The sequence below is a fragment of the Mytilus trossulus genome, chromosome 11 (assembly GCF_036588685.1).
Source record: "Mytilus trossulus isolate FHL-02 chromosome 11, PNRI_Mtr1.1.1.hap1, whole genome shotgun sequence".
NCBI lineage: Eukaryota > Metazoa > Mollusca > Bivalvia > Mytilida > Mytilidae > Mytilus > Mytilus trossulus.
The window spans coordinates 21,524,767-21,589,014 of NC_086383.1; the positions used below are offsets into that span (position 1 = coordinate 21,524,767).

Below are 64,248 nucleotides of genomic sequence, written 5' to 3' on the forward strand. Positions count from 1 at the left end.
CAAGCATTCAAAATTAAATACTTGAATTATACAGATTGTATTATGCAAAATATGTAATTCAAATAGAAAATTCAAAGTGAAATGGATTTTTGTGTCACAAACAATAGGAAGCATCAGGCTTAAAAAAGGGGGGAGCTGCCAAAGACAAAATGTTTTTTTGGTATTTTTTTTATTCCAAATTCCTTCAGTACACTTGTCCTTATTACTTTAAAGAGTAAAATCCTTTCATTTCTTCCTAGTAATCCTATTTTGGTTATTGCAGCTTGCTAATTACTTTTTTCTTAAAGTTTTATTCTGGTTACTCAAAAATGATATGAAATTTAATATCAAGTTCATCATATTGAAAAATCTTAAGTATTGACATTCAGAATATGTGTTCTACAGGTAAACAAAGATAAGACAGTTGCAACCTTTTACTTGCATGCTGGTAACAATATAAGTCATTTTGATCATGAGTACCTGAGACAGTGATGATAAAATCTGAATTTCTATTGTACAAAGGGAGATAATCCAATAAAAATGTTGTTTTTTTAAAACCTTAAAATTGCATGTACATATTTATTTAAACTAACATACGCTTCATCAATTTAATAAAATACAAATATATCTCTATTAGGTTATCTGGTGAGAAAGTTAATATTGCAGTTGAGCATATACTATTCGTTTGCTTTTGTTGTAGTACTTTCTTAAATTCTCCTCGAAAAATGTCTAAATTCCTTTTAGCATTGATATATTTATAAATATTTCAATCTGTGTTTAAATGATCAGAAATGTTATTTTATTTATACCATTAGTATTATATTTAACAATCAATGTAGATGATACAATAACACAAAATGATGCTTAAATGCAAGAATAAGATTACTATAAACATACATAAAAGTTAATTCAAATTGACTTAGCAGCACAAGACAATTGTTGCATTAGGTATGGAATTTAGGGACGTATTAAATTATTTCCATAATATCTGATAAAGATTTACATACATGTAACTACATGAACTACGAAAGCTAATTTACTAATAATTCAATCAATAAAACTAGTTAGTCAATCTAAGTAACAATTTCTGACAAATGAAAATATTATAATGTTTATCAAATGGCCAAGTACAACCGTAAACTTCTTGATTGTCTTCAATATTGATGACCTTTTAATGCAGAAGTAATTTTTAGACTTCTTCTTTGCTGATGAGAAAGCCATTCTAATGGTGAGACAGTGAGAACACTCTAAGTCCTTGCAAATGTCTCTCTCTTCTCATTTGTGTTGCAACTGTGTGTTGACTTGGTTGTTGGTAAGACTTCGGCGAGATTCACATTGCTGTTTATTTCTTTTTTTCAAAGCATATCCATGAGTTCCATTTCAATTTATTTTTATTTGAGCTTGCAATTTTTTAACACCAACAGGAAAAATCAAAGACAGATCAGAGCCTTATTCAAGTATCCGTAATATTATCTAAGTTTTTCTTCATCATAAACATGTTTATCAACAAAAATGTGTCCCAGCAATCAGTCTTGTTTCATGAACTCCAGTTATTTTTGGATCACCAAATATCTGTAAAAAATAATAAGAAAACAATTGTTATCCATTAAATGATTGAAATTTCCTAAAAAAGAAATTAATTATTAACTTGGTCTTAGTGTAAATGTGTTTCGATTATCACAACTCTGACATTCCAGTACATAGAATAAGAAATAAAGTAAACTAGCTAAAAATGGACCTAAATTTGATTTTTTTCTTATTCCAAGCTGCAGCAAACTTAATTTTAATGAAGTTAAATTTGCAGATTTCATCTTGTATTTAATTAATGACATTATGACAACACAAAAATAGGGAGATGAGTATTGATTACAAATGAGACAAATATCCACAAAAGGTCAAATGAAATGAATGTAAGTCCCCTGTACAACCTTCAACAATGAGTTTGTGGTGTTTGGGGGGGGGGGGGGGGGCTAGTATAGACACTACATTCACTACATTCAAACTTGATCTACATGATACAGTTCAAAATTTGATTGTGGTAAAAGAACTTATGATTTTGAAATTGGACTTGTGCCAATATCCAAATTCTAAAGTCGAAAAGACATGATTAGATTTTTCATATCAAAGAACCCCATATATTCCATTTTTAGTGAATTTAGACAAAGTTTAAGTTAGGACCCCAATTTGAATCAACTTTAAAAACTGAGCCCAAATTATAAATCCAAACATGCTAAATGCATGATAACATTTAGCATAGAAAAAAACCCACCTTACATGTAAATAATATTATAATTAACTAACAAAGGTTTTTTTGCCCCTTTGATCTTTTTTTTCAATTTGGAAACAAATATTAAAAATCTAAACATATTTATAAAAAGCTTTTAACCCAAAAAAAGTACTTTTAAACAATGGTGCACACGCTGAAATGTCTCGCCTTCTTTACTAATCATTGCTATTATGTTGATAGATCTAAATACAAAGCTTTATTACAACTGTAACTTAAACTCATCATTAACCAAAGAAAACGAAACATTGATCAATGAACCATGAAAATGAGGTCAAGGTCAGATGAACCATGCCAGGCAGACATGTACAGCTAACATTTCTTCAATATAACAAATACAGTTGACGTATTGCTTATAAATTAAAAAAAACAGACAAAAACACTTAACACTTAGCAATGGACCATGAAAATGAGGTCAAATAAAACCTGCGTAATCGACATATAGATCATAAAATATTTCCATATACCAAATACAGTTGACTAATGCATAAAGTATTAGCCAAAATAGACCATAACTCAAAAACTTAACTTTGACCACTGAATCATAAAAATGAGATCAAGGTCAGATGACACCTGTCAGCTAGACATGTACACCTTACAATCATTCCATACAACAAATATAGAAGACCTATTGCATATAGTATAAGAAAAACAGACCAAAACACAAAAACTTAACTATAACCACTGAACCATGAAAATGAGGTCAAGGTCAGATGACACCTGCCAGTTGGACATGTACACCTTACAGTCCTTCTATACACCGAATATACTAGCCCTATTGCTTATAGTATCTGAGATATGGACTTGACCACCAAAACTTAACCTTGTTCACTGACCATGAAATGAGGTTGAGGTCAAGTGAAAACTGTATGATGGGCATGAGTACCTTGCAAGGTACGCACATACCAAATAAAGCTTTTAAGACATGCCCGAAATTAGAAAAATACGACTACAATGCACTGTTTAATTTTGCATAATATCAAAGAACACCAATTATTTCATTGTTTTATCAAATCAAGTTTAACTTTATTTAGATTTAAACATATCTTATTTGCTCAAAGCAAAAAAGCATCAGACACAAGTAAAACATACTTAAAGTTTAACTTTGGACGCTTTTGACCCTATAGCTGATATGGAGCATTTAAAAACAAGCCAAAACATTTGAAATTTGTAAAACAATAAGCATTGAAAACAAATATATAATTAATTTTACAGCTAAATTCCAAAGGCATGTAAATCTAAGACTTTGGTTAGCTCGCATGGTTTGTTTGTATGAACAATTACAATTGGCATACCGTCTAATCAAATTTAAAAGTACTCTACAAGAAGATATCAACATTAATTACAAAGCTTGAATTAATATATATACAACGGAGCAAGCAAACCTTCCAAAGTTTTACTCTACATGCAGTAGGAAAATAGCTGTAATAATGCTTAAAGTGCTTTTTCAAAAATGAAAAATACAAATGTAGTCTTCAGGTTTACAATATACAAATGTATGCATGTATACTATAAATGGGGATCTGTCAAGCTGACAAGAACCTATATATATATATATATATATTTTTCTAGGTTTAATTCTAATAAAGAAAACAATTTCAATACATGTATGATGAGTAATGAAAATTTTATTGTGTAAATTGTACTGATATGGCCCTTAATTGATCATAAAATAAGAATTTGAGTGTTCTGTGTGTTTTTTTTACTTTTTGTTTACCAGATTCAACTTTTAAAATTGAAGGGTTAATCTAATTTCTGAACATTTATCATGTTTTTACAATAATAAATGTAACTGGTAAATTTCCAATTTCTATATATGATTATATTTCACAAATAATGCCACAACACAGGTCTTATTTGCTGTCTATTTAGAAGTCTCTTGTTATGACTTGTTTGATTCATTTTTTTATCAATTATATCATATATTTACCTATAAGATCTCCTATCATACATGTATCTGCTTTCATTTTTATATTTTTTTTGTGCTTTTCCATCTTCAACATTAACCTGTGGATAAGAAATAAAATATTGTATATTTGTGCATTTGCATGATCAGTTCAGTGAGTTACATCTACATGTACATTGTAAATTGAGTTGGCTTTATAAAATAATGCATTGGATCATTGAAAAAAAAAGTTTTGTAGATATGATAATTAATCTGTGTAAATGTCATAAATGCTACGATATCAATCACACCATCAAGTAATTCATTTCTTCAGTACTGTCATTTTGAATTTGTTTTATCTGAGTAATCTGTAATGTTATAATCTCATGTTGCCCGTTCTGTGCCCTTTAATTTGGATTAGTTTGTAAGCATATTCAATTCTGATTCTATTTTATTAACTGATAGAAGTAAATACATGTACATGTACAAGTTCTTTTCCCATGTTTATAACTGTGATACATGACCTTCACTTCGGAAATATAAAGAAAAAGATTCACAGTAACAAATATTTAGAGAGAAAAAAAACAAGCTCATAGTCTGTAAAACATGTTTTTGAGTTTGAGAACCATACATGTATATTGAATCAATCTAGTTGCATTGTACAATGTAGTATCGGTAAAGGAATGAATAAAGACAGGAAATTCACAACTCTTCCGGAGCTATTTTGTGACTTTAACAGTGTTTTATCAAAACCTTACAAAAATCTTTAGGTAAGGGATAAAAATAATGGTAGGTAAGGGTAGTGCGGTTAACACACATACTTTTTAGTTGGCCTAAATGTACAGTAGTTTTCGTCATGTTCGTTATGTTTATGTACATAAATTTGTACGTGTTTCTTGTTATTCCTTTTTAAACCATTGGTTTTCCTGTTCAAAGGGTTTTACACTAGTAATTGTGGGGTCCTTTATCCTTTTCATAGCTTGTTGTTCCGTGTGAGGCAAGGCTCTGTGTTGAAGGCCGTACATTGACCTATAATGGTTTACTTTTATAAATTGTTATCTGGATGAATACATGTAGGCACTCATACCACATCTTCCTATATCTATCTACTGAATGTTTAATGTTTCAATGGGTTATATTTAAAAATAGGGATTTGAAGCAACCATTAATTTTGAATTAGGAGAAAAAAACCTGAGTCAACGGACTCTTATTGACAATTTGGAAAACAAACTCAGGACGAACTTTGCAATCGAATATATCTTTTATCATGATTATTATAAATTTCAGAAGAATTCTAAATCATTATAAATGTATGTCAATGAAAAATAAATCAGTGTTTGCTTCCTGAAAATTATGTAAATACACCCCCCTTTTTCTCCCAAAGACAAATGGTCAATGCTCTTCTTCCTATATTTATGAGTTGATGTGATGTTTCTAAAGTAGGTCTTTTTATGGTGTCAAATTGCTTTTTCTAACCAAAAGAAATAAATAACAAACTTACCAGAACCAAATGAAACTGAACGTTTTGCCTACGAATTTCCGTTGCTAGATTTGCAAGGGTCATGAAAGGATGACAGCAACTCATTTTGTCTTCTTGTCCACTGCAATCCAACTCCTGTCCATGTTTGCAGCATATGCATTTAACATTATGTTATGTGAGTCTGAAACCTAGACATGATTATCAGATAGTGAGTCTAGCCTCATGTCATGTCTAGACTATCTGATCAGGATCAGACTTTTAATATCCCAATGGCAGTTGGAATGTCTTGGCCACATGGTTTACTATGTTTTTGTTACACTCTTTCAATGAAATAAGTTTTTGGCTACACCATATTCATCAAAAATACCATTATTTTCTATCCTTTTGCACATTTGTTGATTTCCCTCCTTCTGTTATTGACAATAAATCTGACTTATATTGTGAAGAGTTTTACAAAGGGAGATAATTTTAGGTATATTTTTCAGTTTTTCATCATTTATTTAAATAAGCTTATATCAATTTGCAACGAAAATCCCGTTAAGGAATAGTAGCTTGTAGTGAACCATAACGTTTAACAAAATATTGTTTCAATTTGAGCGACTTTTGAGGTTTTATGGACATTTTCAGTACAGGCTGGATTCAAATTCTAGAAAAACACATTTATGTCAATAAAAATAAAAACAAAAATAAAGGTTGAAATAAGATCAAAATTACAGTTTGTTTTAGTAGAAAGTCTGAATTTTAAGGTAAAACTGTTTTTTTTGTCATATAATACTTTGAACTATTCAATAAAAAAAAAAAAAAAAGGTCCATTTTCAACAACATTTTTTAGCAAATTTGGTACTTTAATAGAATTGCCCTGTATTCACATATTTTGAGATAAATTGTCAATTTTTATACATAGAACTATTAGATGTACTTAATACTTTACTAGGAACCCAAAATCAGCTGCAAACTCCACAACCCCTTTCATAATTTTTTTTTGATTTTGCATGGTTTTCTCGTAGACATCCATTTAAAGCTTGAAAGACTCCAACAACAGGTCTGTAGACAAATTCAGGGATTGCCAAACAGAACAGCAAACGCCGCCACATATGTTATGCTTGGGGTGGAGCCAATACAGTCAACTATCGATCGTCTTGTCCTTACTTTTTTCGGAGGCATTATTCAGGATAGTGCTAGCATCGAATTTATGATCATAGAAAGGCAACTATGCATGTCACCACCAAACAGTAACAACTTTATAAATAGATTAAAAGAAATTTTGGATAAATATGGCCTACCAAAGGCACAAGAAATAATGAACAATAAACCAACAAAAGAGATTTGGAAAAGGACTGTAAAAAAGGCAATAAACATGCATTGGGAAAAACAGTGGTTAGTAGAGAAAGAAAATAAAACCACTATGCAATATCTTGAAATAAATCAACAGCCTATTGGAAAGCCTCATCAAATCTGGCAGCTAGTACCAAATACAACTATCGAAGTGAAAAAAGCCGAAATTAAAGCAAGGTTAATCACAAGAACTTACACATTACAATCAGACAGAGAAAAATTCACAAGAGGTCGAGAAAGTGACAAGTGCCTGCTATGTGAAACTAGCCGTGAAGATACCCACCACTTTCTGATAACATGTTCTGCATTAAAGATAGAGAGAGATAAACATTTGTCGGTTCTTAAATCCTACATGAAGAACAACACACCAGTTGGAACATTCAACAGAGTAGAGGAACAAGGATTGCTTGTACTATTTATTCTTAATCCATCAGCAACAAAGTTTAAAGAACTATTCAAACTGAAGAAATCAATCTATAAAGATATTGAAGCTATTACAAGAACATTATGTTACAGTCTTCATATAAAACGAACTTTATTAAATCAGACCAAGGCTTGATTGGATTGCAAATTTATCAAATATACAAGAGCATTATGCTTAACATCAGAATGAAAATTTAAAGTGAAAGACATTGTATATATTGAGAATGTGTCGTTAGTAATCAGGGCATAAAACTTGTGTATAGAGTGATGACTTTTATATATGGGTAATGGTGCTACTAACAGGTCCCTATAAATATTCATATACATGTAAATATTCATATTCTTATCCTTCGGGAGTGCTCCTTAGATAGGAGGAACATACCAGTAACAGTAACAGTAAGCCTTACAAAATAACAAAATATTGGTACTTTTCACGTGCTATTGATCTGAAACTTTGAAATGGTAATTAGTCTCATTATACAATTCCGGAAGTATTCATCCATAACAAGGGAAATAACTCACCATCTCCTGTCGAAAAGAAAATAAGCTTAAAAAATATATTTTTACGGCTTAATTAATGGAATTATCAAAAGATTTTGATGGAAATGCATTTACAGTTGACGGTACTCTTCTTTTTTCTTTAAGATACATCAAAATATGGTCCAAAGACATTGAACATTGAGAGGCAAACACATTATTGAAAAAAATAGACGGATAAATCTAGATATATATCCCCTGAGACTACTATAACACAGAGATTGGTCACTCTCGATTTCCCTATTAAACCGGCTACACTCAAAAAAGCTAGCTGCGTTAATTTAACGTAGTTTCGTATTTTACCGTTAGCAGACGACATGTAATTGTTCAATTAAAAATTAATAATACAAAGCAAAATATTATTTTCAATGCTGTCATTATTATTCCTATTATTATATGAATATTATTATGATTATCCTACTTTAATAATTATTATATTATAATAGTTTATAATAATAAATGTATTTTAATAGTTTTTCATAATAAACCTGTTTTAAAAGTTTTTAAAATAAGCTATGCGACTATGATTGAGAATGGATTGTTAATTCTCATAAATCCGACAAACGAAGTTGTTGAAACAGGTCCCGTTTATTTTATCCAATCAAGGAATCATATAAACAATCCCCCGATCAAATATACAAATGTTTTACCTGTTTTACCTACCTGTAAAAACAGGTGCATGTGTGAATTGGCTGGGATATAGTTTTGATACACGTATACACGTGCTAACTAAAAATGGAATTCAGATATATAAATCTCATTATCGATACTATTTAATATTTTTTTTTTAATTTTCATGAATGATCGAAAAAAAATGGAAAAAGGCTTCTGTTTTTGTTTTTCCAAATAAAGGTTAATTACGGCTGAAGATTACGGCCATATTGTATGTCATGTATCGGAGTTAATTATTTGATTGTTTCATAATGGGTTTCTATTACATATACACCTGTCTCGGAGACATAATGTCACAGTGTGTATATTCGGCTTGAATTATCCGATGGTCAGGTAAATCACAACCTGTTAAAATGAGTTTTATTTGACACCTGGTACACACGAAGTAGTTACACCACAGGTTTTCACACTCCTTCCGAAAATATTATTTACAAATTGTAGAATTAAATAATAAATATTGTTTGACAAATATCGTTCGACTTTGTCTTATAATATTTATAATTTGTATAGATCATTAAAAAATGATTACTTTCTGGGTTCATTATTAATTTGGCTTGTATTGGGTTGATTTTTTATGATTGTCTGTAAATTGTTTTCTAATTGTGTTTTTCGAAATACTATGAGCTTGCATTCAGTTGTTTTTATGATTGTCGGTAAATTTATGGTTTCTCCTTTTCACGGATTGTGTATTTAGTTAGGACTTACACTCAATGATCATTTAATAGAAAATTGCAATACAAGTCTCACTTTTGACCTCGAATATAAAGGGATTAACCATATTGTAAGCGTAATGTACATGTTTCCCTTCTTTTTTTTTACTTTTAGACTAGAAAAATCTCCTTTTAATTTTGAAACAGACATGGACCTGTGTGAATAGTGAAACAACATTTTGACTTGATTGTTAGTTAAAACCCTTTTTTACTTTATACAAACTGCACGAAAAGGTGTCTTCCTTTGTTGTTGATCAGGCTGATTTAATTGATGCTTGCTTAACGTCCAGTGGCAAATATTTCATTTTTGTTGTTGATCAGGTTGATTTAATTGATGGTTGCTAAACGTCCAGTGGCAAATATTTCATTTTTTTATTACATATTGATTTGCGAGTGTATGACATTCATTTTTTTCTGTACAGTATATGCAATATAATGTCTAACTCTCCACAAGAAACCAAATGATACAGACATCAACATTTTAAGGTGACCAAAAGGCTCTAAGCAATGCGTAAAATTCATATTGCACTGTCAACTATACAAGGTCTATTTAAGAAAAAGGTTTAACACATCAACAAACAAGAAAACTCACCGTCTTATTTATGAACAAAATAATAAGAAAAAAATCCAAATATGATGTATACAGCAACACACCAGTGAATTACAGGCTCCTTACTTTTGGAAAGCACATACATAATAAAGGCATGATAATAGATTTAACCATAATCACAAGCCGTACAATTTTATGATCTTGTTTGTTGTCTTTTCCCAACAGTAATCATATTAATAAAACCTATAAACCAATAAATGTGGTGTGGCGTTAGAATAACCAAATTACATCTGTAAAAAGACACCTACATACATCCCAGTATTCTAAAATGAAAAGGACCAGTCAGACTGAGAATCAGAACTTGTACATGTATTAATGTATACAATATATATAAAATATCACTACACATTATTCCATCCTTCTTCAATAACTAAACCAAAATGAGAGAGAACAAAAACAATTCCAGGTATAAATAATATTTTTATTATCAAACATTTATTCATAATGTTACTGTCAATGATAACTGAGAGTTTTGTGATAATTTCCCTGCAACTGATCTGGGTTATGCAAATTTCGGTATCTGTACAGCTAAGGATATATACATGTATCAGCGATGATAACTTGTAATAAATTGCATACAGTGAAAGGGAGATGGCAAGATTCTTCATCTTTATTGTGCGTCTCATTCACTGCAAATATCTCAATTTCTTGTGCAATCAGTTGCTCTGTGCCTTTCACTGGTGCTAGAAAAAGAAACAGCATGACAATCAAATTTAAGCGTTCATATTTTTTCATTCTCTTTCCATCTTCAGTGTGATTTACTGGAACAGATGTCTCCTCCATACTGGTACCAACAGCTGTTCATTGTCGAGGATTACTCTCTTTTTAACTCCATTTGTTAATTTCTACATTTTTTCCTCTTTGGCATTCTAAATTTAAAAAAAAAGATAGATTTGAATAGACTATTTGTCTTACTTGTAAACTTTACCTCCTACATGTATGCCATCTGAGACTACTATAACACATTTGTCAGAGAAAACACCACAGACAGCAGGCATTAAATTTTGGAACCACAAGTGCTTCAGACATAACCACCTTAGAGATGGGGTTCACCTAAATGACAAAGGGAATGAAGCATTTTTCTTCAGCATTAGACATGCAATGAACTCAGTGACCTATGTATAAAGTAATGGATCTTACAGTAAACCTTATTCATTGGTATTCAAAGTCAAAAAATATTTAAATGTTATCATGTTGAAAAATAAACTTACCAATTTTATGCTTTGGTTCTTTTTTCTGATGGCTGTTCTTTTTCGGTCGTCCCAAACGGGATTTCTTTCGGAGAGGCATTTCTACAATAAATAAAATTATAATCAGTAACATTGAAAACTTACTTATGCTTCTAGACTATAAACATGATAAATGAATACTCAGAATAGGGTCTGCAACTTTACTTAAACAAACTAATAGCCATGGTAAATTGATGGATTTGTTTAAAATGTGGACAAACTTACCTTTTTCAAATTTTTCATTTGGGAGTCTTCATCATGATATGGGACCCCCCCCCCCCACACCACACACACACACACACACAAAAGGGGTAAATAGCAGTATGCTGGTATATCAAATTATGACAAAGTAAACATTAGTAGAAAGAAGAAATACAAGGGAATGTTTTAATGCCATTTGGGAAAACAAATTATTCAAATGAATTATACCCTAGCACAACAGAAATTGACATTTTTCATTTGGGAGTCTTCATCATGGGGACCCCCCCCCACACACAAAAAGGGGTAAATAGCAGTATGCTGGTATATCAAATTATGACAAAGTAAACATTAGTAGAAAGAAGAAATACAAGGGAATGTTTTAATGCCATTTGGGAAAACAAATTATTCAACTGAATTATACCCTAGCACAACAGAAATTGACTCAAAATTTACATCGGCCATTTTGAAAACCTTCATGTGGTAAATCTCCCCACAAAAAGGGATAAATAGCAGTTTGCTGGTATATCAAATTATGACAAAGTATACATCAGTGTAAAGAAAAAATATGAAAGAAAGTTTTAATACTATCTAGAAAGCCAACTGTTCTTCTGAATTTAACCTATTTACAAAATAACTCGAGTCGGTCTAACGAACTGAAAAGTCAAACGCGGTAAATTTTCAAGGTTTCATTTGTAAGTTTACGCTTATAAATTCACTAATCAAGGCTATTGTGAACATAATCAAACAATAATTAACATTTTTAATCTTATTATTATACTTACTGATACATAAAACGCCTTAATAAGCCACATAAGTTATTATTTTTCACCATGCTTGTAAACAATGGCTGATAGTCCTTCTTGTCTAATCAGTTCGAATGCGCGCGCATCCGTGGACATCGTGAAAATACGATTTGACTGGCCAGTACAGAGAGTGACCAATCTCTGTGTTATAGTAGTCTCAGATATCCCAGAGGAACCAGTAATGACGCACCTAAGGTTGTGTTTGTCTCTGCATTTAATCAACCATTTAAAAGAAGTAGAAAAACGGAATGGAATAAAAGATTGATTACTTGTTTATATATTTCAATCATTAAACAGTAGATATTTGAAATATTAAAAGCAATAAAAATCATGTTTGCTAAGATTACAAATGGACTGTCAAAAAATGTTGGGTACCAGTAATGACGCACTGTAAACAAACCAGTAAAAAACACTTGCTCGTACCTGATAATCAAAAAATTGCTTCAATCTGGATTCTTTTAAGTTAACACTGTTCAACAAATTCTATTTTATTTACAACTTTTGAAATTTTCATACACTATTATGATCATGGGGCAAATAGAACAAAAATTTTTAATTATTTTTTTTTCTTTCAATTTTAATATAAAATTGTATAAAATTTATGAAACTGATATATGTATTCCATATATTTGAAAATAAAAAGTAATTGCATTCATAAAACAACAATGACAATAATACATATATCAATGTTTACCTCATACATTGAATGAAAAAAAAATGATAAACCGTAGAAAATTATATAAGCGACAACCATTTGTTCTACTGTGATTCCCGCTGAAATGTAAAACCATGTCACATGACAGTCATGTGATTTCAAAAACACAAAATGGGGAAGCATGTGGTTACATATTTTTATTGGCCAATGTGGATGTAGGACTGATAATCATCCAGGGAAGGGTAGAATGTTTTTGGCCTTAATAAAATGGCGGAATTTGCATCATCTTTAATATTTCAAGTAATAAAAACATTTCTGGGCAGAGTTTTAGGCATCTTTGTTGTAGTCAGATGACCTTCACCAACATGTTATGTACGGTAAATGTTGATGACGTCAAAGCTTTTGTTTAGAAATATAAAACCGAAAACTAAATCGGTGCGTCATTTCTGGTCCGCGTCAAAACAGGTACCAAGACGATATGTCAGACACACACATTATTTGTGCACCTTGTTGTGGAAGCTCAATTAAAGATTGTAACAGCCGGCAAATTATCATTTCTGAAAGATTACCATGACAACTAAATTTAGATCTCGATCATTACATTTAAAGTCATTTAAGCAATTAAGGCTTCTTTTACACTACCCTAGGGTCCTCTAAGACTACACATTTTTCTTTCTTTATATACTGTGCAGGGATCCTCTGGAGCATTTTTGCAAAATCTGACTATTTATAGTGAAAATCCAAGTCGTGACAGATGGTCCGAGAACACAATTAATTCGTAGTGCATTTCTTTTAGAACATAAATGAAAATTAAAAAAATCCCACCTGCGCTTTCTCAAAGAAACTTTTACAGTGTGTTGTACTACTTTTGGGACAAATTATATCAAATTTATAGAAAATTTCATCGCCTCTAACTCAAAATATGGACAAATTTATGTTTAGGGCGTCTTGAAAATCTTTTGACAGCTTCCGAAGTGCTCATTTTCAACCTTTTTCAGCTGGACCAAATCACTACTTTCCTTTAAAATTCTGGACCCAAATTTGTTTACAGTGTAATTTCATCCCCCTACTTGCAATTTGAGGCATTGAACATGGAGAAATAGATTTGGAAGCGGTATGAAAATTAATGGCAAGTAACCCACTGTCAACACTAGGGACTATATTTGTGAACAACGAAAATCAAGGGACGACAATGGTGGTCTCGGACCTAATAGGGTAGAAAGAGTTGACAAATCTTAAAAAAACTTGGTATGAACAAAGCCTAATGTATTATAACACTGCTTACAAAGTTTCATGACAATAGGATGTATATTATAGACATTAAGTTAAGTTCTATACTCATCTTTGCGTGTAAAATTTTGACGTTAAAATTGAAAAATTTCAACTATCAACATTTGGGGCTTTTAAAATTTAAATATTGCAAAAAAATACTTTTTAAATGCCTTAATATATAACTTATCATGTACTTAAAGCAATAGATTATTAATTTGATTTATCAGACTTGGCATAATTATTCAAAAGTCAAATTTATATGAGCCTGCGCCTAAAAATTTAGGTTTTTCAATGAAGGGGGTCCTTACATGAAGAAGTAATATTTTCCAGCAATTTTAAATTTGTGAAGCTTTTGGTTATAAATAATCCTTACATATGTATTTGAAGTACTTTAAATGGAAAGAAGAGTTACAAATAACATATCATATTAGTTTAAAAGGGTCTTAGGCCAAGTAAGACTGGAAAAAATTTAGGGTCAATTTAGGCCATGCCACATATTTACATTAAAAAATGCATATTGAGGCTATAAGAAATAAAAATGTGTGTCTTTTTTATCATTTCTATACTCATGTGACATGATACAACAAATCTGAGCACAAAAAGACTCTTGCAATTAACTTTTCTTACAAGCAGTATGGGCTGAAACAAAGATTTTTGCCTTTTTAGGGAAAAACTTGCATGCAATTTATTCTCAACAGGCTTATATTTAAACCACTTGCTATCCTACAGAAGATAAGAAATATATTATGTGAAATGGAACAGGTACAATAGACATTGTAAAGTGCATTTGATACAAATTTAGTGAGGTCTCTAATATGGACATCAAATTTTATATACCAAGCTCCCCACTATTGACTTCATCCACACAAGGCGTTAGACAAGGGTCATTTATGCAACACATTTTGCACATTTTATCTGAGATAAACTTCTTTTCTGTAGATTCAGAGTTCATAAATAAGTAAAAGAAGCAGATAAAGGCATAGAAACATAAATATTGACACATAAAAACCTGTCAGATAGAAAGTCAGGATGCCATCTATGCATCAATATTGAAAAAGTTATAAAATGCCTATTTTGACCATAAAATGCCAAAATTGGTCGTTTTTGCAGAAATTCTATAAAATAAAAGTTTAAATCCTTTAGTTTCATGCTATTTGACAAGTTAACACCATCAAATCATTTAGGGAAGTTGCCAGGGTACAAATTCTATATTTACAGATTTCACCTCTTAGGTCCGAGAACACAATTAATTCGTAGTGCATTTCTTTTAGAACATAAATGAAAATTAAAAAAATCCCACCTGCGCTTTCTCAAAGAAACTTTTACAGTGTGTTGTACTACTTTTGGGACAAATTATATCAAATTTATAGAAAATTTCATCGCCTCTAACTCAAAATATGGACAAATTTATGTTTAGGGCGTCTTGAAAATCTTTTGACAGCTTCCGAAGTGCTCATTTTCAACCTTTTTCAGCTGGACCAAATCACTACTTTCCTTTAAAATTCTGGACCCAAATTTGTTTACAGTGTAATTTCATCCCCCTACTTGCAATTTGAGGCATTGAACATGGAGAAATAGATTTGGAAGCGGTATGAAAATTAATGGCAAGTAACCCACTGTCAACACTAGGGACTATATTTGTGAACAACGAAAATCAAGGGACGACAATGGTGGTCTCGGACCTAAGGATTAACCGTTAAAAGCACTGGTTAAAAACAAGTTGGTCCTTAAAAGCTGTACATGCTGTATGTGCTGATTGTTTATATATATATATCATGTATATGTGATACTTGTATTCTTGTCTCATGGGTTTTCTGATTTTGTGCTAAAAAGAATGCATTGTTATGTCACAATTTCCATAGAGAACACATGCATCATGTACATCTTATAGTATGAATTTATATGATGTAAAACATGATCTGACCATTTATACATACATGTACGTGTACATCAGATTTTTTCCAAACTGAGCTTATTGCTGTGTGCTGTGTATTTCTTTATTATACATTGGTTAGAGGTAAAGTGGGAGGCTAGCTCGCCATTGTCAAGAAACATTTGTCCCTGAACCTACTAACATGCATAAGGGAGACACCTAAAAAAGGGATCTTTTCATTTCAGGGTCAATTAAGGGAATCGGCAAAAAAACAATTGTGTTCCCAAATGTTTTTCAAAAACAATATTTTTGAAATTTATTACAGATGACAAAGATGATTTGATTTCTCCTGATGAAGGACCAGTTATTGGTAAAGGTGGTCATGTGATTGAAGCAAGGGGAAGTGTTGATTTACAGAAATCCAAAGGAGAGTCGTCTCCCCTTTCACATAACAAGAAAGGGTCAGCTTCAGGAAAAGATTTGTACGTGTTACTAATAGTTATATTTTCCCTGCAATCAATTTGGACCATTCTTATATGATCATTTAAATATTATATTTGATGTGTGTTTTTGTTGTTGTTTTAAATATGAAACATGTATTTAGCAGCACACAAAAAAAACCAAAACAATGAAGGGTAATTATCCTAACAATATTATGACTTACTTATGACTAATGAAAATAATGATTAGTGAAAAAGAATATTAATTTTTGTTTTTTTATATTTCTAGCTCACTGTCACACACATTTTTAAATTCTTACTATCATGATTATAATACATGTGAATTAACAATGAGGTGTCAGAAAAGCACAAATTATATACATTTGTAGTTCCAGAAACAATTTCAACTTTGCAATTGAAAAGTATAGTATATTCATGATATTGGGGTTTACAGATTTTAGAATAATGTCAAAAAAACAAAAATTGAGAGAAAAATTGGACAAATTAAATAAAAAGTAGAGAATAATTATGTGCTAGATATCAAGAATATAAAGCAGACACTTGTAATGGGCAGAAAGTATCAAAAATAGAGAAAAATTACCTTAAAAAAATAACAAAGAATGCAGAAATGATGGGCCACCATCCATGTCCTCATAATAAGTAGGCACAAAATTTACATGCATTTTTACTGTAGTTTGATTTGCACAAAAATCACCTGCAAACATTGATAAATTTCAATGGTATCATATTGTAGACAAACATCACATGGATTAAAGGTTATAGTTGGAGTAGCAATAGGATTCTCAATACTGGTGACCATAGCGCTGATCCTGACCATCTATCTAGGTCATGGACAGGTAAGAAATTGTACACTAATCCTCACCATATATCTTGGTCATGGACAGGTAAGAAAGCTTATGAGACAATATCTGAAAAAGTCTACTTTCCATGTCCCCCACTTCACCAGCAATTATTTTTTTATTCAACCATCTTTTTTGAAAATTTTAAGTTTCAGTATAAACTAAATTATATAATGCACCAACTCCTGCCAATTAAACACTAATTCTTGTATATCTTCCAATAAAATATTGTAATTTAAATGTCCAACCCCCCCTAAAATCATGTTGTCCCCTGTGTTTTTTTGAAAACTAAATCATTCAAGTAATATCCAAATTAATTCAACAGGCGTCCGATTCTCACATATATGATATATTATATAATAAACTTGCCCTTAATTTGTCTTTTTATATTATAACTAGAGCATGTAATAAAATTTTGCAAATTTTAAGAGAAAAAAAAATTGTCCCCAGGGGTGATTTCCCTCCTGTTACCACTGAAACGTTTACAAGACCAAGAGTTATTTTCCCATTATGTATTTTGAAGAGCATAATTTTCTGAATGCATTAGTACAAAGAAATAGATGGAAAGGCGGCCAGGTTTGAAAATTCAAGCCCATCCAAGGTACGAATTTATAGAAAAATACTTTATGGTGTTCTATCCTGTTATAGCCTTTTCTTGCACTTTCTGAGAATAATTTTAAGTGTGCACCACAACATAAGTTGTGTGTTTTTATGTCATCTTTTTAAATGTTATGTGTCACAGGAAAAACACTTACATTTAATGTGATAAAAAGGACAAAAACTATCGCATAGTTCCTTCCTGTTACGTTCTGTCATGTTACCTGATAAAAAGTAACAGCATAACCATCATCAGTAACAGGAAGGATACTAAAGACAATTTCACTAAAGAATCGAAAAGTTTATCTACTATATGCCAACCATTTCATTTAATTTATGTTATCACCACCTTATCAAATAAATTTCAAAATAATTCACAGTATATTGAATAAATAAATAGGGTTTTTCCCTTTGATAACAGCAGAGAACATTGTGCAATTCTAGTACAGTAGATAGTAACAGCAAGGAATTTATTTTAGAATTTTTCATTACCTCGGCAGATTTTTCATCTTGCAAATACAGTTTCAAAGGATAAATGACATTGTTTGCTGTTATCTTCCAATTGTGACCAATCTAAAATGATGTATTTTTCTTAAACTTTAAAATAAAGCAGGAAAATCCTTTCTGTTACCAACTCTATCCTGTTACCGTTGTCCTGTTACTCAAGACTCTTTCATGTTACCGACATATCTGACTATATTTAAGTATATTTCTAAACCTTTTGTATTGCAAATGCTAAAATCAATAATTGGCATTTGATAAACTATTGCAGGATATACTAGTAAACCACAAATAATGTCTAAAATTTATTTCTTTTTTTTTTTTTTTTTTTTTTTTTTTTTTTTTTAATTTATCATATTTTAATGAAATCTGTACATTTGTTAGTTTAAAACATCAAGTACCGGTACCTTATCCCGGCCTCGTTAACATTAGTAAATATCATATTTATACAGTTGTTAGTATTTGTTAGTATTATACATTCAATTTTCAAATTTGAAAGAAGAAAAAAAAGAAAAATAAACAGAACGAAGTTTACTAATGAGATTTTCAAATACAATTATTTGTATAACAAATGCACAGGTTTTGAAAAATATATATACTGTTTTCTATATTAAATTTCTCTTTTCCTTATTTGCACATGGACATAGGTTACACACATTTGTATGCATAATAGTTATATACACTAAAAAATAGTTTGATACATTGCAGATAATGATTTTAAGACAGAGGCTGTTTGGATATGAAATATATACAATATATGTGAAGTCTATATGGTTTTTTTTTTTGTTTTTTTTTTATGATAGTAAAGGAGTCCAGGGGTTCCAGCAGTTTTCTGCCCTACTGAGTAATTTATTTTTATAGAATATATTTTTTTCTATCAATAAGTTTTCCTTCAAATAATTTTTAAGTGCTATTATATTGATTTGTTCCATAGCTAATTTGCTTCTATAGATGTAGAATTTTGTTAACAGAAGTATTATGTTTCTTATATCATTTTTATCTGTTTTTGTTAAAATACCAAATAAAACCAAATCAATATTTAAAGTTAGTTCTATTTCGGTCTTCTCAAATATCCAGAAGTTAAGGTCTTCCCATAATTTTGATATATATGGGCACGTCCAGAATATATGTTCTATTGTTTCGACCCCTCCGCACCCAAAACTGCAAATATTTGTATCTTTAATTTTTATTTTAAGGAGGAGTTCATTTGTGCCTAAGATTCGATGTATTATTCTGTATTGAAACCACTGCAATTTTGAATTTTTTGTTATATGAAAGGGTAGTACATGAATATTTTTCCAATTGAAGTTTGCATTGAGAATTAATGACCATTTTTGTTCACATTTTTGTTTAGGATTTGATTTGTTACCATTCAAAATGTTATACATATCTTTTGAACCTTTCTGGGATTTAAAAAAAACCTTTAACACTGAGGGCAAAACAGGACCGTTTTCTCTCTTTAAGTCATTTGGACATATTTGATATTCTTTTAAATACTTTTTGATTGACGAAATTAGGCCTTGATATGTGAGAAAATTAGTTTTAATATTGTATACCTTATTAAAGTGATCAAAAGTCATAAAATTTCCATCTTCCTGTAACAAGTCATTGATCAGCCAAACCCCTTTTTTTGTCCAATCTTTATATAGTACTGGATTGTTACCAATCTTTATTCTATCATTCTTCCATAAAGGGCATGTTTTAATTTGACAGTTATTTTGTACATTTTGTAGATCTTGCCAAGCATCAAATACTTCTTTCCAAAATGGATTATTCAACTTTTTATAAGGACCAAGAAATTGCATTTCCAAAAAATTCAAATTTTCTGAAAAGAGGAATAGTTTTACTAGTTTTGAATTATTTCTATTAATTCTTCTTATCCAGGTTAATTTAAGACCTTTTATATAGTTTTCAATATTTATCATTTTTAGTCCTCCTAAACAGTGCGGTTTGGATAAGGTGTCTCTATTGACTTTATCTGGTTTGTTATCCCAAATAAAGGAAAATATTTTTTCAGTAAAATGTTTCAGCTTTGTGCTATTTGGACTAGGTATGGATAGGAATAGATGGTTTAATTTTGATATTATAAGTGTTTTTATCACTGTAATTTTTCCAATTGGTGAGAGTATTTGATTAGTCCAAGTTTTAATAATGTTTTCAATTTCTTTTAACCTTGGGTTATAGTTTAAATTTTCAATTTCACTAATATCCACTGAGAAATTTATCCCAAGAAGTGTAAATCTGCTGGAACCCCATTCCAATCCCCACTTGACACACATAGTTTCTTGGCTAAACCTTTTCTTCCCAATCCAAACAACCTTGGTCTTGTCTAAGTTTATATTGAGACCTGATAAATCTGCATATTTATCTAGAGTACGGAGAGATGCATCCAAAGATTCAGGTGATCCATCAAGTATAAGAGAGGTATCATCTGCATATTGTGATATGAGATATTCTGAGTCATCTATAGTGATTCCTTTAACCTTGTCATTATTTCGTATAAGTATACCCAGTATTTCTGCACATAGTAAAAATATATAAGGTGATAGGGGATCCCCTTGTCGGCAGCCCCTCTGAATCTCAAAAAAATCTGAGAGATGGCAATTTTGAGTTACTGCAGATTGAATCTTAGTATAAAAAGTAGTGATCCAATGTTTAATAGAAGGCCCAAAATTAAAAAAGTCTAATACACTTTCAATAAAACTCCAAGAAATTGAATCAAACGCCTTTTCAAAATCAATAAGGAGGAGAATACCAGGTATATCATGTTCTTCTGTATACAATAAAATATCATAAATTAGTCTAGTATTTTCACCAATATATCTACCAGGAATGAACCCTGTTTGATCATTATTTATGAGAAGTGATAAAATAGACTTCAAACGCTCTGCGATACAGCTAGACCCTAGTTTATATATTGTGTTTAAAAGACTAATGGGTCGCCAGTTTTTCATATATTGTCTTGGTTTATCTCCCTTTGGTATACAAGTAATTATCCCTCTTTTTTGGGATACTGACATTTCACCCATATTATACCCATAGTTGATTGATCTAAGAACAAATTTACCTAAATCTATCCAAAAGAATTTAAAAAACTCACTGGTGTATCCATCAGATCCTGGCCGGCTTTTGTTACTTTTCATTCTTTTAATAGCAGATGTTAATTCTGAATAGGAGATTTTTCCCTCAAGGGTATCCCTTATTTCATTTGTTAACTTGGGAACGTCTAAAAATGGAATTTCCTTATTGAGATCAACACTATTTATTGTATCTTTCTTTGAATATAAATTTTTATAGAAGTTTTTAGCTTCCAATAAAATATGTTCTTGTTTGTTTATTAAACAGCCTTCATTATTGACTAGTTTTGGAATTGTTTTATTAACAAAGTTCTTAGTTTCTAAGTTGAGAAAATATTTTGAGGATCTTTCTCCTTCTTCTACCCATTGCATTTTTGAGCGAACATAGTGACCACGCATTTTTTCTTGTCTTAAAATTTGTAATTCAGATTTCTTTTGGTTGAGATCTTCAAGAGCTTCTGTGGTTTGTATATTTTCTTCTAATTTTTGAATTTCATGTATTAAAGCATTTTCCAATTTATTTTTTTCTTTCTTTTTATATGATGCAAAGGAAATTGTTTTACCCCTAATTTCTGTCATTAATGTTTCTAAGAACAGCTGATCATTTATTGTAAATTGAATATCTAAGCAATCAATCTGGTCCAGTGAGTCTCTATTGTATACTAAAGTTGCATATTGATCTTTTACTTGTTTTATTTTTTCTTTAACAGATTTAACATATTCCATATCGTACAATAAACTATTATTAAATTTCCACAAACCCTTCCCAATATTGAAATCACTTATTTTAAAGTGTAGAACTATAGGTGAATGGTCAGATCTATAGCTGTGTTGAATTTCTACTTCTTTTACATTTTGATAGAAACTTCGAGATATAAGAAAAAAGCTTAAGTCAAGTCTAGCTTGCTTCAGAGGATGAGTTTTTCTCCATGTAAATCGTTTCTTGTCTGGGTAGTATTCTCGAAAGGGATCAATTAGATCATAAGTTTCAATAAGTTCAAAGATTTTTTCTCTTGCTCTTGGATTATTTATATTAAGATAGTTGTATGTATCTAATGCCTGATTTTGAACTAAGTTAAAATCCCCTGTCAGAATAACTTGTTGGTAATTAAAGTTTTCTATTATTTCATTAACTTTATTATAAAAAGATGGTGAGTCATTATTTGGTCCATATAAATTAACAAGTGTTATATTTTTACCTTCAATTGAAATATCTACACCAAGAAAATTTCCATTATCATCTTTCTTTATCTTATTTATTTTAAAATCAAGATTATTTGCAAATAAAATGGCAACTCCTCTTTGATTTGAAGCAAAAGAATTAAAAATGCATTCTCCTCCCCATTGGTTTCTTATAAATGATTCATCTTTTTCAGTAAAGTGTGTGTCTTGCAGACAGTAAATATGACAGAGCTTTGATTTTAAGTATTCGAATACATCTCTCCGCTTCTTTCTAGAATTTAAACCTTGACAGTTGTATGAGAAAAATTTTAAAGAATCCTTAGTCATTTAAATAGCTAGATATAGCATAAACATTCCATTTATAATTTTTATTCCTTTTATCACACTTTGACTCATACAACTGTCTATGAAAATACAAAACTGTAATATTATACGAATAAACAAGTTGGTATATAAATCTATCTTCATGCATAAATAAATCTTTATAAAACATTGTGCAAACATCATAAGAATTGAAATAAATAAAAAAAGCAAGAGTAACAACAATCATGATTGTCATATTGTGATATGTTTTCTGATTTTTTATAAATAAAAACAAATTTTGGATTACCTGTTTCCAAAGAAAGGGGTTACTGGAGAAAAAAACTAACAAATGTATACCCATTCAAGCTAAATTTCAACAATCAAAGAGAGATAATCCAAAATATTTTCTCCCCTTAATTGTAAGATTGCAAACATGTATATTTTAGTCAAGATTTTAGTCAGCATAGTAATTCTATGGCTATTATCAAAGTCTTAATTTGAATGTTATATAATTGTTCTTGTTATTCCTAGGGTATTATTTTTCACAATTGTCCAAAGAAAGACCTTGGTCTCATAACCATAAAATGGACACATATTTTGATACTTTAAAATGTTTTCCTTTTTATGTCATGTATGTTGGTTATTTAAAACGAGGATGCAAATTTCTTGTACATAATGTACTGCAATACCAAACCAATTGAACAAAGCAGCACAAAACAAAACAATTTAGCATAAAGTAGCATGCACTTTCATATAAATGAACACAAGCAATTGCAAACATGTTTCAACAGTTACAAAAGTAAGCATGTCAAGCCTAAAGCAAATAAAATAAAATGGCTGTAGCCAATAAATACAACTTGGATTCAACCCTAGACTATAACTTTTCCTCCGAAATAATTTATCAGTTAAGACATTAAACATTTCAGCCCGTGGTTAAATATCCATATGAAAAATAAATATATAAGTGCATATTTAGAAAGCTGTCTGAAAAAAGAGAACTGATTCCCTTTTCCCTTTTTTTTTCCTTTTTTTTTCAATTTTGTTCATTGATTCCTGGATATTTAATTATTTTTTAAAAGTAAAAAGAGCAAGATATTTTATATTTTTTGATTATTTAAATGAGAGTAACATGTAGGTTTATAGTTTTAAGTTTGAATCCATTGCTCATTTGCATAATTATTAACAGATGCCAGCTCATAACTAAAAGCACATAGAAGCACATGTAAGAACAATTCAACACACATATACTTACACTCATTGTAGTATTCTAAAATGTATAAAAGAAATAATAAATACATCAGAAATGGTAGAGATATCTACAAATATGCTAGCAGAGTATATTTTTTTTTACTGAAGACAAAGAAGCAGATATATGAATCAAAGTTAATAAATTATCAATAGTACTGATAACAGTATGTGAGGGAGTATATGAAAGGTCTATGCAAGTTAGCAACAACGGAATTGCTTGCGAATATGCCACTGGTCTCTTGAGCTAGTGCGTGTTTCAAGGATTACAGTGACTCCTAAGTGACGAATGCGAGTTTTTAGTTTTTCTTCTGACCTAATCTTGTATGTGATTTTTGCAAGTTCATTTCGGGCTTCCTTCATGCATGGAGGCAGATCATCTACCATGCGAATATTCTTACCGGCTAAAAGTGACCCAAGTGATAAAAATAGCTCTTTATCTGCATAGTGTATAAATCTAATTATTATCGGATTTGGTCGTTTTTTCTCTCCTGAATTCTGCCTAGCTGGTATTCTATGAGCATTTGCAAATGGGAAGCTTTCTGCTTTAGCTTTTTCCATTTTTAAATAATTCATCATTAGGTCAGCAATGACTTTCCAGATGTTTTCATCCCTCTTTTCAGGCATGCCATACACTAAAATATTATATTTGCGGTCGTGTTTTTCAAGGAGTACCTGCTTCTCTTTTAAATTTTTGAGGTCAGTCTCAAAGCTCTGCCTCATTGACTCTAACTTCTCTACCTCTAGAGATTGCATATTGAGTTCCATAGCCTCAACCCCTCTTTGCAACTCATCGTGATCATGCCTTAATTCTTTTAATGCTTGACCTGTTTCTGAGACCTCTAACTTTACTTTATTGACATCCTCTTTTACCTCCTGCACTAGATTTGAAAATTTATTTTCAATTGTATCTAATTTCTCATTAAATTTTTCTACTTTCGAGTCAACTGCCAAAATAAGGGTTTTCAGATCTTCCATAGTTGTATTTGAAGGGCTTGCCATGATGATACCAGTATATAGTGTGTCAATTTCAATGTTGCCTTAATGATTGACATGTACATGTATGACGTAACATGTAAATAAAAATATCAACGATGAAGCGATGAAACTATGTCACAATACTTCGATTGAAAATTGCGTTATAAATGTCCTGTACTAATTAAAACCTCTAGACGATGTTTTGATTATGATATTTGCAATCTTTTAAGTATTTCTATTACATATTCATTGAGTATTTTGTTGTTTTCCCCGGACTTCAAAAAATTACATGGTGGCTGCCATTACAGGGGAGGTAATTCTAAAATTTATTTCTTATTCCCATTAGAAACTTTTTAAAATTGGTTCACTTTGGTAACAGGAAAGAACTGGATTTTTTTTATACCATTTTTGAAATAGCCATTGTTTTCTTATTAAACAATTGTTTTAATTACAGACAAGAGTTCCTAGATCTACAATGTGTGTTCTTCGATTCGTGCTATTAAAATATCGGGTCTAAAAAAAAATTTGTTTTGTTTTTTCTCATTGCCAAAAAATCGACTTTTTCAGATATTGTCTCTTATACAGATCTTTCCTGATCATGTGACTTTGAAAGTTAGAATTATCAAGGTCAACCTGTCTTATAGAGAGTTATCTTTCCTGTTTAAGTTTACCTCACTGCATTTGAGTCTATATCTGTGTGTCTATATTGATAGGGGGTTCTCATACACTTATTTACTTATTTACAAATTTTATAGACTCTAAAATTACTTATGAATATTCACAACAGGTAATTGTTTTCATATCGAAAATTTTAAAAATGCTTGATGTTCAGATTTTACAAGAAAAGCTGTTATTATTTTCTTTTTGGCTTAGATCAAAGCTCTGTTCTCAAGATAACTACAATGTTAATAAATTTTTAATATGGTAACAGTTCCATTTTGGAATAAGTGTTGATACTGTAATTTACCTTCATACAATTCATTAACCTATTGTAATTTTAATTAAATTCATATTTTCCCTACAGGTTGGGGCCTCAGGTGCTGTAGCAGCTGATGTCCCAGAGTGCTCTGTGATGGGGTTGAATATACTAGAACAGGGAGGCAATGCTGTGGACGCTGCTGTTTCAACCATGTTTTGTGTGGGTGTGGTCAATGCACAGAGCTCTGGGATAGGAGGGTGAGTTATTAAACATTTAGACTGGTTCCTTGCACTGAATCTGGTTATAAGGTCTGAGTACTGAAAAATTGCACTATCAATATTAGTATATTACTACATCAAGGCTTTTTGTTGAAAATAATACAGATATTACATACAAATGTTATTTTTTATCAATATTTATTGATGAAAATGATAAAGACATGTATGCATATGGTTTTTTTTCTATTGAAAGGAGTTAATTGAACAAGGCATAATTTTTTGATATTTTTCCATTCATGATCAAAATGAATATTTTCCACCCTTTGATTTTTTTTGTAGTGATTTTTTAAAATAAATCCCCTTGTGTGTAATTGGTTATATAAATATCATTGCATTGTGTATAGAAGTATTTTTGACCAGATTTACTTGTACTTCCAGAGGAGGTTTCATGATGGTTCATGATCATAAAACAAATGCAGCTAAAGTCTACGATTTTAGAGAAGTTGCTCCTAAAGCTGCCACAAAGACAATGTTTGGTGGTGATTCATCCAAAACATTAAAGGTAGGTGTTTACCCTTTATACAAGCATTTTAAGAAGTGCAATTATTGAATAGGATTGAAATGATACTGCTTGAAATGTTAATACAATGATCATAGTTTGGCAGGAGAGTATTTAGTTTTCCATGCAGTTTAGAGATTCATAGAAAACTTTACCTGCTGATATGGATTTTATGACCTTGGTGTTGGCAAATAGGTCATTAATTGGTACATTTGACTTTATGACTTTCTGTCTTTCTGTTCTTCCTATTTTTATGAAATTTCTGCACTATAACTAAATAGATATGGGAAGATGTGGTGTGAGTGCAGCCAATGAGACAACTCTCCATCCAAGCAACAATTTAAAAAGTAAACCATTATAGATTAAAGTACAGTATTTAACACAGAGCCTTGGCTCACTGAACAGCAAGCCTTAGGTAGCACTCCACAGTTAGGTGTGTAGTCTCGCATTTTGGCCCCTGTGGATTTTTAAAATATGAGAGCTAGTGTGAAATAAAATTCATTTTTGGATAGCTGAGTACTAAAATAGCCTTCGTATTGGGTTTATATGAACATCAAGATTATGTAATGCATGTAATATAGGCTGTTTTCTGTATGACAGTCCGTATGTGCATGCCCATACCCTACATTGGTCCGGCAATTATTGTAATGTTTATTTCCAACTTTTTGTGGCACGAACTTTGTGATTAGATTTTACGAAAAAATGAGGCGAAAGACACCCACTTTTTATTTGATCATTAGGAAGATCTATGCAAACAGTTTCTAAAAAGGTATCACTCAAAGGCATTGAAATTCTAGTTTGATCCAAATTTTGGGGGGATATGTGACATGTTTACCCCCTTTTTTGCAATATTTTATTGTAAATAAATGCAGAATGTTGCCATGAATACACATAAAAGGAATTATTTTTCACCCTTTTAACTTTGAAAAATCAATTCTATGGAAGATACTGATTACATACATATGCACATGTACAACACAAACAGTAAGGTTAGTGTATTAGAAATCCAGGAATAGGAGATGACAAAACATTTTGTGGCTCATTTTTAATTTTAATTTCTAACTGTGGAGTGCTACCTTATGGCACATCAGAAAGCACAGAAATGCACTTTTTAAGATAAATTTCACCACAAGTCTTAAGTCTTTTATGTTCTTGTTTTAGTTCTGAATGTAAAAACTCTGCTAGGATTGCAATTCATGATTATTTTAATGTTTACTGTCCTTAGCAACCAAATATACACATTTTGACACTTAGACATGTTGTGGTCTTAAATTTGTACTCCATTAGCTTCGCTCTTGTAACCAAATATTGCGCTTTATATGATATCCTCAGAATGTATCGCTTTAAATTTTTGAATGCGAATAAGTCAAATAAACATTTTTAGCAAGATTTTATATTATAATTAGGCATTAATTAAATTTAATGATGCCAGTACTGTTAGAAATTTATACCCTGCCTGAGAGCTTCTAAAACAAGGTTAGGTATGCTATTTACAGCAAAATTGACATATAAGTGCATTCAAATACCTAAAAGTTGTATAATTTTTCCTCTTCCAATGTAGTTTTATGATTTTAAACAGAAAAAAGGGAAAAGTTTTTTAATTTTACCCCAAAAATGAGACAGACTTGAAGTTTTTCACTATGATCCAGCATTTATTTTTAAATCACTTTTTGTCGCGTTTCAACATCAACTGCTAACCTTCATAAAATCTTTATTACTGAACCAATTTTAAAAACTAAGGTACCATTTTAGTCGTAACAGCTAGTAGAACATGGAAAATACACTAAAAATTGAGGCAGGGAGGGAAAAATTTCACCTTAAGGTAGCACTCCACAGTTAGGTGTGTAGTTTCGCATTTTGGCCCCTGTGGATTTTTAAAATATGAGAGCTAGTGTGAAATAAAATTCATTTTTGGATAGCTGAGTACTAAAATAGCCTTCGTATTGGGTTTATATGAACATCAAGATTATGTAATGCATGTAATATAGGCTGTTTTCTGTATGACAGTCCGTATGTGCATGCCCATACCCTACATTGGTCCGGCAATTATTGTAATGTTTATTTCCAACTTTTTGTGGCACGATCTTTGTGATTAGATTTTACGAAAAAATGAGGCGAAAGACACCCACTTTTTATTTGATCATTAGGAAGATCTATGTAAACAGTTTTCTAAAAAGGTATCACTCAAAGGCATAAAAATCAATTCTATGGAAGATACTGATTACATACATATGCACATGTACAACACAAACAGTAAGGTTAGTGTATTAGAAATCCAGGAATAGGAGATGACAAAACATTTTGTGGCTCATTTTTAATTTTAATTTCTAACTGTGGAGTGCTACCTTAAAGGGCTCCAAAATGACTAGAGTAAAACCATTCAAAGGGGAAAACCATCATTCTAATATATATAAAAAACAAGAAACACTTATGAACCACGCCAACAATGGACAACTACTGATCATCAGATTCCAAGATTCCTGCTGCAGGCAATTATATATCTGTTACTCATTGGTCCCTATTCATAATTCACCTCTACCATTATGTGATGAATGATTTATTAAGTTGACTGGTGATTGGATAAACCTTTACAAACAATATGGGGTTCTTTTGTTATTTACAGGGAGGTCTTTCTGTTGCTGTACCTGGAGAGCTTAAAGGAATGGAAATGGCACACAAAAAATATGGAAAGTATGTAGCTTGTAGTATAGTTCAAATTGGAATTTTCAAGCATGTAATAAAATTGCAAAGATAAAGAAGTACAATATGACTACAAAAATAGTCCTAAATGTTTTTAAAAAAATCTGCAAGCAAAATCATCAGTATTGAATATAAAAATAATTCCAGGCACTCTAGCCTCCTCAACCTATAAAAACTGGCGGCCAAGAAATAGCCTAAATGCAGTGCTTAAACGTGGCATTAAAACACCAAAAATCAAAATCAAATTATAAAGATTAATCTATAAGTCACAAGACTATCCTTTGTAAACCTATAACATTGATTATTTTTAGGTTACCATGGAGTTCTGTAGTAAAACCAGCAGCAAATTTAGCAAGGAATGGATATAAGGTTACCATGGCAATGGGTAATTATTATTTCTATATACCTGTATTCTAATCTACAGTAAACCAATAAATTATATTCATTAGAATAAACATAATGCATGAGAAATATTGATAAGACAACAATCCAACAAAACAAAACAAGCAAACAAAGGCCACTCTTCAACTCAATACAAGTGTTCATGCCCAGGGATTATGATTCACATCCTGAACATACATGAAATGTTAGTCACTGGACATTAAGCAAGCGATCATCAATCAATTAATCATGCCATATGATGATATGACATGTATGACAAGCTCTGAATTGTATATGTAAGCCAAACAACGACACACACTTATTTGTCAATAAATTTGCAAAATGGAAAAAAAATGCTAACCACACAACTGCATGTTTTATTTTATTTCATACTGTAACTTGTCTTAAGACAGCATGCTTATTGCTGAAACATGTAAACCATAATAAATATCAGTTTTGTGCCATTTTAAGGTGTTGTTGCTTGCAATGTTGTTTTAGCATTTAGATGAGATTTTGATGTGTTTTTTTTTTATATAGATAAGACTGTTGTTTTTCCTGTTTGAATGGTTTTACTCTTGTAATTTTGGGGCCCTTTATAGCTTGCTGTTCAGTGTGAGCCAAGGCTCCGTGTTGAAGGCCGTACCTCGACCTATAATGGTTTACTTTTATAAATTATTATTTGGACGGAGAGTTGTTTCATTGGTGCTCAAACCACATCTTCCTATATATTATTAATGTTTATATTTGTTTTCAGCAAAAGATTTTAAAACAGGAAAGGTCAAAGTGAGTGATTTCCAAGGTCTACTTGGTAACATCTACCTGACAAGTGACGGTCAGTTTGTAACAGAAGGGACGGAGATCAAAAACATAAAGTTAGCAGATACACTAGACATCATTGCTTCAAAAGGGAGTGATGCATTCTATGAGGGAGAACTTGTACAGAGTATTGTTAATGCTGTGAGTTACTTGAATACGAATTTGATGAAAAACCGGGGGGGGGGGAGTTACTTCCTATATTGTTAGTGGTACAAGTGTGCCGCAAAACAGAGTCACTTCTTCATGCCCTGCTGGTTAGATCTGGTGGCTTTTACATGCCCTTCTAGTGAAAACAGGGTCTTTTTTAAACAATCAGGCAATGGAAAATGGTGTGATCATTGTCTTAAGGCTAATTTAATTCTGTGACTAAAATAAATCAAAGTGAATTGGCTTCAGACATCTTAATTGTGAATTGAGGTTGACAGACAATAATACACCTTATCGCTAATCCAGGCTTGAACTTTTGACACATACAACAATCACTTTTCCATTGTGGCGTCAGATATTTTGTTTAAGACATCTTTTTTTACGAAAAAAGTACCTGCGCATTCTTGCCCCAACAAAATATTTTGTCAGAGCAATATTATCAACTAAATGCATCTTATATTGAAATATTTTCGTGGGGCAAAGCTGCGCTCATACTGAATTTTAATTAAAAACTTGCTCAAAACCGGCATCGTAGTTCTCTGATTATCGTCCGTTTTTCTCGGTATCGGAAAAAAAAAAGGAACATATATGTATTTTTTTAACATTTTTTTTGGTCAATGGTTGATAACAATAAAGTTTGGCTATAGAAAGTAAATTACAAAGCGTATTTCTTCATATTAAAGTAAAACATAGCCTCTCAAGTTAAGCCTAGCCCTTACCGTCTATATTTATTGTAAGTGATTACGGAACTGACACACGGAATTTTACTGGTGCTGTTGTTAAGAAGCTTTTTATAGTGGAATAGAAATCAGCGTATCATTCATTAAATACTTGGTATTAACAGACAGAATTGAAAGAACTAAATATAATTTAAAAGATGTGATTATATTTTTGAAAATGGTGGAATTCGTACTCCGTGAAAGGTAAGTTAAGCTTAAACTACATCACATGAACTTGTCACGTAAAAATTTCTTCCGTCTTTTCATATTATTATGGCATGCCTATTATTATCTCTTACGAAAAAGCGAAATGGAAACAAAATTTTAATTCTATGATTATTTTTCTTTTCATTGCTTTAAAGTAATACAAAAATAAATAAGACGGAACACAATCTACAAAAATCATATTTATAAATTCCAAGGCACAGCAGACGAAAACTTCAGTTTCCATTTTGCACTGACGTCTGTTAGGTAAAAAAAAAATTACCATAACATAATCGCCAACAATGAAATGGTCATTTCATTGATATAAAGTTGAATGTAAATAAGAAGTAAAGAAATAAAAAGTTACTGTGTTTATGTGGTTCACATCGCCTACGCGCTCCGCTGCGGAGAAAATATTTTACGTACGAATCTCATCAGAGCCAAATTTTGTTTTCATCATTTTGTAATTTTTTACATTTGTCGTTTTGAATCACATGATCATTTATGAATAATTAAAGACACCTTTACAACAACAAAACAGTTTTGCATGTGTTTTACCCATGAAGAAATGGTATATGTGCTTAACAGGAAAGTTACGTCTGTTGAATTTCATGATAGATACAAAAAACAAAAGCAAAAACAACATGCACCAATATACATTAAGACATTGTTTTTTTTAATGTTTTAGACATAAATGGATACTGCAGATCACTGGAGACAGTGGACCTAAATTATTACATGATAATTTCCTCATAGAAATGAGTGAGTATCTATATAATTTCCATCTTCGCTAGCTAAGGGTTACGATCCACTCCCGTTCCAGAAAGCAGGAGTGGAGAAGATGTATAATTTCGTGCAGTCGATTATTTGATACTGAGTGCAGAAGATTCATAGTTCAATTAAAAGCATTGTGAACCCAGATTGAAAATTATTTATTTATGCGCAGCATCCAGAAGTAAAATTACAAAATATGGATTACATTATGTTATAGTCTGAAAATGTTTAAAATAATTGCCACTGGATGTTAAACATCAATACATTCATTTAATATTCGTATAACCAAACACAGAAATAAATTTGGCAACTTAAAATGTTATTTTTACTATGGAAAATCTTATGAATTTTTTGATGCACTGACTTTCAGTATCTACGCTATTAAGAAGAGTGAAAGACAGAGTTTCATCTTAAAAATAAATTGTTATGTTTGATCAAAATAATGTGGTATGTGAATAACAAACATCAAACACTAGACTGTTTCTTAAAAAAAAAAAAAGCAATTTTAGTTGAACATTCATTATAATACCGGGCTTGTCTGATGTCGAAAATGTTCTGGTATTCTCCGTAGTTGCATGGTTTGCTGTCTTATTCATTCGCCTCCACATCTGATATGGCTATTTTGCACACCACATTGTAAAAAACATTTCGCCTATATTCATAAACATGGATGTTTCTATTTTCTCCAATTAACTTTTAATTATCACTGTAAAAATCGTGCTTAGAATTTAAACACTAGTGATACATGTTTAGATCTAAACGTGTTTAGGGTTGTATTTAATTTCTAAACATATTTTTCAGTAAGCACATAATATTTAAGTTTGCCGTGAATTTAAACACTTTTAAAAATGAAAGTGTATAGAAATTAAACACATATTTAAAGCTAAGCATGATTCTAAACACAACCCTAAACACATTGTGCTAAGAATTGTGTTTAGGATCTAAACACTGTTTTAAGGTGCATGCTAACATTAGATTTTCAAATACAGTTAACACATATATATTTGCCAAAAACAGATAGCAATGAAATTTTTTAGGAGTTGAATAGATTTTGCAATTAAATGTACCAAATATTAATTGTATCCTCTTATGGTTTTCTTTTCAGAATGGATAAATTAAGAAAGGGAAGAAAAGATTCTAAATGTATATTGTGTGAAAAGAGAACAAAATCCGGAAAATAAAGACCTTTGTGTGGAGAAACAAATAAAAATCTGCGCAATTTTCTCAGTAAGAATTTCCTTGTTTCACCCAATGATGATGACGTTATCTGTGATACTTGTCGACGGAAATACTACAGAGAAGGGCAAGCACAAGTAAATACACCCACTGTCCTTACAACTGATACAAATGCAAATGATCCTGATTTTATGCCACCATCTGCACCTAAAAGAGCAAAATTAAGTTCTCCTTTATCAATATCGCTTCCGATATCTTCAACAATTAAAGGTCATGCACAATGTTGTCTTTGCAAAAAGCGTGGTCCAAAACTTATGGTTGTTCCACAAGAAGCACGATTTCATACATTTTTGGAAAAGAATATAATTATTCCTGCCGGATCACGGTGCTGTCCTCGTCATTTATGTACTGAAGGTTTTACAAAAGAAGCTAACGAAGACATAACTAGTGTGTATACTGTTTCTGACTTCAATCGCAGCGGACTACTTGAATTGATAGATACAATAAGAGAACATGCATTAAAAAATAAAAACGCAAGAATTGATTTTGATAAATCTTCTTCTTTAAATGACACAGACTTTCGAAATTTGACTGGCTTAACTATTACTGATTTTGAAGACTTATGTTCTCACATTCCAAACTCAGCTATAAGAGATACCCGAGTACGAAGCATGAGAACATGTATTGGTATATTTTTGACCAAACTTCGTTCGGGTATGTCTAATAAGATATTAGCAACTTTGTTTAATATAAGCAAAGATTCTATCAGGAAAGCTATTTCATCCGCAAGAGATGCAGTTAAACAGCACTTTACACCAAAATATTTAGGATTTGATCATGTATCCCGAGAAAGTGTTATACAAAACCATACTCGTCCACTGGCACAAACATTATTTGGTGATATCACAAACACAACTGCCATACTCGTAATTGATGGTACATATATTTACATACAAAAGAGTGGACAATTTAAATTTCAACGTAGTACATACAGCATGCACAAATTTCGCAACCTCATTAAGCCAATGATGTTTGTCACAACTACAGGATACATTGTAAGTGTGATTGGACCCTACCTTTGTAACAGCAAAAACAATGATGCCAAAATTTTAAACTCAATTTTCAAAAAAAACTTGGAGAAAATCAAGGAATGGTTCGATAAAGATGATGTTGTTGTGGTTGATCGGGGATTTCGAGACAGTATCGACCTCTTAGAAGAATTTGGTATTCAAACTAAAATGCCAAGCTTTCTCAAACGTAACAAGAAGCAGCTTTCGGTTGAAGACGGTAACACAACACGTTTAGTTACAAAGGTCCGCTGGGTTGTTGAGTCCGTGAATGGTAGAATCAAGCAGTGGCGCTTGCTTGACAAGGTATTACCAAATTCCCTTATACCATATGCTGGTGAATATACACGTTTTGTAAGTGCCATATGTAATAAGTATAGACCACCACTTAATGCTGGTAATGAAACTGATGACCTTCTCTTAGGTACAAAAATGCTTCACATGTCAAAGAAGAAAAATGAGCTCATGGAACGCGTTTCAAATGAAAACTTGCATTCCAGAAGTGGTAGGTGGCAAAAAATTGATGGCAACGATTCCGTTGAAGATTTTCTGAAACTGTCGGAGGAGGACATCAGGGACATAACTCTCGGTGTATACCAGGTTAAACTAGCAAAGAGTTATACTGAGAAACATCTAGAAAATGACGATTACTATGAAGTCATGCAACAGGGACATCAACTTATTAGAGTTAGAATGGCAAGTAGACATACAAGCAGCAAAACGCATAACCTATGGATTACATATGATGACTGCTGCATAAAAACTTGGTACTGTACTTGCAAGGCCGGTGCTTGAATTGTTGGTACTTGTAGTCACATTTCGTCAGTTATATGGTTTCTAAGTTTTTACCGGCATCAAACCAAAGAAAATCAAGCAAAGCAATGGAAGGACTATGTCCATGATGCTAACCAGCCGGAAGTAGTTGATGATAGTGACAGTGAACCGGAGGAGTAAACATGTTTAGCATTTGTATTTAACTGAACAATGACTTGGACATATATAGGCATATAATATAATTCCATTTTTGTTTTGTATGTCTTTGTTGGGAAAAAACTGACGTGCGTCGATATCAGGGTACTATTATAACATGTGAAAAGTTTCTAAAGATAAATGTGCTAACAGTATTTCAATAAATTTGAGTAATTTTTGAAATGCATAGTTTATGAAATTGTGAACTTTATCAGCAGAGTACATAAAAGTACACACCAACTCATTTTTAGTAATTTAAGGTAAAAGAAAACACAAACAATAACTGTAGATTCCCTTTAATTTAGTCATACATAGAACGAATGTTAATTTTGTTGTAACCATAGCAACTGTATAACTGATATTAAATGGTTAAATCTTATATCAATTTTATTCTTCATTGTATAAACACAATGTTTCACAAGTAATAGTGTATTCACGTTGATTATTTACTGTGTAATCTATTGTAAAAAGTACACAATACATAAAAAAAAGGATAACATACGTAAAAAGCTGATATTTAAGCTTAGTCGGCATACCATTTTTATGACGTCATAAAAAGAAAACGGTAAGAGATAACTATAAAATTCTTGGTGTTTTATAAGCTCCATATCATAGATATCAATTGAAAGAAATATCAATAGATTCTGAAGTGGGGCCAATTTTGCCCCTTAGAGCCCCTTCTCCTTTTTCGGGAACCTGTGTGATATCAAGTAATGGCGGACAAATAGTGATAAGGTGTATTATTTCAAAGTTACATTGGTTTTTCATGCCTGAGTATGTGTAAAGACTTTATTTACAGGTCCAAATATATTATTGCAACAAATAATGTTTCTGTTGCTAGGTTACAAATACAGGAGGCATACTGACAGTAGATGATCTGAAGGACTATGAGGTGGTTGTTAGAGACGTTGTCAAGACATCATATAAAGGTAAGAAGTTAGAAGACGTTGTCAAGACATCTTATAAAGGTAAGAAGTTAGAGACGTTGTCAAGACATCGTATAAAGTTAAGAAGTTAGAGACATTGTCTGAACAACATGTAAAGGTAAGAAGTTAGAGACGTTGTCAAGACATCGTATAAAGGTAAGAAGTTAGAGATATTGTCAGTAGATGATCTGAAGGACTATGAGGTGGTTGTTAGAGACGTTGTCAAGACATCGTATAAAGGTAAGAAGTTAGAGATATTGTCAGTAGATGATCTGAAGGACTATGAGGTGGTTGTTAGAGACGTTGTCAAGACATCCTATAAAGGTAAGAAGTTAGAGATATTGTCAGTAGATGATCTGAAGGACTATGAGGTGGTTGTTAGAGACGTTGTCAAGACATCGTATAAAGGTAAGAAGTTAGAGATATTGTCAGTAGATGATCTGAAGGACTATGAGGTGGTTGTTAGAGACGTTGTCAAGACATCGTATAAAGGTAAGAAGTTAGAGATATAGTCAGTGGATGATCTGAAGGACTATGAGGTGGTTGTTAGAGACGTTGTCAAGACATCGTATAAAGGTAAGAAGTTAGAGATATTGTCAGTAGATGATCTGAAGGACTATGAGGTGGTTGTTAGAGACGTTGTCAAGACATCGTATAAAGGTAAGAAGTTAGAGATATTGTCAGTAGATGATCTGAAGGACTATGAGGTGGTTGTTAGAGACGTTGTCAAGACATTGTATAAAGGTAAGAAGTTACAGATATTGTCAGTAGATGATCTGAAGGACTATGAGGTGGTTGTTAGAGACGTTGTCAAGACATCCTATAAAGGTAAGAAGTTAGAGATATTGTCAGTAGATGATCTGAAGGACTATGAGGTGGTTGTTAGAGACGTTGTCAAGACATCGTATAAAGGTAAGAAGTTAGAGATATTGTCAGTAGATGATCTGAAGGACTATGAGGTGGTTGATAGAGACGTTGTCAAGACATCGTATAAAGGTAAGAAGTTAGAGATATTGTCAGTAGATGATCTGAAGGACTATGAGGTGGTTGTTAGAGACGTTGTCAAGACATCCTATAAAGGTAAGAAGTTAGAGATATTGTCAGTAGATGATCTGAAGGACTATGAGGTGGTTGTTAGAGACGTTGTCAAGACATCGTATAAAGGTAAGAAGTTAGAGATATTGTCAGTAGATGATCTGAAGGACTATGAGGTGGTTGTTAGAGACGTTGTCAAGACATCCTATAAAGGTAAGAAGTTAGAGATATTGTCAGTAGATGATCTGAAGGACTATGAGGTGGTTGTTAGAGACGTTGTCAAGACATCCTATAAAGGTAAGAAGTTAGAGATATTGTCAGTAGATGATCTGAAGGACTATGAGGTGGTTGTTAGAGACGTTGTCAAGACATCCTATAAAGGTAAGAAGTTAGAGATATTGTCAGTAGATGATCTGAAGGACTATGAGGTGGTTGTTAGAGACGTTGTCAAGACATCGTATAAAGGGAAGAAGTTAGAGATATTGTCAGTGGATGATCTGAAGGACTATGAGGTGGTTGTTAGAGACGTTGTCAAGACATCGTATAAAGGTAAGAAGTTAGAGATATTGTCAGTAGATGATCTGAAGGACTATGAGGTGGTTGTTAGAGACGTTGTCAAGACATCGTATAAAGGTAAGAAGTTAGAGATATTGTCTGAACAACATGTAAAGGTGAGAGGTCAGATATATTGTCAGGACATCATATACGGTGGAGATCAAAAATGTTGTAAATAACAAATGCTTAAAAGGTCAATACAATTTGGCTTCTCAAAAAGCACAGTATGTTTAGTACTTATTAAAGCATATTATTGCCATTGATTCACAGAAGAAATAGTATTTGTGTAAAAAATATATATTTACAAATAAACAAAAATTACTAAAAATAAAATAATTGATAAATTGAAAATTAAAACACTTCCAAAACATATTTATATATATTAAAAAAAAAAACAATTTCAATGAATACCAAACTTAAATGCTTATGATAAAGAACACAAGACGGTCACAAGTGTCTTTTTCCTTATTTTGTGAAAGTAAAAACTTCCCTTAATAAAATTTGTAAACAAAAATGCTCAATATGACATACCATATAACAGCACTAATAATCCATTTATAATTGATTATTACAGATCAGACTTTGATATCAGTACCAGCTCCAGGGGGTGGACCAGTAATATTATCTATCATGAACATATTGGAGGGGTATAATTTTCAGTCGGGTGATAAAAACCAAACTAAGACAGTACACAGAATATTAGAGGTTTGTATGTTGAAATAATGGATTACTAGTCTTCACTCTTTAAATTCAGAAATTTTGTGATTGTTGGGCAATTTTCCTTTTCAGAATGACAAAGACTAAGGGCAGATAATCTCATTGTTTGTACCTGGATATGTAAAAACATCACATCATTGGTTGAATATCCACTATTTAAGACTTTTATAACCAATCACCATGTTCTTTTTCTAATCTTTGTCTAATTTTTTATAAATTTTGCAATCGGTATATATTTTATTATTTATCAAGTTTGGTAAGGAATCTGAATTTCATATTTGATAAATGATAAATTGAATTAAATAAAAAATTGTACCTATGATTATTTTTGTTTTGTACCAAAAAAATATAAGCAAACAGTTGAAAATTTCAGAAACACAATTTACTCGATAAATTTCTTTGCATTATTTACACAGGTTTTATTTTTCTCAATTAAGAAACTAACAATTCAAATTTATATAAATTACATTTCATTTATTCTCGTAAAAAATATTAAATTTACAAGCTACTTGTTGATATAACTTAATTTCTCAATAAATTATATCATTCTACAATACTATCACACCTCCTTATTATATATATGGACCATAATTTGCTATTGGGCTCCGTTTCCTATAACTATAGAAAAGTGATAAAATGTGAATTACTGTAAGATAATGACGTGAAGAGTCCTTGGAAAAATCAATCGAAATTACGTTTCTTATCATTGTACCAATGCTCATTGGATTGATTTAACTTCAGCAGTAAATATTACTGGATATTTTAGGTGAATAAATATAATTTAATAACAAATACATGTTAATATACCGTTACACTTAGAATGTACAAAGTTGGAATCCTGTCACAGTTTTTAATTAATATTTTTTATTCATGTTCTGCAAACACTTATCAGAAACGCAATAAACTTGTCAAAGGAGAAGTAAACTTTTACCATGCATGACTTGAAAGGAAGTACTTTATTGATTTTAGCCCACTAAAGTAGGTTAAAATGTGGAAACCATGTAGATGGTGTACAGGTCACAAGTATCACATTGTGCCTATTTTAAAGATTTTAATTCCAAGTTAAAAGTTTTTTTCTTTACTGGATGTAAAGAATGTTACATTGCCAATGATTTGGAATAAATTGTATATAACTGGAATATCAAAACCAAATATAAATACATTTTTTTTGCTTAAACATCAAGATACAACGATAATGGTATCCTGTATCAATGGAGAAAATATGGAAAATTCTGAATAAATTGTACTAATTGTTTTCAAAACAAGCACATATTTAGGAGTTTTATAATACTGTTACATTTAAGATGGATTTTAAGAAAAAGTATACTGTTCAGATTATTTTAAGCAGATTTTGCAATAAAATAAAACTAAAAAAATGCTTTCGGTTTCTTTTGGTTTCCTGTCAGGTTTAAAAAAAACTTTAATATAACATTGAAAATAGATTTTAAATATTAACATGAAGCAAGTAACACTAGTAATGGTGTTTATTTATGCCTTTTGAATTATATTGTGCAAAATAAAGAAAATAAAGATTGGTTTCCTGTTTGGTTTCATGTCACGTAAACGGTGAATCAAAATGTATTAATTTTTTCTCGAAAAACTCAATTGTTCCATTCCTACTACAAAATGTATTCTAACACCAACACAACCCACAAAATAAAAGTTAAAATTTTAGAACTTATAAAAAAGGATACAAAAAGAAACCAAAGGCCGAATACCAAATTATGGTCCATATATTAAGAAATTAAATTGTATTTTGCAGGCATTTAAGTTTGGATTTGCGCAACAGCAAGAACTAGCTGATCCCAAATTTGAATCATCAGCATTGAATGCCACTAGTAAGATGTTAGAGTAAGTCAACTATGGATTAAATGTTGTCCTAAAATGAAAATAGAAAAGAAAGGCCTGTTCCAACAAAATCACCTACTACAGTTTTGAATGAAGAGATAAATGAAGCATAGGAATCACAAAGTATGTTTCCTGTTATCACTTATTTTGTACATTTTTCCTTTAAACTTTTTTGCGATAATTTTTTCATATCATGCTACTCGCTAAAGATGGAAAATTATCGCTAGAAACTAAGAAGGCATGTGGTGTTGCTAATGAAATTGACATGAGATTAACAACGTCTTCACAGGTAAAATAGCAATAAACAGATTATCATTGGTCATCTCAACTGGATTGCTTTTCTCACTTTCGTCGTACCGGCTCAAACAAGAAAATCAATCTCATTGAGATGATGAACGATAATCTATAATTATTTATACTTTAGTATGACACATCCAACGATTTTTTTTTTATCCAAACTTAAACATCATTTCTACATGAATAAAAATTTGTGTAGTAACAATTTGCAATTTTTAATTTTGTAGCAAAGGTATGGCTAAATTGATCAGGAATAAGACAACAGAAAAGACGCATGCTGATCCTTCCTATTACAATGGCGTGGTAGCCATGTCTCCAGAGAAAGGAACATCACATATATCAGTTATAGATGCTCAGGAGTTAATGGTCTCGGTAACTACGTAAGTACATGGTGTCTGTAACTTATGTTAGATTATGGTGTCTGTTATGACAGGAAGTCTTATTTTTCTCTATAAACTTATTCAGTTTAAGAATTTGTTGGGGCAATGGGATGTCAGAGCATATAGAAAACATGGAAATTATCAACCCATGTTTGGTACAACAAGTCTCTATCTTGAAATTGTAAAAAATCATTTTCAAGTAGAAAAATATGAGCTTTTTCAAGACAAAAAACTTGCTACCTTAAGTCTGGGTTGACAATTTCCATGTTTTCTATGTAAACCTCACTCTCCTGTCCCATGGCCAAAACATTTGAATCAATGATAATTTATCGCAGTAATGGTGACTTTAACTGTACATGCTTATTATTCCTGTGATGTATTAAATTCTTAAGAAATATATTTTTTTCAACAGAACGGTGAATTATTGGTTTGGATCTAAGATAATGACAGATACTGGTATTCTACTGAATAACCAGATGGCTGATTTTGCTGATCCTGATAATCTTGATACCAAAAATAATAAGGTAGGATGATGTACAGAATAACAATTGGACATTACAGAGAGGGGGGGTCGCGTCAGAGGGATCCGGATCCTGAAATCGTGGGCTTAAAAATATGAAATCATGAGGTCCTGCATTTAAAACAATTTAAATTTATCCCAAAATGCGAAATAAGAATTCCAGGATCCTGAAAGGGTCAATCCCAAAATCCCGAGCTTAAAAACATCCGATCCTGACATTGAAAAAGGTCCTGCCCTCCCTCTTACATGGTTTGATCCTCAGCAACAGATCATTTTCCCTGTACTGAAATATTTTATGAATATTTTTAATTTAGTCCAGTAGACTATAAAGTTTAGACTTAAAAGTGTTTAATGAAATCATATTATAACAACTTCTGTTACATGTCTGAAGTATAAAATTTTCAAAGGCTTGTATAAAAACTTTTGAAAAACCATGAAATTCAGATATCCATGAAATTATAATTTATCCTTTAGGCCACACCAATTTAATTTCTTGTTCTACGGATTTTTGGACTCCAAAAATTGGGGCGAGCGAGCGATTTGAAAATTTTAATAAAAAAATATTTAATTGGAAATTTTTCAGGCGAAGCTTAAAAAGTAAAGGCGAGCGATTATATATTTTTTTTTGTAAACCTTAAATAGTAGGTTTTGACTATATTAAAACTTGGTTTATCACTTGCACCTTGACATTTCTTTAATTTATGAAGTATTTTTTCCCTGTTCAACAAGAAATAATTGAATAATTAACTCTGGTCTATGTATGTGTGACTGACAATGAGACAATTCTCCATCCAAGTCATAATCAGGTTCAGAACAACCCCTTAATGTTATAAATATCCCTTTTATGAGGGGTCAAAATATTAAAGTTATAATATATTTTTTTTGTAAAATCACTTTAAGTACAAAAGGGCTTATATTTTCCCAAAGAACTATAATATTTCTTATTAAATGGTCAAAACATGACCAAGAATTTTGTAATATTCCTGGACTTTAACCATTTTAACACATTTACTTTAACAGTTTAATATTATTCATAATAAGTGGACCCATCCCTCTTTTAGAAAAGTTGTTTAAAATATAATGTATTTCTCCTCTTTTTGAGTAAACAATTCTTAAGTTGTCAGATGTTTTGTATAGTAGCACTGTACAAATTCTTAGTATTTCTATTATCTTTTCTACAACAGACTGAACAGTAAACATGGTAAAATGACCCCTTCAAGGCCCTTGTCTGAGGGAGGGTTGGTCCCAACCTGATTATAACAAACATAGGTCAAAGTACGGCCTTTTACACAGTACTTTGATCAAGACCAACCAGCAAGCTATAAGGGACCACCACTTAGTATTGTACACAATTCGAACAGGAAAACCAACGATCTAAATTATATTTCCAAACTGACGGGAAAATGCCAATGAACCACATCAAAATACGATAACTGCTGAACGACAGGTCTCTGAATCAACCAGGACAGGTGCACAAACCTGCAGCGGGTATGACCGTCACCATACATTATATATTGCAGTTGAAGGCAAATCCTTTAGAAGTTCTTTGTACTTTATTTTAACAACGAACATTTTTTTCATAGGGAATATAAGTTAGGGGGAAAGAAACCAACGTTTTGTTCTGTACTGGTATTTCTATTTATGTCGGGGCACTCCCGCTTGGAATAAATTGTTTTCATGCTGAAACAAATATTCTCGCAGATATTTACAGTGTTGTGTGGTGCTGATAGGTTTAAAATCGTTATATGAAGGCTAGACTGTGATTTAAAAAAAACAAATGTTGAGATCTTTATATACTATTTACAAAAAAACGGTGTGGGAAATGGACATGATTTCATTTCCGGATGCGGGAAGCGGGAATATAATAAAAATAAAAAAAATCTGTTTTGAAAAAAATAGGTGCGGGCGGGCCCGTCGAACAAGGAATCAAATTGGTGTGGCCTTATCCACTGTTAAAAATTGGTATAAATGAATACAATAAATCCACAGTAGATATATAATTCTTTTGAGAGACATTTTCTAGTTAAAAGGGTCATTGAGGGTAGGAATGGGTACCCCATATGACAAATTTTTATAACAGACATTTGTACCCTAATTTTTACATTAAACTACAACATCATTTGATCATTTCAGCTGAATTATATTGCTCCTGGGAAACGCCCACTTTCCAATATGGCACCAGTTATTTTGTATAACCAAGACTCACCTTGCAAAATGAGACTTGTGATTGGTGGAGCTAATGGATCTCGAATTATTACAGGTATGCCAAAATACAAATTTCTCTATAGGTTTGAGAAAAAATGTCTGTGATAGATAACTCCCTTCATAGAAAGTATTCTTTTATAATGTGAAGATTTTGTTTGTATTTTGTTATTTTTATTGATATTGAAAACGTGAACTGTTATACTCAAATACTTGTATAAGGCCACAGTTTTTTAATTTGTTGGTTTACGGATTTTCTCCATGAAAAAGTCGGGTCGGTCGGTCGGGAAAAAAAAAGAAAAAAATCTTTCAAGACATAAAACTGATATGCCAAATGAATATATATATTTCACCTTTCTAATAATATGTTTGTCATACTATTTTGTCATCATTCTTAAATTTTAGTTCGATGAAACATTATTGCTCAGCTGTAATAAACATCGCACGACATTGTCTAATAATTTTCCATAATAAAATGGGTGCACGGACAAAGACGGAATACACCTTATCGCTATTAAGTCCATCCCGGGAAAAACAGTCATTTATACAACTTCCTGTTTAGGTCACCGGCCGAAAAATGGAGGTCATCAGTAGTGAGCTGACGGAGAAAAAACTTTAGAAAGAGATCAATAAGAATCTTTGATATAGTATGATCCACCTTTTTTGAAATTAAGATTGAAGTAAAAAAATATTTTGTTTGAAGTATTTACGGTAGTTTAAACAGGTCTCAATAAAATAGTATCATGCATGGTGAATTGTTTAAACAGGGTCCCAGATAGCTTTAACTGGATGAAAAAGTTGTGTAATTTTAGAACTTATCCGGAATGGAATAAATAGCGATTAGGTGTATTAAATTGTCATTTCACAGACAAAAAATAAAAGATTCATGTCAGTAGCTCTTAATTAAAACTTGGTGAATTGTAATAGGTAAGAAAACTGATAAAAAAAAATATGTAAAAACGTCGTACGAAAATACACCTTATCGCTATTTAGTCCATTCCGGATAAGTTCTAAAATTACACAACTTTTTCATCCAGTTGAAGCTATCTGGGACCCTGTTTTAACAATTCATGCATGATACTTTTTAATGAGACCTGTTTAAAATACCTTAAATACTTCAAACAAAATATTTTTAAACTTCAATTTTAATTTCGGAAAAAGTGGATCATACTATATCAAAGTTTTTTGATGATCACTTTCTAAAGTTTTTTCTCCCTCAGCTCACTACTGATGACCTCCATTTTTCGGCCGGTGACCTAAACAGGAAGTTGAATAAATGATTGTTTTTCACGGAATGGACTAAATAGCGATAAGGTGTATAAGTTTCAACACATGTGTCAAAAACACAATAGACTCGTCCACTGGAAAAACGAGTAATCTTTGTCATGCATTCCTGTTTTTTATTCAAATGGACGATATTTTTTTATTATATATGAAAAAAAGAAAATTTCAGATGATTTGATAAAATTCAGTACTTTAACTTGATGTCTTGAACTTCCACCTGTCCACATTTGGACAAGTCTATTTCTATGAGAACAGGCATCTTACGGACTTGTGAAAAATAAGGCAAACAAACTTATTGTGTAAATGGTTTTAAACACAGGTTTCGTTCCGCAAAATAATTTGTGCAAACGACATTTCAAGGTCATTAATAATTGATTTGTCTTTTTTAAGAAAAGTAAATTGAAAGTTTATTTTTTTCACAACAGAAAGTGTCACCACTTCTGTCAGTGATTAATGCATTTCGTTTCTTAAAAAAAAGGTATTTTAATTATTTTTCAGGGATAATGCATTTGTTAGGGTCGGTGTGAATAAAAAAGCATGAAAGTCAATTTTATTTTTATTCTGGAAATCAGCAAAATAGGGTCGGCGGATCCGTAAACCAACAAATTAAAAAATCCTGGCCTAATCACAATGATCATAGTATCTATGAAAGGGAATAATCTTTGCTTTGTGATACAAAACAATTCATCAGAAATAAAATTGAGAATGGTTAAAGAGACAACAACCCGACCAAAGAGCAGAAAATAGCTGAAGGCCACCATTGGTTCTTCAATACAACGAGAAAATCTTGCATCTGGAGGTTTACTTTAGCTGGCCTCTAAGTTTATTATAGCTAAGAAAATAAAAAAGTGTAAGAAAGATAATAAGATAGCATTCTTTGTTTTCAATACACAATCAATACCATTATTTACTAATGTTTTATTATTAATAAATAGGTGTAACAGAGGTGTTACTGAATGTTGTATCATTTGGATTGACAATGGCAGATGCTATTAGTGCTCCGAGGATCCACACACAGCTTTATCCTTCTGAAGTAGAGTATGAAGGTATGTCCTAATAATGAAAATAGAATTTGGTTACGGATAAGCTTTGTTTGGAGTTAACTAGAGTTAGTATTGTCTTGGTCAGTAGTAAGTACCTGTAAATGAAATAATTGTGTGCAATGTTTTGACAAACAAGGTGTAGTACCTCAATGATACCCATCCTGACAATAGTCAAAATAACAAAGAATAAAACGTGAACATCAGTTAGAAGTAATTATATGATCTAAACAATGAAGAGTGTTATCATTTAGATATTTGTATTATCAAAAGCTGTCAATATTTTCAACTGTGTCTTAAATAATTTATGAATTTATTTTTTGTATTCAATATATAGATATTCTTGATAAAAAAAAATGTTTAAACTTTGTTCTTTTTTGGCTTTATAACTATTTTTATCGGAGTGTCACTGGTGAGTCTTATTTAGACAAAACGTGCATCTCGCATATTAAATCATCATCTTGGTACTTTTGATAATGATTTGACATAATTTCAGATGGATTTCCACAGAAAGTTATAGATGAGTTAGAAAAAATGGGCCATAAGATGGTGAAGTCTTCAGAAGGATTAAATGAAGTTCAGGGAATAAAGAAAGTCAACAATAGAATAAACGCTGTATCAGACTACAGAAAAGGAGGGAAAGCAGCCATTTTTAATACAAATACATAATAATTAAGTCTCTTAGGTTAACTGTAGAGAAAAATATTTAGTATTCAAGTCTCCTAGGTTTTACTGTACTGATGTGTAAAATATTTAATATTCAAGTCTCCAAAGTTTTACTGTACTGTAAAATATTTGAAGTCATGTCTCCTAGGTTTTACTGTACAGTAAAATATGTGATGTCAAGTCTCATAGGTTTTACTGTACTGTAGAATATTTGATGTCATGTCTCCTAGGTTTTACTGTACTGTAAAATATTTGATGGCATGTCTCCTAGGTTTAACTGTACTATAAAATAAATATTTGATGGAAAGACTCTAAGGTTTTACTGTACTGTAAAATATTTGATGTCATGGCTCCTAGGTTTTACTGTACTGTAAAATATTTGATGTCATGTCTCCTAAGTTTTACTGTACTGTTAAATATTTGATGTCATGGCTCCTAGGTTTTACTGTACTGTAAAATATTTGATGTCATATCTCCTAGGTTTTACTGTACAGTAAAGTATGATGGCATGTCTCCTATTTTTTTACTGTACTGTAAAACTTTGATGGCAAGTCTCCTAGGTTTTACTGTAGCATACAGTATTAGTTCTTTGTTATATATATTGTGAAAACTGTGATGGACAATCAGAACAGGCACTGTACTTCTGATTTCACTATAGATGTTGTGAAACTTGTTGTGTCAACTGTGGCTTGATATTTATATTTCTCATAATTTAGTGTTGCATTAGTATTACATTTTCCATCACTATATAAATTAGTTACAGTAAAAAAATTAATAACATTTTATCCTCAATTATGTATTATGTAAACTATTTCTATATATTTGTTTTTGTCAGTCATGTGAGTGGTGTTCCCGAAATAATTTTATAAAAGTCAAAAGGTAATTTAAGTTCCAGAAATAATTTTATAGAGTCAAAGGACACTTTAAGGTATACAATTTAATGACAGTGGTTAGTTTGAAAGATTCACAATAAAAAAAAAATATGTTTGAGGGTTGTAGTGGGGGTACCTTTATAACGAATAATGGTAAAAATTATTTCTGACTTACATTAATGGTATTTTTTGGTGCATGACAATAAAATCTGATGGTTGTGATTTGTCAAATTTATACTACTGTAGAAACCTTAATTTTCGTGGTTTTGTCTCTTAGATTTCATGGGGTTTTAATTTCATGGCTTTCAGCAAATGAAAGTGACATTATATGTAGGTTAAATTTTTCATGGGGGTTTTAATTTCATGGATATATCCTTTTCAGGAAATAAAGAAATAAATTCCGCCACGAAAACTTCTGCTTTTACAGTATTTGACAAATCATGTCAATATTTTTCCAAAAATGACAGTAACAATAATTATTTCAGATCTGACTAATAACTGTAAAATTTTAACCAATTTTACCCTAACAATTGCCTAAAATGACTGTTTGACAATTGATGGTAAAGGGCTGGAAACCCCTTGGATGGCAGAACAAATTAAAATCAAATGTCCACATTGCAACTATCTTCATACTTTATTTAAGAAATGACTGTAATATTTTTTCTGTCTATGAAGAAACAACATCAAAAATGTGGTGCACACCTAATAACCTAAAAATATTTTTTAAAGTGTGCACCACATTTTTTATGTTATTTCAAATAGACAGAAAAAATATATCAGTCATTTCTTTTATTTTAATTCTAATTTCCGTATTTAAACTGGAGTTAAACCATAAAAAAATGTTGTTGACATTACAGTCACATGACAAAATAATGTCTTTGAGCTGATAAACATAACAGCATCAGCCAATCAGAAGACGTGTTTCATCAAAAATTAAATTATTTCTGGATCACCACCTATTTATGGCAGTTTAAAGGGTATTAATATTAACAGTGCAATATTTAACTTATTTATGCATAGATAGACGTATGTTAAATCATTAAACTTTTTAATGCATCGCTATGCCATTACATGTATTGACATATTTTCTGTTTTAAGTAGTATTAGATATTAACAGGCTATTGTAGTGGTTTATTTAGTTACCTTATAATCAACACAACCATCTACATTGTAATTATCTAGCAGATTCACTTATCCCCTAAGTTGTGGATAATTACTTTTGTGAATAATTAGAGAAAACAGTGTTTTTTCGGCAATATTTGATTTTTCATAGCATTCATGCTTATAGAAATTTAAATTTGAATTTGTCTTTCAACTTTTATCGATGAAATCAATGAAAATTGGTATTAAATAATAATGAATCCACAGATTTTTCAACAGTTGCTATTTTCATAAGAATAATTGCTTGTTAACTTTAACATATGTCAACCCTAGGATACAGTGATATGTTTGTTGGTCTGAATTGTGGTTAGTCCAACTATGTTATGAAAATATTTATTTGATGTAGAAAATAGGTTTATGACAGATTTTTAACAATGATTTTCATATTTACATGAATTATTTGTGTATGATTTACATTCCATTGCAATATGCTTGTCAATTTAAATTTTGTGTATCTAATCCAAGATTTCACTTAATTGCATAAATCAACATAATATATGAAAAACAATTTATTTGAAAAATAAATTTTGCTTTTAATAGAAAAAAAAGTTTTATAACTTCTCATAATTAAATACTGTAAATTCAAAAATTATAGCAAGATTTTTATTAATGCATATATTGCAACTAAGTGAGTATTGCAAGAATGAGAACTCACATTCTGGTATCTAATGCATGCAGGCCCGTAGCCAGAGATTTCCAGGGGGGGGGGGGGCTCAAAATTTCTACTGTAACAGTCACAATTCGAAAAGAACGGTGACTTTAACAGTCCTTATTTGTTTTCAAGGGGGTGTTTGTCTGAACCCTCCAAACCCCCTGGCTACAGGTATGTCTAATGCATATATATATGTAAGCAGATTTTTCTGAAATCACATTAAATAATTTTACATTACTCTATACATTCTTCAACAATTGTAATGCAGGTATTTCTGAAGTAACAATATATAACAATAATTTAATAAAAGGTCCACAGAAAATAAAAAAATATTTTTTATGGAATAATCTCAATCAAAATTTTACATTTTTGTTACCATTAAAGATGGTTACACAGTTTTTCTAACCCATGATCTGTCCCTGTGATCTGTTGTTATGGTGCAGATGGTCCCTTGACCCATTACACTGCTCAATCAAACTTTTGGGGATTTCAAGTTTTTTTGAAAATTATATTTATCTTTAAGATCTGTGAATAATCTCCCTTGTTTGTTCTTTCAATATGTGATGCGATTGTAATTTATATTTATTATTTTAATTTATACAAACCTGTAATACTTTGATGTTATTTCATTTGTATATATATATATTTATTTATGGATATTTATTTTTAGACAACATTCCATCTATATTTGATCTACCAAGAAAGCTACTTTTGGACATGTTTTTTTGTGTAACTTTAAAAAACATTACTGATCAGATTTATATATCAAGTATTTAAATCATTCCTAATGTTGAACTTTATTTTGTAAAATGACTTTACAAAAAACAACTCTTGAACTTGAATAGCTCACATGACGTGAAGAAATGGCAATTTTTTTGCAAGGTTTATTTTGTTATATTAATAGCTGTTTACTTATGATGTGCAATAGTTTTTGAGGTGGCTTGGGGTCTTAATTAAAATCGACTTTGTCTAAACAAAGTTTTATCATGTTTTCTTTCTTAAACAGTTTTAAATATAATAAAAAGTATGGGTCAGATGACTTTTTTCACGCTTTAGGTTGTGCAAAATTGTCAAAAAAGCGAAACTTTTTTCTTGCTACACTTTCTATTATACAATTACTTTATCCGAGTTAACTTATCTACTATTTGAGTTATCTCCCCTTATTTGGCAAAGTTGAAAAAAGATTAATTAATGAAAAATGTGGTGTTTTGTAGAAAATACAGAGGTTATGATAACACATAACTTTCTATATCAACAGTAAAAGTCTTGCACATTAACTACATACCACTCTCAGAATGTGCACAATTTATGAAAGATCTAGACCAATTGTTATCAGCTACTCCAAAATGCAAGATGGAAGAAGACATTTAGAAATTAATGTAATGTATTCATTAAAGACTAAGTGTAAAATGGTACAGACAGTTGCAGTTAATTTCATTTGCATTTATTTTTTGCTGACTTTTCATTTTATGCTAAATCATTAGCATGCTTGATATTTATTAGTATTTAATTATTGTTAGGTGTCAAAGATTTAGATAACCCATGCATTAAAAGTCTGAGTTTACAGTATACTGTATGTACCTTTCCTCATTTCTCACTATTAAATATTGCATTTATTGAGCTTATTGGTTTTGAGCTTTCCAGTTGAATGTAAATCAAGGAAAAGCATTGTTATACCCCATTTAAGGGCATTATGTTTTCTGGTCTGTGGGTCTGTGTGTCTGTTTGTTCATTTGTACGTCTGTCCAGCTTCAAGTTAAAGTTTTGGTCGAGGTAGTTTTTGATGAAGTTGAAGTCCAATCAACTTGAAACTAAGTACACATGTTCCCCATAATATGATTGTTTTTTAATTATAATGCCAAATTAGAGATTTTTTCCCATTTTCCCGGTCCATTGAACATAGGAAATGGTAATCTGGAAGAGGCATCTGTGTACTAGGGACACATTGTTGTTTACCAATGGGATTTGTTATGTAAGTTATAAATCAATTCAAAGTTATTTTTAGCTCACCTGGCCCGAAGGGCCAAGTGAGCTTTTCTCATCACTTGGCGTCCGGCGTCCGGCGTCCGTCGTCGTCCGTCGTCGTCCGTCGTCCGTCGTCGTCGTCGTCCGTCGTCGTTAACTTTTACAAAAATCTTCTCCTCTGAAACTACTGGGCCAAATCAAACCAAACTTGGCCACAATCATCATTGGGGTATCTAGTTTAAAAAATGTGTGGCGTGACCCGGTCAACCATCCAAGATGGCCGCCACGGCTAAAAATAGAACATAGGGGTAAAATGCAGTTTTTGGCTTATAACTCAAAAACCAAAGCATTTAGAGCAAATCTGACAGGGGGTAAAAATGTTTATCAGGTCAAGATCTATCTGCCCTGAAATTTTCAGATGAATCGGTCAATCGGTTGTTGGGTTGCTGCCCCTGAATTGGTAATTTTGAAGAAATTTTGCTGTTTTTGGTTATTATCTTGAATATTATTATAGTTAGAGATAAACTGTAAACAGCAATAATGTTCAGCAAAGTAAGATCTACAAATAAGTCAACATGACCAAAATGGTCAGTTGACCCGTTTAGGAGTTATTGCCCTTTATAGTCAATTTTTAACCATTTTTCGTTAATTTAAGTAATCTTTTACAAAAATCTTCTCCTCTGAAACTACTTGGCCAAATTAATCCAAACTTGGCCACAATCATCTTTGGGGTATCTAGTTTAAAAAATGTGTGGCGTGACCTGGTCAACCAACCAAGATGGCCGCCACGGCTAAAAATAGAACAAAGGGGTAAAATGCAGTTTTTGGCTTATAACTCAAAAACCAAAGCATTTTGAGGAAATCTGACATGGGATAAAAATGTTTATCAGGTCAAGATCTATCTGCCTTAAAATTTTCAGATGAATCGGTCAATCGGTTGTTGGGTTGCTGCCCCTGAATTGGTAATTTTGAGGAAATTTGCTGTTTTTGGTTATTATCTTGAATATTATTATAGATAGAGATAAACTGTAAACAGCAATAATGTTCAGCAAAGTAAGATCTACAAATAAGTCAACATGACCAAAATGGTCAGTTGACCCGTTTAGGAGTTATTGCCCTTTATAGTCAATTTTTAACCATTTTTCGTAAATTAAAGTAATCTTTTACAAAAATCTTCTCCTCTGAAACTACTTGGCCAAATTAATCCAAACTTGGCCACAATCATCTTTGGGGTATCTAGTTTAAAAAATGTGTGGCGTGACCTGGTCAACCAACCAAGATGGCCGCCACCGCTAAAAATAGAACATAGGGGTAAAATGCAGTTTTTGGCTTATAACTCAAAAACCAAAGCATTTTGAGGAAATCTGACATGGGATAAAAATGTTTATCAGGTCAAGAACTATCTGCCCTGAAATTTTCAGATGAATCGGTCAATCGGTTGTTGGGTTGCTGCCCCTGAATTGGTAATTTTGAGGAAATTTTGCTGTTTTTGGTTATTATCTTGAATATTATTATAGATAGAGATAAATTGTAAACAGCAATAATGTTCAGCAAAGTAAGATCTACAAATAAGTCAACATGACCAAAATGGTCAGTTGACCCCTTTAGGAGTTATTGCCCTTTATAGTCAATCTTTAACCATTTTTCGTAAATCTAAGTAATCTTTTACAAAATCTCCACTGAAACTACTAGGCCACAATCATCTTTGGGGTATCTAGTTTGAAAAATGTGTCCGATGACCTGGCCATTCAACCAAGATGGCCGCCACGGCTAAAAATAGAACATAGGGGTAAAATGCAGTTTTTTTGCTTATAACTATAAAACCAAAGCATCTAGAGCAAATCTGACAAGAAGTTAAATTTTTAATCAAGTCAATATCTATCTGCCCTGAATTTTTCAGATGAATTGGACAACTGGTTGTTGGGTTGCTGCCCTCCAATTGGTAATTTTTAAAGAAATTTTGCCGTTTTTGGTTATCTTGAATACTATTATAGATAGCGATAAACTGTAAACAGCAATAATGTTCAGCAAAGTAAGATCTACAAATAAGTCAACATGACCTAAATGGTCAATTGACCCCTTAAGGAGTTATTGCCCTTTATAGTCAATTTTTAACAATTTTCATTAATTTGGTAAATTTATGTAAATTTTTACCAAATATAGTTCTCTGTTACTAATGGGCAAAGTTCATGATAGATATAATTGTAAGAAGCAAAATCGTTCAGTAAAGTAAGAACTTCAAACACATCACCATCACCAAAATACAATTTTGTCATGAATCCATTTGTGTCCTTTGTTTAATATGCACATAGACCAAGGTGAGCGACACAGGCTCTTTAGAGCCTCTAGTTTAAAGAATTGACTGTATCAGGCCTAATTCCATAAGAATCTCACTATTTAACTATTTCTTATCATATTCAATAGTTGAGACCTTCTTGATCCTATCAAAAGTAATGACTTATTCATGTCCAATCACAGTAACTGTAGGCCTTGTGACCTTACACTTAGCAGTGTGTCTTGTCAGATTAGCAGTTATGACCGACCTAGTCATATATACTTAAAAGTGTTGAACTTGTACACAAATAAACATTTGTGACCTAGTCATATCCGATTAAGAGTTGTGACCTTGGAGCATCCAATTAAGAGTTGTGACCTTGTCACATTCAATTGATAGTTGTGACCTTGTCATATCCAATTTATAGTTGCGACCTTGTCATATCCAATTTATAGTTGTGACCTTGTACTACCAAATTAAAATTGTTGACCTTGTCATATCCATTTTATTGTTGTGATCTTGTCATATACTATTAATAGTTGTGACCTTCACATATCCAATTGATAGCTTTAACATTGTCACATCCAATTAACAGTTGTGACCTTGTCCTACAAATTAAAATAATGGATCTTATCATATCCATTTTACATTTGTGACTTTGAAATGGCATTTAATTTTTGTACATTCCTTTGCAACTGTCCAAAAAACTGTGGTGAAATAATGGTATAATTATACTAGTTTATACACTGTGATGTATTATTATACTGATTCCAAATTTCTCAAATTGTTATGCTATGTTTATCTTTTATATTATTTATATTGCTCTATCTTCATGTTAGGCATATATATGTTAGGTCAATAAATGTCTTTACCAAGTTATTTGTTTCGTATCATTTCACATTATTATATTGCTGTCATGTTGCTCATGATAAATTGACCTTGGAGAAATTTGAATGCAGACTTAAATGAAGTATCTGTATAACAAAGGAACATTCAAATGTTGAAAATCTGTAAAAAAACAAGTTCAATACCAAAAAGAAGATGTGGTATGATTGCCAATGAGACAACTCTCTACAAGATACCAAATAACCAACAGTTCTATAGATATAAAGAAGATGAGATATGATTAACAAGAGACCAAATGACACACAAACTATCAGCTATAATTCACTGTATGGCCTTCAAGTATATTAGAGACCTTGTAATAAAGTGTTTTCAGTACATTAGAGACCTTGTAATAGAGTGTTTTCAGTACATTAGAGACCTTGTAATAGGGTGTTTTCAGTATATTAGAGACCTTTGATAGAGTGTTTTCAGTACATTAAAGACCTTGTAATAGAGTGTTTTCAGGATATAAGAGACCTTGCAATAGAGTGTGTTCAGTACATTAGAGACCTTGTAATAGGGTGTTTTCAGTATATTAGAGACCTTGTCATAGAGTGTTTTCAGTATATTAGAGACCTTGTAATAGAGTGTTTTCAGTACATTAAAGACCTTGTAATAGAGTGTTTTCAGGATATTAAAGACCTTGTAATAGAGTGTTTTCAGTACATTAGAGACCTTGTTAAAGAGTGTTTTCAGTACATTAGAGACCTTGTAATAGAGTGTTTTCAATACATTAAAGACCTTGTAATAGAGTGTTTTCCGGATATAAGAGACCTTGCAATAGAGTGTTTTCAGTACATTAGAGACCTTGTAATAGAGTGTTTTCAGTATATTAAAGACCTTGTCATAGAGTGTTTTCAGTACATTAGAGACCTTGTAATAGAGTGTTTTCAGTATATTAGAGACCTTGTAATAGAGTGTTTTCAGTATATTAGAGACCTTGTAATAGAGTGTTTTCAGGATATAAGAGACCTTGCAATAGAGTGTTTTCAGTATATTACAGACCTTGCAATAGAGTGTTTTCAGTATATTAGAGACCTTGTAATAGCGTGTTTTCAGTATATTACAGACCTTGCAGAGTGTTTTCAGTACATTAGAGACCTTGTCATAGAGTGTTTTAGTATATAAGAGACCTTGTAATAGAGTGTTTTCAGTATATTAGAGACCTTGTAATAGAGTGTTTTCAGTATATTAGAGACCTTGTAATAGAATGTTTTCACTATGTTAGAGACCTTGTAATATAGTGTTTTCAGTACATTAGAGACCTTGTAATAGAGTGTTTTCAGTACATTAGAGACCTTGTAACAGAGTGTTTTCAGTATATTACAGACCTTGCAATAGAGTGTTTTCAGTACATTAGAGACCTTGTAATAGTGTTTTCAGTACATTAGAGACATTGCAATAGAGTGTTTTCATTACATTAGAGACCTTGTTGAAGAGTGTTTTCAGTATGTTAGAGACCTTGTATTCGAGTGTTTTCAGTACATTATAGACCTTGTAAAAGAGTGTTTTCAGTATATTAGAGACCTTGTAATAGAGTGTTTTCAGTACATTAGAGACCTTGTAATAGAGTGTTTTCAGTATATTAGAGACCTTGTAATACTAGTAGAGTGTTTTCAGTACATTAGAGACCTTGTAATAAAGTGTTTTCAGTATGTTAGAGACCTTGTAATAGAGTGTTTTCAGTACATTAGAGACCTTGTAATAGAGTGTTTTCAGTACATAAGAGGCCTTTCAATAGAGTGTTTTCAGTACATTAAAGACCTTGTAATAGAGTGTTTTCAGGATATAAGAGACCTTGCAATCGAGTGTTTTCAGTACATTAGAGACCTTGCAATAGAGTATTTTCATTACATTAGAGACCTTGCAATAGAGTGTTTTCAGTACATTAAAGACCTTGCAATAGAGTGTTTTCAGTATATTAGAGACCTTGCAATAGAGTGTTTTCAGTATATAAGAGACCTTGTAGTAGAGAATTTTCAGTATATTAGAGACCTTGTAATAGGGTGTTTTCAGTATAGTAGAGACCTTGTCATAGAGTGTTTTCAGCACATTACAGACCTTGCAATAGAGTGTTTTCAGTACACTAGAGACCTTGACGTAATAGAGTGTTTTCAGTATATTAGAGACCTTGTAATAGAGTGTTTTCAGTACATTAGAGACCTTGTAATATAGTGTTTTCAGTATATTAGAGACCTTGTAATAGAATGTTTTCACTATGTTATCTACAGTGACCACAAAGGTTGTTAGTTTGGACATTCTTATTGCAAGGTTATTTTGACTACGATCTGAACTAAATAGGATTGCAAGTTTTCCTCCTACAGTTGTTTTTGTCAAGCCTACGACTTTAGTTGCAGAATGCTAGACATAAGGATAGTGATCTGGCGGCCGCATTAACTTACTTCTTAAAAGCTTCATTTATTAGAAGTTGAAAGACCTGGGTTCTTCGCACTTTTTATATAGATGTCTTTTGTTACGAAGTTTCTATTAAACTTGGTGTTTTATCGCCACTTTATTCGCCATTTGGTGGCTGTTTTGTGGCGGTCGGTTTGATTGGTGGAAGAAGCCGGAGTGACCAGAGAAGATTAACGACCTGCGATAGGAAAACTCTTGCTTTTGCTTTTTAACACCAATAAATATATGTGTATATATGCATTTTATTGCCCATCATTCTCTTTTCTTTATTCCTTCACTTACCACCACATTATTCTCATTAAAAAGAAATTACCTTTTTATCTCTATTCTTTATCTATTTGTCCTTTAATTTGCACGTTTTTCACATTATTCTCGGTTCTGTAAACCTTATCCAGATCCTTATATGACTAGTGTTGATAGAATGATTGCTGATTAAAGCCACTTTCAACATTATTGGCTGTGCCGCTAGTTTTTATTGACGAGGAAGCCGGAATAGCCGGAAAAAAACATCGACCAGTTATATGTAGCTAGGCGCCTGTCAGAATGTGTGTGATTAAGGAAATTTAGTGTATTCTGTCTTTCATGTTCTACATGTATGTAGTTTCCTTATAGACCCCTAGATCCGCCTTTGCTGGGGGAGGATGATTGATAAATTTTTACTATTCAGATATTTATCATACATATACTATCCCATGTGTTGATGGTGCTACACCATAGGGTAGTAAAATGCGTCTAATGTGGCGGGTATCGACCATTAGATATACCGCTGCTGCTGGCTAGCCTACTTGTAGGTGAAAGGGAGAGTCGAGTGCGTAAACCTTGCCCTGCCAGTACAAAGCCTCTATGGTACCAAGACTCTTGCAATGCCTCCTCGGGGAATACACGGATACTGGTTTCCAGTATTCCAGGCTAATTTGCAAGGGATCTCGGAGCAGCAAGGGCCCTAGAGATGCAGAGTGCAAGCCCACCGGCGAGTGGATACGCCCTGGCTTTCATCAACCTTGCCCCAGCTATGGGATATTAGCCCCACTGCCTTGTGAGTGACTTTGGAAAGTCAAAGGCTATAAAGGTAAATCCAGAAAGAAAATCCGGGTAGATGGAACTCGTAAGCTCATGCAGTCGTCTAAGGGATGGAAAACCCCTACAGAATAACCCGACCCTTCACGTAGAAGGTTTTGCTTAGGGTTAACGACCCTAACAAATAAAAAAAACCTCATGTTACAGAAACAGCAACGAAGAATAAAACTACAGCTGTGGAAGAGTCTCCAACGCACCAACAGTGGAGCAAGGATGAATGTAGGTAGTGAAAGCCGAAAGGAAACTACAAACAGGATAACGGAGACCCTTAACATGGCAAAAACTAAAACCAGAATTGGTTTTTGGAACGTCAGAACAATGTATGCAGCAGGAAAATTGGCTAAAATTACTTCAGAAATGCAGCGGTACAAATTACATATCTTAGGCGTTAGTGAGAGTAGATGGACAGGATCTGGCAGGATGACAACAACTTCAGGATCTACTGTTATATACTCTGGGCGAGATGATAACCAACATCATGAAGGAGTGGCAATAATCATTAAAAATGGTATAGAAAGAACACTATTAGAATGGAAAACTATAAGCAGTCGAATTATCATGGCAAGATTCAAAGGAAAACAGATTAACATAACTTTATTTCAATGTTATGCTCCTACGAATGAAGCTGACGATGAGAAAAAAAGATGTATTTTACGAACAATTACAACATGAAATTGATAAAACACCAAACCATAACATTAAGATCATCATGGGAGACATGAATGCAAAAGTGGGTTTGGACAACACTGGCTACGAAAGAGTTATGGGAACGCATGGTTGTGGTAAGATAAATGAGAATGGAGAACGACTTGTCGATTTCTGCTCAACAAACAATTTAGTTGTAGGAGGTTCCATTTTCCACACAAAGACATCCACAAACTAACATGGTATTCCCCAAACCTCAGGGATAAAAACCAGATTGATTATCTAATGATAAATAGCACATGGAGAAGATCATTATTAGATGTGAAAGTTAAGAGAGGAGCAGATGTAGGATCTGACAACCAACTGATAACAGCTCTCATCCAACTGAAACTCAAGGCAACTGGAAAGAAAGTTCCATCAAGGAAGCGTTTTGATATTGATAAACTGGAGGATATCAAGGTTAAAAAAGATTTTACCATAAAGTTACAGAACAGATACCAGGTATTGGAAAACTCAGTAAGAGATGAAAATGAAACATTAGATGAGAAGTAGAATGAGATATCAGATATATACACTAAATGTAGCGAGGAATTTATAGGCTATAAGCAAAAGACAAAGAAGAAAGATTGGATCACACCGGAAACATGGAACAAGATTAATATCAGAAGGCAGACAAAAAAGAAAGTCAATGATACCAAATCACCAAGATTGAAAGACAAATACCAACAAGAATATAGTGACATACATCGCAATGTCAAAACCCTGGTTAGAGCTGATAAGAGGAAATATATGGATAATTTAGCAGATCAAGCAGAAGAAGCGGCTAATAAAAGAGAGCAAGGCAACCACTACAAAATTACCAAAATTATCTGTGGAAAAGACAAGTCTTCAACTAACATCCCAGTGAAGGACAAACAAGGAAATTTACTAACATCAGAAAAGGAACAAGAAAAAAGATGGGCAGAACACTTCAGTGAAATTTTGAACAGACCATCTCCAGAAGAACTACCTACTATCCCAGAGCCTAGCTTTGAACTTGAAATAAGTATAATATTGAACCACCAACCATATCTGAAATTGTAGCGCTGCAGTAATCAAAACTCTAAAGAATGGAAAAGCTCCTGGTTCAGATAATCTGAATGCAGAACTGTTTAAAACTGATCCCATCTTAGCAGCCAATACTCCCCAACCATAAGATCTAGAAAGAACTTATAGTACCAACAGAATGGGATAAAGGCGGCTGACTGTCTTAGGTATTATCATCCGAATACCTAAAAAGGGTGCATTAGAAAAAAAATGTTTTCTAGTCAAATCTAGAGATAACTAAAGATAAGCTGTTGATGAGCATTAAATTGTATTCCCCTTTTCTATCTTTTTGTGTTATAAAATTGAGAATGGAAACGGGGAATATGTCATAAATACAACAACCCGAACAAAGAGCAGACAACAGCCGAAGGCCATCAACGGGTGTGCAATGCAGCTAGAAACTCCCGCACCCGGATGATTGCTTCAGCTGGCCCCTTAACAAAAATGTATATAAATGTTTATATACTCGAAATCATAAGTTATAATATAATTTAAGAAGTAAATAGATATACATGTAGGATGATGTGGTATGAGTGCCAATGAGACAACTCTCCATCCAAGTAACAATTTATAAAAGTAAACCATTATAGATCAAGGTACAGCCTTTAACACGGAGTCATTGCTCATACCGAACAACAAGATATACAGGCCCCAAAAATTACAAGTGTAAAACCATTCAAACAAGAAAACCAACGATCTATATAAAAACGAGAAACGAGAAACACGCAGAGGCGGATTTATGGGGGGGCTGGGTTGCTTATATAGGGAATCATTGAAGCATGACCGTAGCGCCCCCTTTTAGGCAGTCAACGGGCCCCAACTTATGAAAAATTCTGGATCCGCCACTGACACGCATGAACTACATGTACATAAACAGATGACAACCACTGTACATCAGATTCTTGACTTAGGACAGGTACAAACAATTGCAGCGGGAGTAAATGTTTTTATAAATGGTTCTAAACCTTCTCCCTTTTCTGAAACAATAGTATAATATATATCTATAATACTAAAATTACGAGGTCCAATTTGTCAGCCGTAAAAGAAATTTATATGAAAATTGAAAATTCTCCATACAAAGACATTATCTGATACCATCTCGCTGGTGATTGATGATGCATGGGTCTCTTTACAAGGTATGCGACGTGTGACTGGTATATATTTGATACGGGGCATTCATTATGACTATATTTGTAATTTAGACTCCATTTGTGAAAATCTATAGAACTTAACATTTTGATTTTCTTATTGTATCATTTTAAAATGTAGTTTCAAATATGTGTTCACTTCAAACGTAAAACTTTGTCAGAACTTAGATTAGATGTACAGTTCAGCTCCAACATAAAAAGCAGCCAAGGTAAAGTGTTTATCTCTCCTTCATAATACTTATACAATGTTTTTGTCTACTAAAAAGTATGTTTTTAATATTTTATAATTGAAAACGGAAATTGCACTGGCTGTCTCAAATGTTCGCGTCTACCACATAATATTTGAACAGGTGCGTCCGGTATCCACACAAAAACACGGCCATCTTTTTTAATCAATTACCGAACTGAAAAAAAAAAAATAACACGACGGGTGCCGTATATGGTGCAGGAAATGCTTACCCTTCCGAAGCACCTTATTTAACTCCCGGTTTTTAGTGGAATTCGTGTTGCTTCTTATCTATTATTTATAACTGTTGATGTAAATGTCTTTTGGTTTTGTGAGTCGTTGTTTACTCCTTGGTTTTGATTGTTATTGGCTTATGCCCACTCTGTTAATTGCTTAAATAAGTACTATCAATCAGTGGTGGATTCAGAACTTTTCATAAGGGGGTGGGGGCACTGACTGACCTCCAGTGATTCCCTATATAAACAACAATATTGGATCCGCCTATGCCAATGCTAGAAGTAACACAGGTCCAAATACTCTGTATACAATCTTGCAAACTCCATCGTCAGGTCTGGACGGGGTTCCGTCATTTCCTCATATTTTGACATAGCAAAGTATAAGTTAGTAAGCAGAGACATATAATAATATAGTATATGTCTCTGAAGTAAGTTGGTTATTAAGTAAGTAACTCTACTAAGTTTATTAAAGTGACTTGTTCACGAACATGTATTAATAAAATATAACACAATTACAAAGTTTGTACAGTCAATGTTGCATGTGCATACGCCCCATCGGACCTATAATATAAAAAAAAAGATGTGGTATGATTGCCAATGAAACAACTATCCACAAAAGACCAAAGTGACACAGACATTAATAACTCTAGGCCTTCAATAAAGCCCACACCGCATAGTCCGCTATAAAAGGCCCCGATGAGACAATGTAAAACAATTCAAACGAGAAAACTAACGGCCTTATCTATGTAAAAAAAAAAATGAACGAAAAAAAAATATGTAACACATTAACAAACGACAACCACTGAATTATAGGCTTCTGACTTGGGACAGGCACATACATAAATAATGTGGCAGGGTTAAGCATGCTAGCGGGATCCCAACCCTCCCCTAACCTGGGACAGCGGTATAACAGTACAACATAAGAACGAACTATACAAATCAGTTGAAAAAGGCTAAACTCATCAGATGGACAAAAATACAAGTGGACGTGGCCAGGTACTTATACATATAAGTCACCTATTGACTTTAAAATGATCGTTATACGTACAAAATCACGGACTATATATATTTAAATAATAATTCACACATAATTCAAAATTAAAAGGAAACGTTCAAATAATATTAAGATTAAATATGCAAATAATTTAAATGTTATCAGTACAGCAACTGAAATCTTATATAAAATGCACTAATTATGATTTATTTTCATAGAGGAATTAAGTGCCTGTATAATTTGCCTAGGATTTCATTTTCGACACCCATTGGCGGATCCAGGAGGGGGGTCCGGGGGTTGGAAGCTCCCTTTTTTTGGCCGATCAATGGATTTGAATGGGGACATATAGTTGAAACCCCCCTTTTGTCCTGGGTTGGGAATCCCCCCCCCCCTTTAACATTGGCTGGATCCGCTCCCGAAACCATAATAACGTTAGCGTGAAAATCAGATTCGTAAAGGCATTTTTATTTATTTTCTTATCTTTATTCAATTTATTCAACATTTTACGATCTAATGGCAATCAAAGTAAACAAATTTAAAAAAAAAATGAAAAATAGTTACTATGGATGTATAAATAAGTCATGCAAATATTGTAACAAGAAAAGAAGGTTAATATTCGTGTAATGTAACGCGGTCTGCTTATTGTTCTTTTCCCTCAGACTCTTAACAGATGAACCACATATGTGAGAGCTGATGTTGGGATCTTTACATGTGGGGAGGGGGTTTCTAGCTGTGCCACTGACTAGAATGGTGTATGTCATTGCTGTCGATGTAGGTGCAGTCCGGGATCGACCGACACTAGAATATCAAGTAACTCGCTATTAATTTTATAGCGGTTGGATCAGTTTATATAGTTTATATTCTAATTTCTGAACGTCCTAGTAACCTTTAATTGACTGCAGTAAACAGAATTACAAAAAATAAATAGGATAAAAAAAACAGGATGCATAGTGGTTTAACAAAATCATTACCTTTCTTATATATAGATAAAATTTAATTAATAATTGTAATGTAACCTGTTTCCAAAATGTATGTCAAATATCTGTAACAATACAAAGCTATAATTAATCCTGGCAGTTTTAAAAAAGTGAACTTTACATGATGATAGAAAGACGGAGGCATAGACAACTATGATAGAAAGACGGAGGCATAGATAACTATGTGTCAGAAACACAAATAAATCTGGTATCATATCAAGTAGACAAGCATAAACTTAAATCGTAAATGTGAATTTTCGTATAAGTGTGGTTGTCTAAGATTTTTGTTTCACGTGTTATATTAGGGTATAAATGATTTTTTTCTGAGACAAGTGCCTGTGGAGTGTCGATAGTTATAGTATACTCACATCTATAAAAAAAAAC

The 64,248-nt window shown here is 32.0% G+C and overlaps 2 protein-coding genes and 2 long non-coding RNA genes across 7 annotated transcripts; 2 read left to right on the top strand and 2 right to left on the bottom strand.

Annotated features, from left to right (window-relative positions):
- Window positions 1-288: 288 nt before the first annotated feature.
- Window positions 289-6,558, bottom strand: LOC134690864 (uncharacterized). The gene is made up of 3 exons (XR_010102043.1): window positions 5,650-6,558; window positions 4,194-4,270; window positions 289-1,551 (listed from the first exon to the last, which is right to left on the bottom strand). It is a non-coding gene; the product is annotated as an uncharacterized LOC134690864 (long non-coding RNA).
- Window positions 6,559-7,885: 1,327 nt separating this feature from the next.
- Window positions 7,886-48,196, top strand: LOC134690865 (scoloptoxin SSD14-like). Of its 4 annotated transcripts, none has more exons than XM_063550988.1 (17): window positions 7,886-8,009; window positions 16,274-16,430; window positions 17,143-17,245; window positions 26,156-26,307; window positions 26,707-26,830; window positions 29,451-29,518; window positions 29,839-29,912; window positions 30,663-30,865; window positions 36,622-36,672; window positions 37,162-37,198; window positions 38,871-39,001; window positions 40,776-40,864; window positions 41,386-41,538; window positions 41,951-42,062; window positions 44,192-44,318; window positions 46,480-46,590; window positions 47,081-48,196. In XM_063550988.1, exons 1-17 carry the CDS (start codon window positions 7,964-7,966, stop codon window positions 47,251-47,253), a joined length of 1,911 nt encoding a protein of 636 aa, XP_063407058.1. In that variant the 5' UTR covers window positions 7,886-7,963; the 3' UTR covers window positions 47,254-48,196. The 4 variants fall into 4 exon arrangements, with proteins under 4 accessions (XP_063407058.1, XP_063407060.1, XP_063407059.1 ...); XM_063550990.1 differs by lacking the exon at window positions 37,162-37,198 and adding an exon at window positions 37,918-37,954; XM_063550989.1 differs by lacking the exon at window positions 37,162-37,198 and adding an exon at window positions 38,338-38,374.
- LOC134689597 (uncharacterized) lies at window positions 10,385-12,239 on the bottom strand. The gene is made up of 3 exons (XR_010101876.1): window positions 12,128-12,239; window positions 11,127-11,207; window positions 10,385-10,784 (listed from the first exon to the last, which is right to left on the bottom strand). It is a non-coding gene; the product is annotated as an uncharacterized LOC134689597 (long non-coding RNA).
- On the top strand, window positions 31,502-36,108 carry LOC134690866 (uncharacterized). The gene is made up of 3 exons (XM_063550991.1): window positions 31,502-31,794; window positions 32,483-32,556; window positions 33,674-36,108. Exon 3 carries the CDS (start codon window positions 33,936-33,938, stop codon window positions 35,604-35,606), a length of 1,671 nt encoding a protein of 556 aa, XP_063407061.1. The 5' UTR covers window positions 31,502-31,794; window positions 32,483-32,556; window positions 33,674-33,935; the 3' UTR covers window positions 35,607-36,108.
- Window positions 48,197-64,248: the final 16,052 nt, after the last annotated feature.

Coding starts and splice junctions, on each gene's coding strand:
- LOC134690866 (XM_063550991.1), top strand. CDS start 33,936: ATGCCACCATCTGCACCTAAAAGAGCAAAATTAAGTTCTCCTTTATCA.
- LOC134690865 (XM_063550986.1), top strand. CDS start 7,964: ATGGAATTATCAAAAGATTTTGATGGAAATGCATTTACAGTTGACG. Junction 26,831..29,450: donor ATTCATCCAAAACATTAAAG/GTAGGTGTTTAC, acceptor TGTTATTTACAG/GGAGGTCTTTCTGTTGCTGT. Junction 39,002..40,775: donor CAGTACACAGAATATTAGAG/GTTTGTATGTTG, acceptor TGTATTTTGCAG/GCATTTAAGTTTGGATTTGC.